This window comes from Prionailurus viverrinus, chromosome C1 (assembly GCF_022837055.1).
Source record: "Prionailurus viverrinus isolate Anna chromosome C1, UM_Priviv_1.0, whole genome shotgun sequence".
NCBI classification, from domain to species: domain Eukaryota; kingdom Metazoa; phylum Chordata; class Mammalia; order Carnivora; family Felidae; genus Prionailurus; species Prionailurus viverrinus.
The window spans coordinates 164,808,922-164,881,010 of record NC_062568.1 but is presented as its reverse complement, the minus strand read 5'-3'; the positions used below and the strand labels follow the sequence as shown (position 1 = coordinate 164,881,010).

Below are 72,089 nucleotides of genomic sequence, written 5' to 3'. Positions count from 1 at the left end.
CACTTGCCTATTCATTTTTCAGGCCTGTCCTTCTCAAGCTCTCTTCTATGGTATGAAAAGCTATCCTGCTTTTGAATCCTAACAGTTTAATTTAATCTACACAACAACTGTTTCTTCAAATAAACATGAATATTTACCATTATAAAAGGCATGAATTATTGAAACTTTTGAAAACAAATCTAATATGATTTGAAGCTTCCATAGGTAAAAGAGGCCAGATGCCATGTGCTAGGGCTGCCACAACAAAATACTATAGACTAGGTGACTTAAACAACATAAATTTATTTTCTCACAGTTCTTAAAACTGGAAATCCAGGACCAAAATGCTGGCAGGGTTGCTTTCTCCTGAAGCTTCTCCTTGGCTTGTGGATGGCTGTCTTCTCACTGTGTACTCAGATGGACTTGTTTTTCTCCATGCATGCTCCTGGTATCCCTTTTTCTTCTTATAAGGATACCATTCCTTATTGGATTAGCAAACCCCCTGATGATTTCATTTAACCTTAATTACCTTCCTAAAGGTTCCATCTCCAAATATAGTTACACTGGGGGCTAGAGCATCAAAGAATGAATTTGGGTGGGACACAATTCAGTCCATAACATCATCCTTAGAGGTACAATATCTTCATTCCCAAGGAATTCATCACTGTGTGTGCCACACAACTTGGGGAACGCTTGTAGCTCTAACATAAAAATCAAAGTTGATTGTTGTGAAGAATGATATCATCAAAATGGCAAAATCGGAGTTTTCTACTTTCTTAATCCCAAAGAACACTGATTCTGACAATCACCCATGGATGAGATTGCCTTTGTGCAAGTCCAATAGCCCAGCAGAGAAATTCCAGCATGCCATTGGGGGGAAAAAAATCTGATACAGGACATATTGAAGAGGGTAAGAGGAATAGTTTCATTTTTCCTGTGTTACCCCTCCCAAAAGAGACCTTCCAGGCCCATGACTTCTCCCACAAAGACAAGTGAGAGTATACGAATGAACATCTGGCTTCCCAAGCTATGCAGGATGCTGCCAAAGACACTCTCTTCTTTCTTGCCCAATCCGGTATACTGAGATATGCTGTACAACTTGGGGGCAGAAGGTGGCTGGAAAAACAACAGCCAGGCCTCTCAGACAGCATCTAAGGAATGTAGTACTACTAACTGCATTGCAGACTCCATTAGGAAGCCTGCCCATGAGCCAGTGGGGACATCTTGCTTGTAGATCCCCTCAACTGACTGATGGGTGACCCCAACACACAGTGTCCTCACCTACACATGCCCCATCCCACAGTTGGATCCTTGTGCATGTCCCTGAGGGCAGAAAGATCAAGCCTTTGCAGATATCTAGTGAGAATACACAGAAAGCTGGCCTAATTTTTCAGGATTGGAAGAAAACACAGAAACTTGAGCAGTTAGCGCTATCCCAAGAAAAGCAAATGGAAGTCTGTCAGCACCTGACTCTGTTCTGCAGAGTCAAGAGAAAGCACACAGTTTTAAGAATTCCCCCACAAAAAGGGGGAAAAAATGTATGGGGCACGTATATTGTAAAGGTTTGAGAAAGCCTCAGAATCCCCAAAAGGGTTGATGGAAGATATTTCTCTCCTAATACCAGTCAATAAAGACTGGAGGAGATGACTCTTCTTCAAATGCAAGGAGAGCAATCAGACTTCAAGGAACATGAAATACCAAGGAAATAGGACATACCAAAGGAATGTGATAGCTTTCCAGGGTCTGACCTCAAAGAAATGGAGATCTGTGATTTGTCTGAAAAAAGAATTCAAAATAGTTGTTTTATGGGAACTCGGTGAGCTAAGAAAACCCAGAAAGACAATTCAACAAAATCAAGAAAAAAATACACAAGCAAAATAAGAAATTTAAAAGAGGCACAGAAATTTTAAAGACCTGAGAAGAAATTCTGGAGTTGAAGAATACAATGAATGAAATGAAAAGTACAATGGGGCACATAAATATTAACTTGATCAAGCACAAAAGAGAATCTGTGAGGTAGAAAAGAAATCATTTGAAATTATCCTGTCAGAAGAGAAGAAAAAAAAGAATGAAAAAGAGTAAATAAAGCCTAAGTGTACTATAGAATACCATAAAAAGAAACAATCTATGCATTTTTATAGTACCAGAAAAAAGGGAGGAAAGGGGTAGAAAGTTTATTTAAAGAAATGATGATTGAGAACTTCACAAATCTGGGGAAAGATTTGACATCCAAGTTCATGAAACTCAGATGTCCCCAGACTAATTCAACTCAAAGAGATCTTCATCAAGATTTAAAATTTTTAAATTAAAAACAAAGGGAAAATTTTAAAAGCAGCAAAAAAAAAATCCTCATATACAAGAGAACCCACATAAACCTGATTTCTCAGCAGAGTGGGATGATACATTCAAAGTGCTGGGAAAGAAAGAAAGAAAGAAAGAAAGAAAGAAAGAAAGAAAGAAAGAGGGAGGGAAGAAGGAAGGAAGAAAGAAAGAAAGAAAGAAAGAAAGAAAGAAAGAAAGAAAGAAAAAAGAAAGCAAGCCTCTGTCATCCAAGAATACTTTACCTAGCAAAGCTGTCCTTCAGAAATGGAGAGATAAAGACTTTCCCAGACAAACAAAAGTTGAGGGAATTCATCAATACTAGACCTGCCTTAAACAAAATGTGGAAAGAAGTTCTTCAAGCTGCAATGAAAGAATGCTAATTAGTAACATGAAAACATATAAATATATAAAACACACTGGTAAAGGTAAAAATATAGTAAAATTCAGAATATTCTAATGCAGCAATATAGTGGTATGTTAATCACTTAACATTATTATTATTATTATTATTATTATTATTATTATTCTGCATTAAAAAGAACTAAAGTTACCAAACCATAAAAAGATATGGAGGAACCTTAAAAGTACATTACTACTATGTAAAAGAAGCCAATCTGAAAAGGCTACAGATTATATGATTGCAACAATATGACTGTCTGGAAAAGGCACAACTGTGGAGATAGTAAAAAGATCAGTAGTTGCTTGGGGTTAAAATGGAGGGAGAGGGAAACAGGCAAAACCAAGGGGATTTTCAGGGCAGCGAAACTGCTCTCTATATGATACTACAAAGATGGATTTATGTCACTATAAATGTGTCAAACATACAGAATGTCAACACCAAAAGTGAACACTCATGTAAACTTTGTACTCTAGGTGGCAAAGGTGTATCAATGTAAACTCAACGATTGTAACAAATGTCCCACTCTGGTGGGGGGTGTTGACAATGGGGAAACCTATGAACGTTGTGGGGGCGGGGAGAGGAGAGGGGATGTAAGAGAAATCTCTATACCTTCCTCTCAATTTGGCTGTGAACCTAAAATAGGTCTAAAAACTAAAGTCTATTAAAAAAATAAAAAACTTAAGAAGCATAGCCATAAGATAATCTATAGCTAGTTCCCAGGCCATTCTAATTAACAAACAAGATCTTTGTGTATCATAAACTGTGGGTTTTTTGACCTACATTTTCCTTACCTGTATATGCAGGGGTAAGGAATATCAGCATCTCTCCTCTAAACATGAACAACCCCCAGGTTACCCCAGATTACCAGATGGAAAGGGTAAATGCATTTACCGACATTATTAGCCAAGGAGGATGCTCAGTTTTATACAGACAGTATAATTCATTTAACCATCAAAACAACTTAAAAAAATTTTTTTAATGTTTACTTATTTTTGACAGAGCGCCAGCCAGGGAGGGGCAGAGAGAGAGACACACACACAGAATCTGAAGCAGGCTCCATCCAGGCTCTGAGCTGTCAGCACAGAGCCGGAAGCGGAGCTCAAACCCACGGGCTGAGAGATCATGACCTGAGCGGAAGTTGGACACTTAACTGACTGAGCCACCCAGACATCCCTCAAACCTACTTTAAAAAAAAATATTCTTATCTTTGCTTAGCAAATAAGAAAACTAAGGCTCAGAAATGTCAAGTAACTTATTCTACATCACTCAACAACAGGCAAGAAAGTTGTTGCAGAAAGCCCATGGATTTTTGAAGAAGACTAAGATCCTGTCAATTACTAGTGATGAACTTGGGCCAATAACTTAACGGCTTTGTAGGAACTGATTGAAATACCCTCTTTAAAAGCCTGGTCTTGGTACATACTTACTAAACAGTGACCCCACCTTCTCCTAGTCAGCAACAGGACTCTGATTTGACCCCACTTCTGCCTGACTCCAGAGTCCATGCTCTTTGCCCTTCCTAGTCTCCCTGCAATAAAAACATGCCTTGTACAGACGTTGCAGAACGTGTTTTTGTGCAGTTTTGTGCAGCACTGGAAAAGATGATCCACGGCAACCTTAAAAATAGAATATTTAAGTATTGATGTACTTTTATCTAATATTACTTCCTGAAAAACCTCTTGTCTACTGAAGATTCAATTGAAATTATTAGCCTATAGGCATTATGGATACATGACATATACAGCTCTAATAAAAACGGATTAACCCCTCTCTCAGATTTTATACCACATCAGGCACTGAAAACTAAGCCTGATGTAATAGATCTCTTTTGTGGTTTTAATCATAACAATTGTACCAAATGACTTTTCTTTTTGTGCATGTGATAACATCATAATGGGAAACTAAATCGATAGCATATTTCTCAATCTAATTATATGCCTTGCATTTCTAAACCAGTTTTAATGAAATACAATAAGTGGTAGTGTGGAAATTAGAAGAAGCTGAAAAAGAAAAGGCAGCTGCAAATAATGCTGTCAGTGCCAGGAAGAGAAGTGGGAACTATGTCAGGATAGGTGAACAATGCCTTCCCATTTCAAATGTACAATAAAAAGACCAAAAAAAGGGGGGGGCGGGATTATCCAAACAAATCACTGTCTTCAGAAACAAGGATTTTTATGTAATAAACCTAGGCTACTGCAATTCAAAACTGGATCAGGAGCATCAGAGACTGCAAAACTCATCTGCATATCAACCTCCCCTGTGACTCGTAGCCAGGTCACCAGTTCATAAACACACTAATGCCGTCATATGAATTTTAAATAATTTCTTTCCTTAGCTAGAGGAGTGGCTAAGGTTCATTATAGAAACTTTTGTTTAATATTGGAAGGTACAAATAAACAAATACATTCAACCAAAATCGCTCACACAGAGATAACCAAGATTAACATTTTGCTACTTTTCCTTTTTCTGCGGTGAGCATGATACATATTTGAAACAATGCAATGTACACATATTCAGATAGCAAAGTCAGAATGCATGGTCAGATAGCTTAAAGTAGTAAAGTAGGTAACTCACAGATCCTAACACACAAAAAATATGTTACTTTTATAGGCGCTGCATTGGTTTCCTAGGCTGTCATAACAAAGGACCATAGAGTGAGTGGCTTAAACAGCAGAGATGTATTTTCTCACAGTTCTGGAGGCTAGAAGTTGGAAATGAAGGTGATGGCAGGTTGGTTTCTTCTGACGCCTCTCTCCTTGGTTTGTAGATGACCATCTCCTACGTCTTCATAGGCTCTTCCCTTTGTGTATATCTACATCCATATTTCCTCTTGCTATCAGGAGACCAGTCATACTGGATTAGGGACAATGGTAAAGACCTCATTTTAACTTAGTTACCCCTTTAAAGAATTTATCTCCAAACACAGTCACATACTGAAGTACCAGGGATTAGCACTTCGATACATGAATTTTGGAAGAACACAATTCAGCCCATAACAAGTGCAAAGTGTGGCAACACAAATACATCAAACATCCAAGTAAGAAGATGAGAGGTTCTAGGCCTTGCAGCAGGTGTGAGAGACATCAAGACTAGAAAACAAGAGTCTATGTCTTGTAAAAGCTTAAGTCAGTGGCAAAGGAAGGACTATTTAATAAATGTCTTCAGGGAATTTATTAATACCCTGGGGAAAAAATATGTAAAGTCTCACCATATACTATATACCAAAATAAATCACATTATCGTTAGTAAAATGAGATGTGTTAAGAGGAAGAGAAGGAAGAAAGATAAGGAAGAGGAGGGAGAAGAGGAAAAGGAGGAAGAAGAGGAGAAGAAAGTGAGGGACAGGAGAGAAGGGGGAAAGGGAAGAAGAGGGTAGAGAAGAAAGAACAAGTAGAAGACAGAGATGAATTTTATCTATCTTACCTATGAATGGGGTATTTTGTTTTTAATCCATCCATTCATTTAATAAACATTAGTTGACCATCTCCCACCCGCCAGGCACAGAAATGAACCAGGGTTTTTACTACTGTGCACAATGGAAGGAGCACTTAGGATTGTTTAGCATGTAAATACACGCTCACATTCCTTTGCTGCCCTGTTCAGTGTTGACCACATCCTCTTATACCAACATTATGAGCAGTATACAGTCAATATGCTGCTGTGTAAGTTGTTTTCAAGACATTTTTTGTAAATCAAATCCGATTAGAAATGCACAGAGAGAGCCAGCTGTTTAAAGGAGCCCTAGAGGGAAACCTATGGTAACAAGAAGCATCCTTATGTAAAGGGAGGGACTCAGCCTTGGTTCCAGCACTGTGTCAATCCCAACTGTCATACCTGTGTCCTGGTTTGCAGGTTATGCCTGAGCGCTCATCTGTGCTCACACTGTCTGTCCTTCTGCCTTGGATTACAAACCCCTGGAGGTTGGCCCACTGCATCTGTTCCCTTCATTGTGTCCAGTGCCACAATGAAGTATTTACAAAGAGATCCTAGTAAATGCATTTAGATGTTGACAATGGATGCAGAAACAGACCTCAGCAGGCAGTGTCCATGGGGCTACATTGAGGAGATGTCCCATGCGTCCTACTTTGAAACAGGTCCTATATTGTGTGCATGGCCTAGCGTTGCCAACCGTAGGGAGCAGACCCTCAGGATCCCTCGGTACTATTCACATTCCCAGGAACAGAGGGGAGAAATTATTTAAGGGGATGACAAGAGAAAAAGAGTTGGAGACCCCTTGGGACACTCCCAGAAGCTCAGTATGCCGTATTTGGTTGCTCACCACCCAGTACCTTTGAAGAATACAGGCTTCTCTATAAGCTTCTGGGTACTGCAGAATGACAGTTGCTGTCCTCCCCAGTGGGAGTCCTCTCATATCAGGAGCACATTGCATAGCAGCTTGCTCGCAGAATCTAATTATCGACTCAGAAGAAACGAATAAATCCTTGCTTTTTATGTTCAGTTAAGAGAAATACTTCAGCCAAAAGTTGCTTTTCTAATAAATAGTTTCATAGTTCCATTGCCATAAATGAGTGGTATAATTTTTGGCTAACAATGCTCAATTCAATCAAAATGTAGTGACCCTAAAATTGTTTAAACTCAACAGTCACAAATACAAACATGTCCCCAGAATTATATCAGTCAGTATTAGTGAATCTTCCCTAAAAAGAAAAAAAATACATACGGGGCACCTGGGTGGCTCAGTCGGTTAAGTGTCTGACTTTGGCTCAGGTCATGATCTCACTGTTTGTGAGTTTGAGCCCCACATGGGGCTCTGTGCTGTCAGTGTGGAGCCTGCTTTGGAAACTCTGTCCCCCTCTCTCTGCTCCTCCTGTGCACATGCATGCTTTCTCTCTCTCAAAAATAAACATCAAAAAATTTTAAATATATATATATATTTATATTTATATATGTTTGTTTTCATGTTTGTACTATGTGTGTGTGTGTGTGTGTGTGTGTGTGTATAAAGTCATTTTAATTCTATGACCACTTTTTTAATAATATTATCTGTTTTTATTTTTTTTTATTTCAGGTTTTTATTTCAATTCTAGTTAACATATATGGTAAAATTGGTTTCAGGTATAGAATTTAGTGATTAATCAGTCACATATAATACCCAGTGGTCATCACAACAGGTGCCCTCCTTAATGCCCATCAACCATTTAGCCCATCTTCCCACCCAATACCCTCCATCATCCCTCAGTTTGTTCTCTATAGTCAAGAGTCTTCAACGATTTGCTTCCATCTCTCTCTTTTTTATCCCGCCTCTGCTATGTTCACCTATTTTGTTTCTTAAATTCCACATATGAGGGAAATTATATGGTATTTGTCTTTCTCTGACTCACTTTGCTTAGCATAATACACTCTAGCTCCATCCATGTCATTGCAAATGGCAAGATTTCATTCTTCTTGTTCCATCTTTATTTTTATCTTACTAAAATTACTTTCATGAATATCCACTGGTTTTCACATACATTTTATAATAGAACTTTCATTTATTGATTTTTTTCATCCACATCGAATTGAATAATAGTTTCTGCCACAGTAAGTTTTCCCTGTGGGCCATTTTTTCCACAAAGTCTAATTTTCTTGACGCAATTTTGCATTTATAATTTTTGTCAGTATTATTTTATTCACTCATCAATATTTTGTCAATTTTCCCCATATGTCATTTTTAGGCTTTGATGGTTTTGTTGGGTTATTTCTCCCAAAATTGTCATTTCCCCAGTTCATTTTTGCATTTTTTCAACTTATCCATTTTTTTCACCTGTAATACATTTAATCATGTAAAGTTTTAGTCATTACCAACTTTCTGTTATTCTGGTCATTTCTATCAATAATATTTCATGTAAATTCAAGGTAAAATAATGTTTTTATTCATTTGTAAAGGCAAGTAGGAAAAGTATCTGCAAAATCAATATAGCGTAGTGAAAACTTTCTACTTCAAACATCCCTCAAAAGGTCAGCCACCACTTATAGTTGGAATGTGGAAAAAGTGATTTGCATTTCATGCTTGTCTGAAAGATGGAAATGGAGGTTTTCACTTGCCCAGATGCCTGGCAGCTGACATGTGGGCACCTAACCTGGCTTCTATCCACCCCTTGCCCCTTCCTAAGGCTTTGACTCCACAACTGGAGAAACAAAGCAGCAGGAATCAGAAAGCTGTTTTCTATGGCACAGCTGTGGTAGTAGGGACAGAATCCTAGAATGATCCTGAGGGCCTTAAATGCCCTGCTAAGGGGTATGAACTTTATCCTGCAGGGATTGGAAGTTATTGAGCACTCTGTTTGGGAAGCCATATGCTCAGATCTGAGATTTAGAAAGAGGGCTCTGGCAGCATCGTGGAGAATGGATTGAAGATGGCAAGCCTGAAGACAGACCTCTGCAGGGTTGACTCTGCACCACACTTCTGCACCTTCCCAATCCAAGACACTGGGAGCCCTCCCTGCTGCCCTGGTCCTTTATAAAGTGGCCTTTGCCAATCTTTCCATCTGCCCGATAACCTCACTCAACTCCACTGGGCCCCTCTCTGTTTTCCAAACAAAGTATTCCACAACCCTATGCCTATATACACTGTTTTCCCATGACCCAAGTAATTCCCCACTCCCAGTCTCTACTTGACAGGCTCATACGTATCATTATTTCACTATGAAACAAACATCAATGACTGTAATATTCACACTACGTATTTATTGAGAATATGCTTCATGCCATTCCCTTCTATTAATCTCACCAAATAACAAAACTGAGTCCTGCAAAGATTGACCAACTTGTTCAAGATTGCCCTAGTGAGTCCTAGTGAGTGGCTTTCCTGGATTTAAATTTAGTGGGAGTTGTGTATGTTCTAAATCCACACCATGCTGTTCCACCAGCAAATATGTGAATGTCCTATATGTTTTCATACATATTCTCTTATTTGATGGCCACATTACTTTAATGAAGAGAAAACTGAACCTCAGGGAATCTAAGTAATTTCCCCAGAGCTATTCTATTGAACTAAAAGTCATTTTACCTCATTTTACCAAATGTCTGACTCATACTTGGTTACTGACACACATTGGCTCCTTCCCTCCTACTGCTTCTTGCTGTATCTCCCATGCCCATATTTTACCCGAAGGTGAATCTGGTCTGATCACACTCACCCAAAACCATCTAGTGTACATTCCTACTGAGAATCTAGCTTGCCTTTGGGGCTGGAGGAATCAGATATTTATTGTACCTTTTCATCCAGATCCTCTTCTACAGCCCCTGCAGCCTATGTGATATATGATTCTGCTCTTTGACTACAGCTAATCAGACCCAGAAGTCATCAGTCAGATATCCTTTTTGGAACGTTGAAATAAGTAACCCTAAGGGGATGAGTTAGGTTACTATTGGGTACTGCAGCTCAGTGATAGAGTCAGGACTAGAGTAATAATGATGGTCCAAGGGCAAGCCAAAGATACAGGGTGCAAGAATGGACAGATGCCTGGAAATCCAGGTGGTAGGAAAAGAATGCAGTGGATGTGCTCATGGAGCAGTACAACCTCTGAGAGGGTGGGGGAGACCATGAGGCCATGACAGAGGAAGGAAGCAGTCATTAGAGCTGCCTGGTTCCTAACAACTTCTCCTTTTCCATCTAAATGTGTCCCTAATGATTACTGTCCTCAGGTAATGTAGGCAACACTCTGTTTCATACCACCCAAAAAGCCAAACTTAATAAACAGCTGCTCAATCTTGAGTTTTTCCTGGAAAAGACCTTTGGGTCTCCAAATCCAAGAGCAAGATAGGGAAAAAGTTAAATTTTAAGATGCAAAGCCTTGAAGTCTTAAGCTAAGTCTGTGACCCCAGCTGCCAACCCACAGACCTCTCCTCCCCATTCTTCTCTAGCCTATCTGGAGCCCCCCCCCCCCCCACCAGCTCTCCAGAGTCCCTTTCAATTGCTTTAGAGCCCAGGTTGGCTGGGCTGTGAGAAATCTTCTTTCTTTATAGAGCTCCTAATTTATCTGATCTGATCTCTCTTCAAGCTCTGTGGATCAGGAATGGATTTTTGCTGTTGTTCATTCATTGCTGTTACAAATGCAACCCAGATCTGACCCCCTCTTATCCGTGGGCCTTTTATCCCTGCTTTCAGAGTAAGCCACCGGAAGGAAACCTATCTTGATTTATTTTTCCTTCCTGATGATATTTCAAGTCCATTTTGTCCAGCAACCACACATACCACCATCACTAATGCGATTTAAAAGGTGAAGGTCTGGGTTCTGGCAGCTTCACCAAACCTCTACATTTATTTTCAAACTGTCTCCCAAAGACCCCAGCCGTATTAAAAGCTTCACTTGACAAAGGTGAAAATGCGAATGCATTTGGACTCAACTCCTGTGATAAAGGGCTGCCAGGCACACTTTGAAAGAAGAGGCTCCATGTGGCTGTGATGCTAGCAACTCACCCTGTTCTAAATATGTTTTTGCCTCAATGGGAAGTTACTGGGAAATGAGGGAGAGAGTGATGTGGGATGATACCTTCTTTTCTCTTGCTGTTTGCCCCTCACTGCTCACCCCACGATGCACAAACACACATGTGTGCACACACTGGCATCTGGAATACAACCTGAGCCAAGTGAGTCCATGGCACGATGTCTCTGGCACTCACTGGCCTCTTCTGCCTCACATTTCTGCCAGTTCTAGTTCTGAGGGGTTAGTATTTCTAAAGATGCTGAACTTCTCCCTTGGAAAGGCAATGGGACAATTCCCTAGTGCGTTTCTAGGGTGAATATCAGAGCTTTTCCTCATCAATAAAATGAACAAATATTTGGACTTGTGGGTGAGTGAGTGAGGAAAGCCAGAGAGGACGAGAGAAGATGAGTGCATTAATAACAAAGTTTGTGGGATTTTATTTTCTACAACATATATTTTCATAAAAAGAGATAAATATTAAAATTATTCAACCCTCTATCCCCATAACAATATTCAATTTTGTCCAGCACCTCAAATATCCCAATTTAGGTAGGTTAGCATCCCCCTGACTCAACACTGGAGCTTTATGTCTTATTTCCCAAGAACACAGATCCTGAGTCAAAAGCTTTCATGGTAGAGCTTATTGGAGAGCATATCCCAGGGACACAGGATGCAGAGAAAGGGGAGTGAGACCAGGAAGAAAAGAAATAAAATACAAGAGACAGCATTACCATACTGGTCATATCTCACTCTCAGGGGATATCTTCTGAGAGATCCTATGAAACCATCACTTCTCCATAGAGGTGGAATATGGACCAAAAGGGAGAATTAACTGATAAAGTTAACTTAGTGTTAGCATCAACTTCCTCCCACATCTAGTTGTATTACCCTGCCCCTTGGCAATAGTCTCAGGGAAGTCAGATCCCTGGATCCCTGAAGCCATCCCCTAAGAGTAGCTGAGGCATGAGTCCCTACAGGTGGTGAGCCTGTGGCTCTCCTCGTCTGTATGTGTGCAGCCTGCAGCCCAACCACAGTGAGCTAGCATGCATGCTTTACACCAAATGTCAGGGCTTCACAGTGTTTCCTGACTCAGTAGCAGCAGGAAAGCCCTGGAATAGGAGCCATCATGTAGATATGAGGGACAGGAAACAGGTGGAGTACCGTGACAAGTTAGCCCTGCCATAAAGTGGTCACAGATCTTAAGATGAAAACCTCCCCTCTTCGGCCTGTAAGAATACAACTGTTGATCTTCCTAGATCAACAGCATCAAGCAGAAAACCATGGCCAAGAAGATATGGAACAGTGCACAAAATGAGTCTGGTGACACACCCGATAAACAACAGGTAACTTTTAAAACTTAAGAAATCAATTAGTTAGAACAGTATAGGCTGTTATAGTAAGGGAAAAGAAAACAAATCTCATGACCCACTACCAAGCATTTCTACAGTCTTTCTGGCACAGTTAGCTTCTACATTCCTACCTTCACCTCTCAGTCTCCTGATGTGCATGATTCCAGAGGCAGCCCATTGTCATGGGAAAACATGGCACCTATTTCAGTTAGGAATTATATTCCTTCGATACAAGATCAGATGTTGAAGTCCAGGACAGGTAAGGCAGTTGTGTGTTTTTATCAATATCTCAGACTCCCTCTGTTATTTTTCCCTGCCATTGTGAGTGACTATTGCAAATGCTTTAGGATGAGAATATAAGCTGCCTGCCAGCGCTTGGTGATCTATGCTTCAGTTTAATCTACTCTTGAAATTTCAGCAAAGACTGACTTTTGCCATTGTCCCTAAAAATGCACAGTCTCCCCATGAAAGTAAAACAGAAAGCAGTAGTCAACCCTTTAATACAAGCTGGCTTCAGAAGGTCATTAATGCCTGGTCAAATGTTGTGTTTTTCAGTGGCATGGGAAAGAAGGGAAGATCGCTTTGGAATAGAGAGCCCATATCATAATTCAGGCTCATATAACAAAATACCAAACAACAATGTGGCTTACAAACAACAGAAACTTATTTCTCACAGCTCTGGGAAGTTTAAGATAAAGGCGCTGGCAGATTCAGTGTCTGGTGAGGACCTGCTTCTTAGTTCACAGACCACTGTCTTCTAGCTGTGATCTCATGTGGAGGAAGAGACAAGAAAGGTCTCTGCAGTCTGCTTTACAAGGACACTAATCCCATTTGTGAGAGCTCCACCCTAATGACCTTATCACATCCCAAAGGCCCCACCTCCTAATGCCATCACATTTGGGACTAGGTTTCAATATATGAATTTGAGGGGAACACAAACATTCAGCACGTGCCAACTGGGAAAGTTAAGTGTCTTAGAGAAGGGAGGATTTATTTACATGGGTGCAAAGGGGAAACAGGCTTCTGTTAGCATTAGTCCGAGGTATTTATTACAAGAATGACACAAATGTTGGATTGCTGGAATATCACCTCATTCTTACTTATGGAATGATTGGTCTCCTTGAAGACTGGCCTAATATCATAGGGCTCAGCATTTCTGACACAATCTGTATCCTAGATATCTGCTTTTCTGTGTACATATATTAATCACACACACACACACACACACACACACACACACACACACACGAGTACACAAATGAGTACTGTGTTAATTGAGGGGATTCTAGCCACTGTGACAAACTCTGAGATGCATGAGGGCTCAAATATAATCAGAGAATCTCATTCAAGGATAGTCCACAACAGGTAATCCTCATTGGTGAAACTGCTATTCTAAGTGATGACTCAGGGTTCAGGTTCCTTCCACCCTGTGGCTCTGCCATCTTCCATATGTGCCTTCCAAAATCACGGTTAGTGTCTTCCACAAGCTGGTGGTAGGAATAAAGAGCTTGGATGACCTCACACGCGAGATTTTCAAAAGGAAAGGCAGGGAGTGGCACATATTACTTCTGCTCACATTCCATTGGCTAGAACCCCATCAAATAGCATATTTAGTAACAAAGGGAGTAGGAAATGTAGCCTGGCCCATGAAGAAGGGGAAATGGGGTTGGTGAAAACTACTCTGTCTCTGCCGTTATGGCTCACTCTGCTCTAGGCTTTGGGCTATGCCCTAGAGCACTCAGACATGGGCTCCCCTCAGGCAGCTGTGAATGTAGAGGAGAATAAAGTGTTTCACAAGTGATCACAAATACATGGACACACATATTTAAGCAATACAATTACAAATGTGATATGAATGTAGAGTACAAAAGGCAACTTCTGTAAGTATTAGGACATAGCTTACAGGAGGCTAAGATGTATAGGAATAAGTAGGAATCAACCAAGTTAGAAGAGACTGTGTGAGTGTGTGTATGTGTGTGTGTGTGTGTGTGTGTGTGTGTGTACACATTCATGACGTTGAGGGAAAACATTCCAGGGTGCAGAAATAACATACATAAGTGCCTTTGTCATGATACACCATATTCCACTTACTCAAGTTAGGTGTCCGCTGTATACCAGGCATAAGCCAGTCTCATGCAAACTCCTGCAATCCACTGCCTCTGCCTTGAAGAACTCATTTTGATTCATCAGGAACGAGACCTCATAAATAATAAATCTCACATATTTAGTATGAATTCAAGTGTGGAAGAAGACCTTTATGCCACTGAGGCATTTCCATCTTTCTTTTTATTAAGCAAACTAAGGAGCCCTCTGCCAGGATATCAGTATCCCCTTACACTTATCAGTATAAGTATCCCCTTAACTCAAAGACCCAGCTTTATCCTACTGGACAACAGGCTGAAAATTTAAATACCTGCCATACTTATAGCCCCTTTTTAAGGAAGTCACTGTAAATCGATTGTTGTGTGTAGCCTTTCTGTGACAGCCACAGTGCCACCCTGCTACCCAAGACTGCTCAGACCAGGGCTCAGAGCATGAGCTCTCAGCCTCTAAACCAAGGGGACATAGTACAGCCCAACTTTTTCTGTTTAGAGTAATATGGTAATTTTAATGGTAATAGTAGTAGTCATATTGTATAGTAAGAGTTTGATATCAAACTTATCCAGTCAGATTCCCTCTCTTAGTTGTATTATAAAATCTAGATTCTTATTTCTTTTGGAATAAAATTCAGAAACTATTACCTGTTTACAGAAGGAAAAAAAAAAGAATTTTGTACCCAGAAAAGCCTCCTATGCTGCCCTGGATGGGTAATAACAAAAAAAGAAGAGGGAGAGAGAGACTGACTTGCTCTGCACATAAATTTACAGGAATTTTGGAGTTGTGGTCTAATGAAACATATCTGTAAGTCTGTAAGTGGGACCTACTATAAACACTGCAAGTGAGGAGTTCCCTATAGAAAAGAAGGCTGGCAGTTTTTGAGATGTCTAGTAGTCTAGCTTGCATGTTAGGTCATTTCCCATTCTGTGCTATAATCCTGTAGTCATCCCTAAATTTTTTAGTAAAAGTCTGTTACATATAGCTGCCTTCTGTCAGCGATACTCTGTAGAGTGAAGAAGAAAGTGTCAATAAATGAGACTGTGCATGGAGAGGCAGGAGGGCAACCATGAGAGGCAAAGTGTGAGCTGGTTGATTGAGAAGCCAAATTCACAGCCAGGGACCATAAGATATCATAAGGAGCTATGTCATGAATCCACTTAAATCTTCAGGAGGGCACGGGCTGCCCACTGTAGACAGGTGAAGGGCTCCCAGACACTTTAACTGGTCATTAAATTAAAAAGTAGTCTGCAGAAGGCCAAAGCACATGGGGCCACTGAGGACAACTTTACAGGCTTCCTTGCAGGTCCTGCCAACATCAAATAGGTATATTTTCAGACAGTTGTGAAAAGAGATATTGATGGCTTGGTTTAGTAATAACACTGAAGTTATTCAAGCAACCAACTAAGAAGACAGAGATATGTTGCTTCTACTCTTCTTACCTTCTTGTTTCCAAATGTGTACATTGTCGGTTGATGGTAGGTTTTTTTTTTCCTGTGAGAAATGAAAAATTGCATCTTGAAAAGCAGCCATAAAGCTTTTCTGTAATTACCAAGATAACTATCAATTTCATAGACAATCTAACTGATGACATATGGTCCAATGCTATGTGGTGGTTTCTTTGTTGTTGTTGTTTCTTGTGGGTTTTTTTTCCTTTTTGCTCTCTGAAACCAGCACGGTTTGGAGTGATATTTTCATTTATTATTATGAAAGGGACAGCAACTGGTTCTTAATGGTTACAGGATGGTGGCTTGCAACCTTGTCCCAGCTGCTGTCACTGCCGTGCGGAGAGCGGACTCGCAGCATCTTGTCTCAGGCACACATCAGTGCTCCCGCCTGCTGCCTCCCTCCCGGTGGACAGGCCGCCACCTGCTGCTGGCACAGCGCCGGTCCTTCGGGGAACAAATGTTCTCTTGCTGTTGGGTGACAGGACAGGACAGACGCCGGCTTTCAAGGGAACCAGGGAAAGGCGCCCTTGGGGCCGTCTGCCTCTACTCCTCCACCCATCTGCCTTCCCTGCCCAGCAGAGATCTCACCAATCAGGGACCCAGTAGAATGGCCTTTCTGGTCTGTGGTCTATAAAGGGGACCGACCAGTCTCCCTTAAGGCTATAGTGGTCATATACTTATTCATTTATGCCACAGCATTTATGGTGCCTTTGTTCCATGCCAAGTGATTTGCTAAATGCTATGAATATAGACTTGAACACCTCAATCCCTGACCTTGAGAAGATCACAGAGTAGGACGGTGGACAAGACACAGCAACCAATAAATTATGACCCAGCACAAGAATGCAACAACAGAGTGAAAAACAAATGAGCAGAGAAGCATTAGAGAAAATATCACATAGGCATAAAACATGGACTTGGACACTGCTAGCTGCAGAGAAATACCAGCTTCCCCTCTTGCTGCTTATTTGCCTTTGGACAAGTCCCTTATGGTCTTTAAGTCCCAGTGACTCAATAGTAAAGGGCCATGTGAGACAATGCAGTGAAGCACTTTAACATGGCACATAGTAAACACTCAATAAATTTCACCCATTGTTACCCAGTGCAGTTTGTATGCAAATGCCTCTTGCAGAGATGTAGGGTCCCAGCCACTGTACCTATACAGGAGTTCTAAAAGCTGAGAAAGGATACAGGGAAGGGGTCAGCAAGTGGACTTCAAAGCTCAGAGACAAAGAGGACCCCAAAAGGCCATGACCAAAGACAAAGCTACAGTACAAGGCCAGGCAAAACTTCTACCTGGACTATCAGGCAGGAGGAACCAGTCAGAGTGGAAGAAGCTAAATCCAGGACAGAAGAAAAATTGGAGGTTATTGGGCAAACCCATTCAGAAAAGAGAATGTGATGCAGAGGTGAAAATCTGGAGTACCAGAGTCTTGGAAAGGCTAGAAAAATCTTCTCAGAGGAGGTGGCATTTGATCTGTCTTAAAGGATGAGCAGGAGCTTACCAGGGAGAGAAACTAGGGAAGGGTATTCCTTGACAGGACAACAGCAGGGACAAATGCATAGTGATGCCCAAGGAGAAGAGCAAAAAAGGTCAAAGCAACTAGAACATGGAGTATGTGGAATGCAGTGGGAAGAGATGAGCCTGGAAACAAGGCAGGAGGAGAGACGTGGAGATGTTGAGTGACAGACTGGGAACCTGGTCTTATCCTGTAAGATATGCGCCAATGGGCGCATATCAAAGTCACCCTTTGACTCTTACAAAGTGCCAATGCTCAGGCCACACTGCTAGCGATTTCAAGTTTAATTAGTCTTGGGTAAGGCCAGGCAATGGGTATTTTTTAAATTTCTCCAGGTGCTTCTCACGTTCAGTCAGGGCTGCGAACCACTGCAGTAGGCAATCGGAAGCAGTGGAGATCCTCCTTGTGTGCCCAGAATGCTGTGAAGCTAAGAATAGAGATTCATTTAATTTCAACAAACATTACAAACACTGACTTGGTGCCAGGCCCTGTGCTAGGCATTGTATATATGGAGATGAGTAAGTCAGGGTCCACTGCTCTCTGTTTAGCTCTGCAGAGTTTATGAATCATGTTCACCTTCACTGTCTTATCCTGCCTGGGAATCAAGAGGGGAATGCGGTTGCAGTCCTTCAGGGGAAGCAGTGCACATAATCAACTCGGTCATCATGGGGCCTACCCTGAGGTCTGGCGCTGGGCCGAGGTGGAGAAAATGAATTGAGCAATCTTTTATAGAAGAAAATCAATAGCATCTGAACAGCCAGCCACACCAGCAGCTGAGGCTGGCAGGAAGAGGGGAGAGGCACCAGGGATGAGAGAGGGGCTTGTGGGAGACAGCAAGGACACTGCATCAAAAAGAAGAGACATAGAGGTGTCAAGGAGGTAGGGTGAAAGGAGGGCTAAGGTGAGCAGGTTAAGAGGGGGCGAGGTGGTGGTTCCTGAGAGAATTTGGACAAAACCAGTGTATTCCTCTTGCCTTAAGCTGCCTCTGCTGCCCAGAGCCCTGAGTAGAGAGGTACATAAGTGAGGAGTTATGAGTGAGAACTAATACTCAGCAAGCTCCTGTCTGTGGCCGGGTGTTTTGCATACATTAATAGAATGTAATCCTCACTAATCATGAATTTTACAAACGAGAAGGCAGAAATCCTACAGGTCACTAGGCTACCACGCTCATGTGTGATGATGTCATTCACCCCCAATAGGCTTAAAAGAGAAATATATGGGAGAGTCACTTTGTAAAAGGAGAGGCACTTCAGAAATCATCATTTTTCCATGTTCAGCTCCCATGTAACACTTGTACATGGCTCAGAGTAGGAAGGGACGTCACAGATCATCTGGTGGAGATGGGACTAAGCCCAGGACCAGAGCCCTCATTGGCCCACAGCTTCCAGATAAGACCTTCAATATACTTGGAAATACAATCAAGTGTTTTGGTTTACGTGAGGCAGATGAAAGACAAAGGGAAAGTCTACCATGCAACCACACAGAAAATTTTCTTAGAATATTCAGGAACAATGTCCTCCTATAGGAGTTCCACTGGGGGTAGAAAGGACTCCAGGGAGGAGAATGAGCTCACTACAACCCACTGAAGTGAGAAAGCCCTTCTGGAGGGCAGCAGAGTCCTGTTCTGGCTCACCCTAAGCTGTCAAACTGCATGATCAGGTCGTCTGTGATTGCTTTAGATGTATCCCCAACTCAGACTAGCTCAGGCAAAGTGAAAATATATTGGAAGGATACTGGGTTATCTCACATAGGTGGAAGTGTTGAACCAAACTGCAGGAATGTATGGTTGTAATTGCACCTTGGAGCAATTAGAATAAGAATATGAACCATAAGGACTTGTCTCATCTTGTTTTTGCACCTCCCTGGTTTTGCACTGCTGGCTTCCTTGTCGATCCCTGCTGACTGCCTTCTGCAAAGTGAAAAATGTGGCTACCCACACTCCTGAGCCTCATATCGCACAGATTCTTGCACCAGAGAAATGAGCCCACAGTTTGAAAAATCCCAGAGTCTTCTATGAAGCATTCTATTTGGTTCAGTTTGGGGTGGTACCTACTCTTGTACCAATCAGCTGTGTCTAAAAAAGCAAGGTTATGTTCAACAATATGGCAACCCCAGCTGTATCCGTATGAAAGGGGGTGGGGGTAGGCTGCTCCCAGAAGAATAGAGAGGAATAAGGATCTCACACTCCATCTCACCAACAGAAAGAAGACACTTCAACAATGGCTGAGGGAGGTTCTCAACATATGATTCTCAATACATACAAAAGCAATTTGCACTACAGAGAGATGAATAAGACGCAGCCCTGGTCCTCAAGGTGCTCACAATACTAATGTGGCAGATTATGATGTCCATTTCCATACTTACCAGGCACACAGTAAATTTCCTAGCCCACTTGCAGTCAGGCACGGTCATGCGATTGTCTAAGACCAATGGTAGATGGTGTGGGTTATTTCCAGACCTGCTCCAGAAAATTGTTCCTCATGTAACCCTCCATGTGCTTCCTCCTTTCCAACTGAATGGAATAGAGATGACCCACAGGTAACACGGGGGCTGTGCACTTAAGACTGTAGAACCACAGATGGAAGGCACCTGGCTCCCTGAATCATTGCCTAGGAAAGACCCACTAACCACAAGCATACACACTGGGCTCTCCGATTAGCAAGAAAAAAAAAAAAAACGTTTGTAGTATTAACCATTAAGATTTAGAGGTTTACTTATTATAGCTGTTAGGATTGTCTTCATGAATATAGTTAATAAACATTGCCCTAACTGGAATTGACTACTCTGAGTCCCAGCTCTGTGGCAAACTTGCTGGGATGACTTGGAGAAAATCATGTTACCTCTCTGAGTCTCCCCAGAGTCTCTCCATCAATCACATCTACATTGCAGGATTTTTCATTAATGAATACAGATAACACTTGTGAACTACGTGAATGCTAAATTATTCTACAATTTTAGAATGGAATATTACAGACTTGTCTCTCTATTGCCATTTCTCAAGTAGGCTGAGATTTAATTTATTTTTATTTTTTTTATATTTATTCATTTTTGAGAGACAGAGAGTGAGCAGGGGAGGGGCAGAGAGAGAGGGAGACACAGAATCCGAAGCAGGCTCTAGGCTCCGAGCTGTCAGCACAGAGCACAACACAGGGCTCATACCCATGAACTGCGAGGTCATTACCTGAGCAGAAGTCAACTGACTGAGCCACCCAGGCACCCTACTGTTTGTGTTTGAGTTTTGGGAGGAGTGTCTCCAGCGCTACTTTAACTAGAGCAGCACTGACTCTACCCATCCTACACATTGAGCTTCTGGATAAGAAAAAAGAGTTTCCTAGTTAAAAAACAAAAATAGTTGAAAGCCACTAAACCACAAAACTGAACTTTGGGGTCATAATATGATGGCAAACAAGGGAGACAAGAGATTCATTTTTTTTAATGCCAAGCCTGCTACTAACTCTTGTGACTTTAGACAAGTCTTTTTCCCTTTGAGGCCTCAGTTCGCTTGTCTATAAAATGGAAAATTTAAACAGCATAAGAGCTAGCCCCCTTCCTATTTCACTTTGGAATGTCCGTGGCACGACACAGCTCAGGGTGTGCATGCAGCGTTGGAAGTGGAAGCAAGAGAGATAGGAGGGGCCAAGTGTGAGAGGAGGAATCAAAGCCCAGAGAGAGATTTTAACCTTATTAAAAAAATACTCATTGAGTTACAATGATGTGCCAATCTCTGTGCAAAGCAGTGAGGCTATCACACTGAACCAAATACAGTGCTTATGGTGTCTGGCTTAACCATGATGGGTGTCACTACAGAGGAAGCAAGAAGGCTGTCAGAGAGAAAGGAATAGTACCAGGAAAAAAAATAAAAAACAAAAGATCTTTGTTTGGGGGTTCTCCCTCCCAAATTCAATCGTCATGTTCTTCACAGGGTCCTAACTCCCTCTCTCACCCCTTCAGTCATTGTTTTGAATCCAGAGTAGAGGTCAGAAAAAGCTAGTCATTCATTCATTCATTCATTCATTCATCATTTACATAGTGCACACATGGAGAACCTCCTATGTCCAAAATTTTATACCAGGCACTGAGGACCTAGAAATGAGCTAAATGTGATACTAGCCCTCAGGATGCTCATGGTCTAGTGGGGAGTTGTGCAAAGCACAGCAATGCAATGAATGTACTAAAGGTCAGACATGCAGGTGAGAGTAAAGAATCACGGGTAGTCCTTCTCCAGTCTTCAGGTGACTCCAGATTCCTCCTTCCCCGACTCCACCACCTCTCTGCACCTCACCTATGCCTTTTGGATGCACCCCCTTATGCTGAATCAACAAGATCAGGCACAGACATCCGCAGTGAGAAAATAATGAGGGCACCAGAAGGTCACTGCAAATAGAAGGCAGTTATGTTGCTTCGTGATTTAAAGTACTAAATGGTACATTTATTTCCATTAACTGCAATGGGATGGTGTTCTCATGGATGATAACAGTGGGATTTTCATGACATCATTTTGGCTTATCTGGTTACAGAACCTACTATTTGAATAGGTTTCCTGAATGTGAATATTCCTGAAACATTGAAAAATAAAGGATATCCTGTACCTTCCTAGCATTCCTCCACCTGATCTTCTTTAGTTATAGATGAAGTCTTTATTTTTCAATAATTCAAGAAATATTTACTGAGCCCTAGTGCATGGCAGACCCTGTGTGTTTACAGACAGAGAAATGAAAAAGAAATGATCCCTGATCTCAAATTTCTAACAGCCTCACAGGGAAAATAATCAAGATGATTAAATTCAATACGGTTGGTGCCACATGAGAAGCCAGGCCAGTATATGTAAGGGAGCATAAGAGAGGGACACACCACCAGCTGGAAGGTTCTATAAAGACTTCCTGCATGAGAAAACCAACCTGAGTCAGGGGTGAAGAATCATGGCTGGTCAGGTAGGTGAGGGTTGGAAGGATGTCCAGGCAGAGGAGAGTTTATCTCCTGAGGATACTTCCCAAAGCCAATGTGCTCATACTGCTCAGAAATTCAGCATGCTACAGGCACTTTGGAGACAGAGAGATTTTATTCTCCTTTTTGTTCTGTCTCTTCACCTACTTTGAGGCATGATTGTGATGAAAACACAGTAGATGATGTCTTTCATACAGTCTCTTGACACCAACAAATTCTCATAAACTTGGAGTGATAGAAGGATGCATGTAGGTATTTGAGTGTGTAGAGTGAGGAGCCCCTGAGCATGTCTTTGTAGGACTGAAGCCTTATTTTAATATTTATTTATTTTTGAGATGGGGGTGGGTAAGGAGCAGAGAGAGAGAGACAGAGAATCCAAAGCAAGCTCCATACTGTCAGAGCAAAACCCAACCTAGGGCTTGAACCCACTAACTGCGAGATCATGACCTGAGCCAAAATCAGAAGCTCAACTGACTGAGCCACCTGGGTGCCCTGGAAGGCTTATTTTATCCAGTATAATGAACTATCTATCTCCGATTTGTTCCCTCAGATCCACACCTGACCCCTCATCATTAGCTGTGTGCCCTGGGAGCCTGACCTGTTCAGACTCCATCAAAGGGCTTCCTACCTGACCACCAGTTGAGGCAAGCAATGGAGGGCATCTCGAAGATCTGAGAGAAAGAAGAGTCATCTCAATCTTTCTCCTCTGCAGTCATTGCAGGCTGCTGTATCCTTGGCAGAAGGTCACAACTCCTGCCAAGTAGCCCTCTCCATACCATTTTCTATACCATTAGATTCTGTTAACTGCTCTCTCCTTTTATCCCTCACACACAAGGGTAAAAATAGCCAGCTGCTAATAGTCCCAGACACTGTATTTTTCTTGTGGCTTCCATACAACCTATCCATACCTCTGTAAACGAATCTTTTATTCAATTCTACCCCAATCGCCTAGTTTGAGTATGTCATCTATTTCTTTCTGGGACTAAGTCCTGCACGTGGACTCCAAATAAATATGTGGACATGGGAATTCATTAAAGATGGGGGAAAATGAGTATATTTTTTAGGGACACCTTGAGACACCGAAACAGCTGAGGGCTAAGTAGAGAGGCTCTCCTTTCTCTCTCTCTCTTCCCACTAAGCTAAACAAACTGGAAAGTGTTCAAATCTTATTCATTTTTTAATCTATACCCCAAAATCTAGCTTTGAAGCTGGGATACAGAATCTGTGCTCAATATATGTGTATTGAAGGGTTCTACAGCATTACCAGTGGGTGGAAAAGATGAAGGAAAAAAAGAAAAAATAAATGACATATCTATATTTGCTGCTTCTCCATTCTCTCTCTCTCTCTCTCTCTCTCTCTCTCTCTCTCTCTCTCTCTCACACACACACACACACACACACACACACCATAATGATGACCTTTTTTAACATTTCAAGAAATCTTCATTTGGTCGTTCCAATCTTGATTAAACTAACACATCTATAGAGGTTCACAGAAACAACTCTCCTCTTCACTTTGTGGATTAAGACTTCAAGCTGCAAATACTGGAGATGAAATGGAAACTCTTTCATTGAATCGAGGAACTCAGAGCCAGATGGAAGCTTGGAGGTCATGTGATTCAGCCCTGTTTGCTGCCGTATTTGAACACTCCAGGGGACAGGGAGATCTCTACCTCCTCAGGGATGCATACCCATCTATGGTTGTTTATCCCTGGTAAGAAAGGTTTTCCTTGATTCTAAGTCTTCCTCTGCAACTCCATCTCTCTTTGAGAAGCAAACATTTTTCTGATAGATATTTCAGGCAGTTTTGAAGCCCCAAGATATCTACTTCCTATAAACTCCCTGATTTTAAATATCATAGGACGTGGTCTATGAGGCGTGATTTGGAAAGGACCAAGAGGATCATGTGTCTATGAGGACTTTCTCTGTGCCCTAATTCCATCTCCCACCACCTAAAACATCTCCAGTTGGGATCACAACTATGAGTGGGAACTTGTACTCAAGGGACCTCCTTTGAAATGGAAATAGCTCACTGTAAACGTCTTTAAGGGAAGGGCTATCTTCTACATGTTTTGTATTGTGACCAGACATTAGGAGTACAGAGCTGGAAGACTAGAGCACTGTCAGTTGAGGATGAGGAGGTATCCAAGGCATCATGAAAATCAAGGAATCCTGGCATGGGGAATAGCATTTGCAAAAGCACAGAAGAATGGAGAGTTCAGCCCTTTCAGGGCCACATTATTTGGTGAGATTATAGAGTACCTATGGAGAGAGGCAAGCTATGGGCTGGGGAGAGAGCAGGGCCCAGCTTGGCTACCTTCTAGCTACGACCTTGGGAGAGTCACTTCCCCTCTCTGTGAAATGAGGAAGTGGGAGGGCTACATCATTTCTAAAGGCTTTCCTTTTCTATAAATCAATGATTCTAAAAATGCCTCACATTTCTGTAATCTTCACAGTTCATAAAGTACATTACCTCATTTCATTCTGCAGCACGGAAGGCAAAACTTGGCAGAATTCAGAATTGACCTTACTCTTTTCTGATGACTTTTCAACAAGAATGCAAAACTCAAGGCATCCCCAAGTTCTCATCTCTGAACCATTCTTTCAAGTAACCTATTACCCCCCTGCTCAACACACACACACACACACACACACACACACACACACACACGCAGTTTCTCAAGGACAAAATAATTCTCCTTAAAAGAGTTCCCATATTTAAATTTCAAAAAGTGGCCTGATGCAACAACCCCAACCCTAATTAAAATGCTGAAGAATAAAGGTCACTTCCAGTGCCTGGAAAGTAGGCTTTCCATAGAAACCCTAAGTGATTTAGAGATTAAACTAACATTCATGACCACAGGGACTGAATCCAGGGTATCAAGAAAGGTATTTCTAATGGGAATATATTAGGAGAATGGGGTCAGGGAGCACTTAGCTTCCTCACTTGAGAATTTAAAATTGTGTAATTGATCCAAAAGAGCCTTAATAACTGAGGTTATGTTGTAATGAGAAATACTAGAAAGATATTTTTAGTCTAGATTCTAATGCTGACCAGCTGGGTAACCTAGAACAAGATAACTAACCTCTCTGAGATCTGTTTTCTCATTTACAAAATTAAGGGTTAAGTGATCAATAAGATGCCACTCATGGGGCACCTGGGTGGCTCAGTCAGTTAAGCATCCGACTTCGGCTCAGTTTATGATCTCATGGCTCATGAGTTTGAGCCCCGCGTTGGGCTCTGTGCTGACAGCTCAGAGCCTGGAGCCTGCTTTGGAGTCTGTGTCTCCCCCTCTCTCTCTCTGCTTCTGCCCTGCTCACTCTCTGTCTCTCAAAAATAAATAAACATTAATTTTTTTTTAAAAAGATGCCACTCAGTTTATTTTTTATTTACTCAATGCATGTTGATTAAACATCTACCCTATGTCAGACATTGGGAAAGTTACTAGAATAAAACAAAAAAAGTTAATTAAAACTAAGTTTGAGTGAGACAGAGAAACATTCCATGCCCTCAGGAGCTCACATTTTGGTGGGGGGGAGGTAGATGTGCAAACAAATAAATGCATAAGGGTCATTGTGCAATGATAACCACCTATACAGAGGAAACACAAGGGAAGGAATTCTTCCTGGTGGAAGAATCAAGGAGTCTTCAGAGACAGAGAGGGATGCTTAAGCTGGATCTAAAGGTAAATAAGGCAGAGAGGAGAGTTCTACCAACAGGAATCAGAGTAAATGGAGACAAGTTTAGGGAAACGGAATTTGTTTGTCATATTTAGTGACAAGGAGGGAGGGTGGCTGCTGGAGATGAGGGCAGGATCCAGACTAAGAAGAACCAAGTTAGCCTGGGTAAGACACTGAAAAATCACTCAAAGTTGTATATAAGGGAGAAACACAATCTGCTCTGCATTCAGTAATGTCATTCTGGTTGTCATGGGGAGTATAGACTGAAGGGACACAAGACGAGGGGCAGAAGCTCATTGAGAAAATGAAAATCACTGCACTATTCCAAAGGAGGTAGAGTCTGAATGAAGGGAGACTTCATGGAGATGGAGAGGCTGAATTTAATAGCCTTTCAGGGAATTTTATGTGTGATTTATTTATTTAATAAATGCTTACATAGCATTTACTATGTGCCAAGCACTGTTCTAAGCACTTGGAAATACTAACTCAGTCATCACACCAAACCTATGAAATTAGAACTACTATCATTTTTGTGTTATAAATGAGATAAATATGACACAGAAAGGTTAAGTCACTTACCCAAAGTCCCACAGCTAATGAATGGGTCATTGTCCCTTTGAGTCCATGTTCTTAACTACTAATATCACCAATACTATGCTACAAAGAGTGACTCCCAGGAGTGACTGACTGTGACTTTGTTGGCTACTGGATGGATGGTCATGTCATTTACTTCCTGATACAGGGGAAAGGAGATGTTGGGAGAAAAAATTACATTTCTTTGGGATCATATAAATTAAGGCAATTGAGATGTCATGGTGGAAAAGCCCATTAAAGAGCTGAGCAAGTGGATGTGGGGCAGAGAAGACAGCCCTAGGCTGAAGACATAGATTTGGAAATCACCTGTATATAGATGGCAATGGTCACCAAGTGGGTGATTTGGACAGTCCACCACTATCATTGGGGTGGCCCGTGTGAAATGGCAGGGTGGTATTCTTCAAGTTGCAATCTGGTTCTGATTGCATGTCAAGAACTGTTTTTTATTTCCTATGGAATACTTGTTATTCTACTAGTTGTAAACTATGTCTAAGGACATGGCTATTTCACCTAATGTTCATGTTTAAACTATTCCAAAACATACAAAAAAATAAGCAATTGAACTGCTGACAGGAAATGGGACTTTGATAGAACACCTATAATAAGAAATTGAGGCAGAGGAAACCTCTAGCAAAACTTGATTTCGTAAAATCCTCCTTAGTAACCCTGGTATTTAATATTTAAAACCTACATGTAATAATTGGTACAAAACATCAGAACTGTAATTTGGTCATGCCAGTTCTATATTTACATTTCTTTTATTAAAAATTTAGTGAAAATGAATAATTGAAGAAAGAGGAGAGCTTAAAGAATTTTGCAACTACAAGTTAAAGGTTGAATTCTGGTCTACTGAAAAATGAGTATATCCATTTAAGAATTAGGGGGTTTTGTTTTCAGAGCTCAAAGAATTCTGACATGATTTTATAGAAAGCATAGGTGACACTAACTGCAGGCAAGCCACTTCATTTACAGGCACTGTGGTTACTCTTGTCATAACAAATAAATGTATTAAGCTTTTATATGTGCCAGGCATTGAGCTGGTTGCTTTCTATCCATTTTCTCAGTAATATCTCACAACTGCCAGGCAAAGGCAAAGTTATTGTTCTCGTTCTAAGGATGATGAAACCACAGTTCATAGAGGGGCATTCACTTGCCCAAGTTCATTCAGTGAGTATATTACAAATTGAGGACCCCACTGATACACAAGGTCCATATCCTGTTTGGACAGTAATCACAATCTCTCAAACGCCAGAGCTCAGCCATTTCATTGATGCTAGTACCATTTCTCTTCCTCCCTGAAAGGCCTGCCAAATATTCTTCGACTACCTGATCTTATCTCCATCCTTCCAGACCTCATCTCAAGGCTCACTTCTCCTCCAACTCTATCCTAGCCCGTACCGATTCCTCTTATTGTCCTTTCTTGTCTTGACTGTACAACCCACATTGTCATCTGGGGCCACGGGCTTCCAAGGGTAAGTCCTGACTTTGCCACATCACTGTAAGCCCTTTACAGTCTAGACTTAACAGCACCTTGCAATGCAGGTCTCACTAGACTTGTTAATGAATTATTGCTAAATTAACTGAAAAGTGTTGTTGGGGGTCTCTGAGGGAACCTGGAATAAATAGTACCCCTCCTCTCCTGAGTCCTGAATGCATTTAAGAATAAGCAGAATAATAATAAGAATAGAAGGCGAAGGTCAAAGTCCAACTTCAGTACCTGTGCTGATAGGTTGGAGTATGTAAGCTAGCAGGTGAATCAAAATGGCTTTTCTAGCACTGAAAACAAAAATCTGGTAACGTAGACTCAATTACAGCATGGCGAGCCAGGGCAGGTATGCTCAGGTGACACTCACAGTGTGGCTAAGCAGAAGGAAAGTTCACTGCAGGAGAGTGGTCCTGCTTTTCCCCAAGAGGAAAAAAGAATAGGTCATCCCCAGTTATTCCTACCTAATTTTTTTCATGAAGTCTTGACACCTCTCCAGAGACAGAGCAATTCCATAAAAAAAGGAAACTAAAAACTTGCCTAGAGCAAGTCATAGGGAGAAAACATCTCCTTCTAACAGTGTGGAATAACTCATGAAATTTCCACTCATGCTACACTGATGGAGCATAAAAAAAAATGACAGCACCCTCTAGAAGACCCATGAGAGTACCTGAAAAACATTAACATCTCAATCATAGTAATAATAATAGTAATAATAATAAGCACTTACTACACACCAGGAATTATGCTGTGCTTCAAATCCTTGTAATTACCATATGTAAGACACTATTATTATTCCCATTATACAGATGAGGATAATAAAAATTACATTCTGTCTAAATAAATAAATAAATAAATAAATAAATAAAGGGCGCCTGGGTGGCTCAGTTGACCAATTGACTTTTGATTTCAGCTTAGGTTATGATCTCACAGTCATGAGATCGATCCCAGGTCAGGCTCCATGCTAGGCGTGGAGCCTGCTTAAGATTCTTTCTGTCCTTCTCCCTCTGCCCCTACCCCACTTGTGTGTCCTCTCTCTCTCTTTCAAAAAATAAGTAAATAAAAATTGAATAAAATCTCCAAAGTCACACATCAATTAAATGGTAGAAGCAAGACTCAAATCCAATTTTTCTAACTCTACAGGCTCTTAACAATGATAGCATGTAAGAACCCATTCCTAATTTTGCCTACGAGATAAATAATTCCTAGACATATGACCTTTACTTATAATTTCCATACTATAGCACATCGACTCTCTTAAAATATGACTTCCAAAAGCCGTTAACCTTTTATTCTTAATGTCTACCAAAGTAATTATCAATGTCAACAGCAAACATATATGCATGCTGTATAGAGGCAGTTATTTTATCATGTGAAGGGTGGTATACTTCAAGACCAAAGATCCAGGCATGAAAGCCAGCTTGAACATTTACTGGCCGTGACACGCTATGTAGAACAAATCAACATCCCAGATCTATTTTTTAATGGGATCATTAAACATCCTACAGTGTTGTTATGAAGACTAAATTAGATCGTCTACATAAAGTGTGCAGCACAAAGTCTGGCACATAGTAAGTATATAAGAAATTGTTACCAGGAAAAAGGCAAAGTGTGAGAAGGAGAGGAGGCAGAATATCCACACTCTATCTTGGCAGTGTTTTCACAGGCCGGTAACTGAGGGAAGTAAAGGAGGAGGCAGGAGGAAGGAAGCAGAATCTACAAAAAGTGTAAATGTAAACTGATTTTGCAAGTATTGAGGGGACTCTAATAGCAGAAACTGTGTGCTATTGGCTGTCTCTCCAGTGACTGGCAGCGTGTGTACTCAGGGCAGGAACTCCATAAATGCACACAAGAGGAGATCATCCTTGCCACAAGGTTATCCTAGACCCATTGTATTTATCAAACAGCTCTACTCCTGAGACCCTTCTTGTGTTTCTATCTTACCTAAATCATGGTACATTTCTTCACCAATGACATTACAGAAGAACACAGTCCCCTTACCCCTCACCTCTACGTAGTGTCAACAATTTCCTTTATGAAGAGCTGCCAATGACTGCCATGGGTAGGATGCTTTCACATGCTGGACCTCAGTGTCCTCAACTATAACATAGGGGGTTTACAACAGCTGCCTCTCAAGGATTATAATAGGAATACAATAATGCATTTTAAACCAAGTTTGGCAGAGTCATGGTCCTTCCTTACATATATATTTACTCATTCTTTACAATGGCTCTGTAAGTTAGGGAGCAGGGCTTGTGGAAAGGGACAAGAACTTATTGTTAATTTGTTCCGTCCCTTCCTACTTTAGCATGATCAGCTCTGTTACCGTTGAGCACAGTGTTTTTAAACATAGATGTTTAAATATATAGATTTTAAATTTGGGATAGAGGAGGGGAGTTGCCATTCATCCCATGTATGACAGCCTTTCCTCCTGCTAGAGAAAGACTTCCACAGGTGCCTCCAAGATGAGAGCCTGTACTGCCCTGCTACAGAGAACATATGGTCCCCAGTCCTAGGTTTTCCAACTGTACTGCTGGCCTCTGCAGGGGAGTGTAAGGAGGAAGCCCTGACACCCCATCTTAGCATTTCTTTTATCTCTTTTATGGATTGAGCCCTTATCTAATATTTCCATTGAGAACTGGATCTGCCAGTAACAATAAACAAGAAAATAGCTTGAAGATCACAAATCTTGTCCATGCTTTCAACTGATACTCAAATCTTCTTCATAGCATCTGCAAGAACTTGTCCAGAGAACTTGACACCCCCACTGATGGGAATTCAGTTACTTCAGGAGCAGTTCATGTCATCTTTGACTGTGAGGAATTTCTGTCTTGTGTTAAGCAGTGATCGAACCCTCCATAAGGCTTATTGTCCTTTGGACTGAAGTTAGGGTGGCATTCACAAAATTAACAACTTGCAAGGTTGATGCAGTTCATGCCATCTGCATATCAGCCCTGGTCCAAGTCATGCACTAAGGCCATAGAACACAGATGTAATAGCTTATCTGCAGGAAGCCCTTTGAGTAATTTTTCAAATATTTATCCTTGTTTATGAAAAAGCTGTTCAAGTATTTATCTCATTCTTTAATTGTGTTGTTTTCTGCTGTTTAGTTGACTTAGATGAATTTTTGTGCATTCTGAATAAGTTCTTTCTATAGGTGTGCATTGTACACAGCTTATCCAAGTGTGAAAACTGTATATTCCTTTGCTTAATGGGGTTTAAATTGAGAAAAATTCTTAATTTTAAGGAAGTTCAACTTATCAATCTTTTCTCTTATGATCCATTATTTTTCTATCTTTAAGAAATATGTGACTGACCTTCCTTTAAGTGAAGGGCTTCAACATAATTTTTAAATGCTTGGTCTTACCATAAAGGCCCTACCCTCATTCTAGTCTTAAAAAAAAAAAGTTGTCAATAAGCTTCATTCTTATGAGAAAGGAATATACTGGGGCACCTGGGTGGCTCAGTCAGTTGGGCATCCCACTTCGGCTCAGGTGATGATCTTGCAGTTCATGGGTTTGAGCCCTGCATCAGGCTCTGCGCTGACAGCTCAGAGCCTGGAGCCTGCTTCAGATTCTGTGTCTCCCTCTTTCTCTGCCCCTCCCCCACTTGCACTGTGTCTCTCCCTCTTTAAAAAAAAAATAAACATTAAAAAATTTTTTTAATAAAAAAAAAAGAATATACTTTCTGGAAGCCAAACTTTACTAGGTCCAAGAAAACAATAGTCATTACTATAAGCCCTTTATTTGACTAATTTAGTCAACATATACAAAAGTTGTTTAGCATAATAATTAAAAGCAGGAATCTAGACTGTGCTATTCAAATTTAATGTCCAATTCTGATTTCCTAAAAGTTGAATGCTGTTGTGTACTAAATTGCAAATATCATCACTTACCTGTAACTGGGTAAGAGCAGTACTATTTTGTATATAAGTTTTCTGTATTCCAGCCTGAGCAGTAACAATGCCTGGAACTGTATCAAATATACCCACCATGCTGATTACTTTTCTCTACAAATGTGTGCACTACAGTGACTTCAACAGTGTAGGTGTGTTTGCTCTTGATCAATATAAATTTGGCTCACATTAAGACCTCTTTGTCTTTTCAGGAATATTACCCTGCCAATTTATATTAAACCCCAATTTCATGAAAACTCTTAACCACTGGTTCTCAAACTTTGGTGTGATGCTAATCATGTAGGTATTTGTTAGAAATCCAGATTTCTGGGCCCCAACTTAGAGATCCTAATTCAGTATATCTATGGTGGGGCTCAAGAACCTGAATTTTTAATAATTTCCCCCACCAAAATTTCTGGAGTCAGTGATTTTTGGACAATATTTCGAGGATGCTGCTTCAAGTCTTTCTGATAGATGTTTTAGAAAAAGTCCATCTCCTGATGGGGTTTTTTGTCTACTTGGATTTGAAGGTCCAACTTCTTTACCTTGTACTGATTCCTCTTAGATTCACCAATAAAAATTTGTGGTATGGAAAATTTAAAAAGCATAACATTTGGCGATAAGAAGCCAACACCTAGCTCTACCAATTCTGGCCTCGGGCAAGTAAATTAACTCTTTGAGTTTCAATACCTTCATCTGTAAAATAGGAGAACACATTTCTGCCTGGACTGTTATAATCATTCAGATCCTCCTTACTGTACAATATCACATAACCCTAAAATAATGGTTACAAAAGGCTATGAGAAGTATGATCACATTTTTTGTTGTTTAAAATACACCTATGAGGGAAAAACAACAAAATGTTAGCAATAAGTTTATCTGGCTATTAGGATTCTAGGTTATTTTATTTTATATTATTCTCTTTTTTAAATGTTTCTACAAAAAAATATCACTCTTACAACAAAATTTAAATACATATGCTATTTTTCATGACCGAATTTAGCTCAAAACTATGAATGTGCTGCTAGAGACTCTCTCCAGACTAATATTTCTCAATGATCAGAATTGTTTAGCTACCATCACTTATTTTTGAGGGGAATATCTATTTATTGGGGACTAGGTTACAAACACTATGGTATAGGCACTTGTACAGGTACAAGTACTATCCTAAGTTATCTCATAGATGTTATTTCAGATGTTCTTCAAAACAATCTAATTTGGTAAGTAATATTATTTCTCCCATTTTACAGGTGAAGAAAATGAGACAGATGGATTAAGTATCTTGCCCAGGGTCAAAAGCAAATGATGGGAGAAGCCAGGTATAAGTTACATGAACTCTCTTTCTCTATTATTTCTTACAACTGCATGTGAACCGACAGCTATCTCAAAACAAAAAAAAAATTTGTAAAGCAAGTAACTGACACAGCAGGGATTCATACATAACCCTGAGTGACTCTAACACCTGTACTTTCTCGGTCACACCGGTACTAAATTGACCCCACCTGGCTGTCATCTGACCTCTCTTTCTCTACCTTGTCCACTAAGATACTCTGAGTGACTTTGTTGGAAGTTTACAAAAACCCAACTCATTGTCCTCTACGGTGTGACTCTGCTTAAAACCTCCATGAAGGCCACTTGCCAGGTCTGCTAGAAGCAGCAGAGGGGCAGCCTGCAGGTTTTGGTGCCAAGAAGGAGCAGAGTAAAGGAGGTAAGAGTCAACGGGCATTTTGCCTGACTAAGGACTCTGGGATTGGACCCTCAATAGATATGCAAATTGAATTCTGTGTAATTTGTGCTTTTCAATAACCTCAGCATGTGTTGGATGTGTACAAAAAGAACCATAAAATAAAATTGCAGACAAAGGGGGGAGTCAGAACACAGAAAGGGGAAGAATCGGTTTATTCCACGAGCCAAACAATGGGTCATAATAAATTCGCCAGGCATTAGCTCTTTGGTTGCATGGAACAAAGAGATTGAAATGAAATGGGGAAAAAAAGCATCACAGTTAACTGTTAGGTGGCTGGCCTGCTTCCATTTGGCCAACCAGACAGATCACAGGATGAGCCAGGGAGCTGCCCGGGGGCATCTGCCACCTTCATGGGGCAGCCCCCACTGGTTTGCAACCGAGCCGTGGCTCTTCCATATGTTCAGGTGCCACTGGGGCAGTTTTTCCTTAGGAAAAACACATAATAAAAAGATCCAATTGTGTTTTAATCGGCCATCAGTTAATCCATAGTTACATGCTCCCAAAAGAATTATAAGACAAGGTGTAAAAGGAGAAATGAAGAAATGTAGACAAGAGAGCCTTACAAAAAGAGGAACAGAGAATAGAGAGAGAGAAACTGACAGAAATATGAGAACAACAGTCAAAACTGCTATTGCCAGTGCTGTTGCTCCCACCGGCAGCACCATCACCATTTTTGAGTATTAACTATGGCCTCAAACCTAAGGGCAGTTGTCCCTCCAGAACAGAGCCCTGGCAGCCCTCCACACACCTCCTGGGAGGCCTGTGAAAATCCCTATGAAACTGCCATCTTGTGTGAGCATGTCTCAATCACTCAACTTCCCATCTTAGCTTTTAGCTATTTTTTTTTTAATTTGTCCATCCTCCTAGTAGACTCAAAGGTCCTTGACAGTAGAGTCTAAAGTTTGGCTATGCATCCTAAATAAAGCACTGGACCTGACCCATTTTAAGTTCTCAGACATTGTTTACAACATGAATGAATGTGTTCTAAATGGATAAATGGATGGATGGTTGGATGGTTGGATGGATGGATGGATGGATGGATGCCGGGGCACTCTAATCTTCACGCTAGTCCAATGAGTTAATGTTAATCTCCTTGCACAAATGAGGACAGTAGTGCCTAGAGAAACCCAAGTTTCTTTACCCTGTGAAATAGCGTCATTCAAAACAACTCATATTCTAAGAAACAAAGAGGAACAACCATTAAGAGAGATTTGGGGGGCAAATGAATGGGGAAAGAGGAAGAGGATGGAGAAGTTGAGGCAGAACTAAAAGGGGGTTCTTCTTGGTGCCCTTATAATAGAGGACAAGGCTTGGCTTTGTTCAAAAAATGAGTAATAAAGTCTGGGGTGAGCCTAAGCCAGAAATGGATGACATCATATTAGCATAGAATCAGGAGTTTAAGAGACTCTTAAATCCTATTTGGCTCTGACAGCAGGTGCACTGGGGTTGAGGATTTGCAAACTGGCCAAGGTCATCCCTGGTAGTCCTAATGCAAAGTGAAAGTCAATAGAGATTTGATAAATAAACAGAAGTGCTCAGAGATTCTGGTGTCCGCATTAAAAAGACGAAAGTAGTGAAGCAGTTTTGCTTGAATGAGGCCAGAGCAATCTTGCTCTTAAAGACATAAGCCCCATGGACCCTGCTTGCCATAATTTTCAGAGTAATATGATTTTTGACAAATTCATTAAGCAATAAGACATGACAGACTGTAAATTGCTTCACTGTTAATTTATGTCCACGATATTGTTAGGCATCAAGCCAAAGTTTGGTCCTATCTGAAGGCAAAGATATAAATTGTCGTTGTATAACCACAATCTGGAATGCTTTGTGAGGATCAGAGAATTATCGAACACTAGAATCCTCCACATGCAGAATTAGGATCCAATCCCTTACCCAGGCATCAGCTTCCACTGAGTGCCCACTTTGGAACAGCTATCTCCCTTGAAGAGAGTTTATCAGAATGTCAGGAACACAGATAGCTTGCTTTCTATAAGTAATAAACCCTGCACTGAAGGTAAGATGCCAATACCTTGGGAGCACAGAAAAAAGGAGTGATCAGCTCTAGAGCAGTAGGAATGAGAGCAGAGAATCAGAGAAGGCTCCAAAGAAAAGATGACTTTTGAATTGCATCCTAAAATGAACACAGACATCGCTCAAGTGGAAAAGGATGGAAGTCTGACACGGGAAAATCTCGCAGAGGCACGAAGATATGGTGTGTTCAAGGAGCTTGAATAATTTGGTGCAACTGTAGCTCAGTATGCATGGAGGAGAATCATAAGCAGGTTACATAGCAAGAGCATAAGTTTGGATCAAGTTGAGAAGCCTTGTACTCCATGCTAAATATCTAGGAGTTTATTCAACAGAAGGGTCTCTGCATCTCCATTGCCACTGCCATGTTCAAGCCATTACTGTCACACTTAGAGAATGACAACTCCCATCAAGAATGATGCCTGGAACCATTCATTAGTTCACATTATAAACCCTGAGGCTAGTACACTATTCCAATAATTTAGGCAGTAAACAATGATAAAAAGGATAATGGCTAGTATTATTGATTGTCATTGTCAGAGTCACTTTTGGGAGTTATTCTGATCAGTCTGGAGAACTGGGTTAGAACACCTCTCAAGAGCTACTTTTAGAGGAGAGGTTTTCCAAGCCTATTTTCTCATAACCCAAAAATAAAAGAAAAAACAAGTTTAGACCTCTTCCTTTCTGTCTAAGCATCTAGGGAAAGACGAAGGGAAGACCTGGGTGTTGGACAATATAAATCTCCACTCCATCAGCCTTATTCCCTATTTATTCAGCAGAGCCCTTTCCACACACCCTTAGACTGAATCAACAGATCCAACCCCATGAACTTGATCCTCCTTTCAGTTTCCTCTAGGCACATCCAAGGAAATGGAAAGAAAGAAGAAGAAAGATAATCTCTTGAACAAATAAGTTTGGGAAAACTGGACAGCTACATGCAAAAGAACGAAACTAGATCACTTTCTTACATCATATGCAAAAATAAACTCAAAATGGATTAAAGAGATAAATGTAAGACCTGGAGCCATAAAACTCCTGGAATAAAACATAAGCAGTAAGCTCTTTAACATCAGTCTTAATAATATGTTTTTAGATATGTTTCTTCAGGCAAGGGAAACAAAAAAGCAAAAATAAACAAGAGGGACTATATCAAACTAAAAAGTTTTTGCATAATGAAGGAACCTATCAACAAAACCAAAAGACAAACTACTAAACAAGAGAGGATACTGACAAATGATATATCCAATAAGGAGTTGGAAATATACAAAGTGCCCATAAAACTGGAAAACAAAACAAAACAAAAACCTGATTAGCAAATGAGCAGAGGATCTGAATAGGCATTTTGCAAAGAAAATATACTATATATTCATATACTCAACATTACTAATCATCAGGGAAATGAAAATCAAAATGACGATGAGCTACCACACCATACCTGTCAGAATGGCTATTATCAAAAGACAAGATATAATAATTGTGGACAAGGATGTGGAGAAAAGGGAACCCTGGTGCACAGTTGATGGGAATGTAGATTGGTACAACCAGCATGTAAAATACTAGGGAGATTCCTAAAAAAAATAGATAGATAGATAGATAGATAGATAAATAAATAAATAAATAAATAAATAAATAAATAAATAAAAGAATGAAACTACCATACAATCCAGCACTGTCACTTTGGGATATTTACCTGAATAACATGAGAACACTAATTTGAAAAGATATATGCATTTCATGTTCATTGCAGTATTATTTATAATAGCCAAGTTATAAAAGCAAACTAAATGTCCATTGATAAATGGATTAAAAATTATAGTATATATACAATGGAATTTTACTCACCTATAAAAAAAGAATGAAATCTTGCTATATGCAACAGTATGGATGGACCTAAGGGATATATGCTAAGTGAAATAAGTCAAAGACAAATACTGTATGATTTTACTTATATGTTAGATCTAAAAGACAAAACAAATGGACAAACAAGAGAAACAGAGCTGAGAACAAACTGGTGGTTGTCATAGGGGACAGGGTTGGAGGAACAGGTGAAATAGGTGAAGTAGATTAAGAGGCAAAAATTCCAATTATAAAATAAATAAGTTACCTGTATGTAATGTACAGCATAGGGAATATAGACAATACTACTTCATATTGTAACAGATGGTAACTAGACCTATCATGGTGATTATTTCATAATGTATAAAAATGTCAAATTACTATCCTGTATGCATGAAACTAATGTATTATTTTATGCCAATTTTAATTCAAATAAATAAATACATACTGACATACATACATAGGCATGAAATTGCAGGAGCTGATTTCTGACCAGTAGCAACAGAATTGAGAGACTTATATTCTGAAAAGTACCAGGAGACCTGGGTTTTATTCCATCCTCTTACTAGTCCTACGGCCTTGAGAAAAGACACCTCACCTGTCTGGGCTGCTATGGGAATTCAAATGAGATCATACATGTGAAAACTTTTGGCACAGAGGAGGCTGTCAAAAGACGTTTTCAAATCTGAAACTATACTCAGCTAGGATGGATCTTAAGAAATAAACAACATTCATAGAGGAATGCCCAACATGTTGGAAAAGGGAATAAATTCAATGCAATCATCAGCATGATCTCCTGGCATGGTGGGGTGATTTTTAGTACTTTGTCCAGTTATTTTCATCCCCTAGAGACCTTTTATCAGTTCCCATTCTATATTGATACTGTTGGTGAAGTTGGCACACTTTATTTGTCTTCTTCAAGAAACACAGTGAGACAGCTCCCAGGAGGTGGAGGGAACTTTTGTTTCATGTGAATCTAGCTATGTGTGAAACACACTGAGTCCTTGGGGATTCCTGGCATGATTTAGATGTTCTTCGCCTGCCCACTGCAGGAGGCTGTATACAGAAAAGGTATCCTGTCACCTCAGTAACTAACGGGAAGCAGACAAGGTGCAGTAGAAAGAATGCTGGCCTTGGTCTCCAGAGGTCTGGGTTCAGAAGCTCAGCTCCGTCCATTGGGAGACCTTGGGCAAATCAACTTTTCTGAGTTTCAGTTTGTTTGTCTAAGTGTAAATAATGGCACCTACTATTTGGGATTATTTCTTGACTCAAATGATATAACTTATGTGAAAGCACTTTATAAATTGTAAAGTGCCAACAACCGTGAGTGGGTGTTATGACTCTCATCACTGCTATTTATGGTGATGGAGTGTATAGGCTTTGCTGCCCGTTAAATCTTTCAATCCCCATGTCCCCATTACCCCTGGCTACTGTCTCTATCATTCAGAGTCACTGCAGGAGAAATGATTCATTTCCAGATGGTTCAAATGGGGAGACTCTAATGAAGCCCCTATTTAGAAAGGGGTGGGTATAGTTAAGAGAATAAACAAAGGATGGTGAGGTGCCAAGAGGCCAGCAATATCTGGAAGCAGTTACCCCGTGCTATGGCCTCAGGGACGAAGCAAGTAAGTCTTCTACCAGAGCACAGTGAGCACTATAGCCCTAAAGAACGAGGGGCTGCCCAGAGGTAGACAGCTATTGCCAGATGTGGGACACTAAAACAGGAAAGATGTCTCTTTCCTCCTGCCCACCAATCTCCCATTGGCTGGAGGCAATCAGAAGGCAACCTGCAAGGGACCCTAACTGATGCAATTCACAGGGTTAGACTCTCAAAGACTTGGGTCTTGGTGGCCATTTGTTACTTACCTTCTACTCTTCACAATGTTTTGTGCATGATATCTAGGCAGCAGCATAGCTGGTGATGATGAGCAGGATTTTGAGTCTACAGGTTTGTGTTCAAATTCTGACTCTCACTTACTAGCTATGTGACCTTAGGCAAATTTTGTTAACCTTTCAGAACTCCAGTCAATCACAGGATAATAAGAGTTATCAACTCCAGTAATACAGGTAAAACATTTTACAAGGTACATGGTAAGCACACCATAAATGTTATTGATGTTGCTGTTTTACTTTCCATAGACTTATTATCTATGCTCCCCTCTCTCCCAAACCTTCGCAAGAAATCTCTCTCCATGGAAACCACACCCTGTTACATCTTTAACCTGTTTTTCCTCACTGAAACCTAGATCTCCCTGATAATCTTTTTTATTTGACATCTTGGCCGCATTGATACTGGTGGTCATTCCTTTCTCCTAGGGAAGCCTTCTCTTGTGTTATCAACTCCTGGTTTTCATCTAGTTTTGATAGACTATGTGCAAAACTGATTTTCTTTCTCACAAAGCATGCTCCTTCTCTCTTACTTTAATTAATGATACCACATCACCCAATTACTTAAATCTGGATGTCTCACCTCTTACTCCTTATAACCAATAAATCATGGAGTTTCATACATTAACCTCTAAAGTATCTCTAGAATCCATCTACTCTTCTCCATCCTCAAGAACATTGTGTTTGTGTGAACCATCAACATCTCTTGGCAACTTTATTGCAGTAACTCCCTAACTGGTCTCATTGCCTCTTGTCTTTCTTTCCCTACCCATTCTTCACACTGTAGTCAAAAAGATCATTCTAAAGAAAACACTTTCTCATATCAGCAGCCTTATTAAACACCCCCCACCCTGTGATTCTCCATTGCCCTTATTAGAAAGCCCTTTCTTTCCTGTGCTAGCAAGACCCTCTATGACCTAATGCCTGCCAATGACTCCATACTTACCTATAGCCACTCCTTCCTCTCCCTCAACCCCAATCATAACAAATGACTTGCAAATCCCCCAGCTCTCCAACTTTCTCTCTCCTGTGGGTGATGCTGGCCAGGACCCTCCACCCCTAAGCTATGCTTGGGTAACTCTCACTGGCCAGGTGAGTTGCTATTTTCTCTGATAAACTTTCCTGATCCTGAAACTGTCATTTAGTTGGGTCTCCAGGGCATGCCCCCATGACCTTGAAGTGCTGACTCTATGAAGTGAAGGGAAGAAACATATGTGTTGAAAAACAGTGGGAAATGAAGTTAAACACATAGAAATTGTCCACACATTCAAAAGAAAAGGTAATATTAAAATTCACTTCTAGCTCAATGGCTCGCTTTGGGAATAAGCTATTTTTAATTGAATTTAATTATCTCTTCAAGTTAAAATAAGCATGGCTGTTATCAAGAGAAGGTACTCTTGATAATCTTCAAAATGGGAAACTAGTTAAAATGATTTTACTTTGCATTTATTGCCCACTTCCCACAGACACTCCCATAGTAAGTGCTTTGCCTACATTATCACACAGAATCTGTACAAGAACCCTATGTGGTAGATACAAACAGGCTTCCCCTTCACAACGAAGAAACTTAGATTAAGACACATTTCCAAGTCACAGAGTAATGAAGCCCAGATTCAATGCAGGTCTTTCTGATTCTAGAACTTCCATAATATCCAGCCTCTTGTGGTCACGGTCAAGGACCATGACATTTGGGGGTTTGAGGGTAGGGTTCTGTTTCTCAAATATTAGCACACAGCCCTTCCTCCCCTTCAGGATGCCTAACTAAAGAAGCTGTGCATACAAAGAAAAGTTGTAAAAAAGAAACCATGTAAGTGATTGCCTAATCCAGGGTTTCTCTATTAGAATAATTAAGATCTAGTCTCTTAGCAATTTTGAAGTTTATAGTACAGTATTGGTTGATTATAATCACTATGCTCCACCTTAGGTCTCTAGAACTTATTTGTACCCTTAAACATCACCTGCCCATTCCACCCCCCACCGTTAGCCCTTGTTAACCACCATTCTACTCTATTATTATTATTATTATTATTATTATTATTATTATTATGTTACCAGTTTGGCTTTTTTAGATTCCACATATAAGTGCTATCATACAGTATTTGTCTTTGCCTAACAATGCCTTCAAGGCCCATCCATGTTGTTTTTATTTTTGAAATAAATATTGAATACATGCTATGTTCCAGCCCAATGCTGGGATATGAAGATACAACAATGAACAAAACATATTTCCTGCCACCAAAACCCTACGGGTTAGTGGGGGTAAAGATACAAGTAAACATAGATTTACAATTCACTGTGAAAACTGTTTTGACATAGAAAAACATAGTATTTTTGAACACTTTTAATAATAGCACTTGCCTCATATGGTTGTTGTAAGGATTGAATGAATTAATGCATAAAAAGCACTTTTGCACAAGTGCTTCTTATGCATTAATTCACTCAACCCTTACATCAACCATGTGAGGCAAGTGCTATTATTAAGCCCATTTCACAAATGAGAAAATTAGGGCACCGAGTAGATAAGCAATTTAATACAGATCCAAAATGCCTTCATGATGGTACTTGGCTCTGAACCCAGCAGTAAGATTGCAGAGCCCATGGGATTTAATCACTGTCCAACACTACCTGTCCAGGGGCAAACACACAAGGAGCTGCGAGAGCAACAAAGGAAGGAATCTAGTCCAGAATGGGAATCAGACAATGGCACATATTTCCTGTCTGGGCTACATAATTCAGTCTCTGTTCACACTGATACTAGAGTGAACACTCAGCTCTGACCTCCAATACCTCCCTCCAAAAGCAGAGCTGTGAACCAGACTGACACAGTTGATTTTGTATCAGCCTCTCCTCTTAGTAGTCAGCTTAGGCCTTGGGAAACCAACAAAAAACCAGATGTTATGAATATTATACATGACATAAATATCATAATGATGTTCAGTTGTCAAAAGCGTCTACCTTCTTAGTTGAAAAGAAGAGCCTATCACTTGAGAAATTTCTTACAAAGCCAAGTTTTCAGCCAAAGGAAGAAGAGAGAATAAACAAGAGAAGCCCAAGGAAAGGTACATGGAAGCGAAAGATGAATGTTTAGTCTGTGTCTAATAGTTTGAAAAGAACATGTGCAATCTGGGAAGATTCTGGGGGACATTGCCAAGGCCAGGCAAGCTCTCTACAGAGGGATATACACATGCTGCATGTTCAGAAAGCATTGCCAGCACTCTCTGAGCTAAGTTGTCCTTTGGTTTGCCCAAGTAAAATGGCACACAAGCAGAAAGGACCCATATCTCATAAATACCTATTATGTGTCAGGTGCTACTCTGGGTCCTTTACATTTATCATTTAATCCTCAGAATAATATCACAAGAGACAAATTTTAATCTCCTTCTTGCAACTGAGCAAATGAGTCTCAAAAATATGTCCAAAGTTGTGCTTGTAATTTGTGTAGTCAGAATTTTAACAGCTGACTGCCACCAAAGCCCCTTCAACTCTTACTGCTTTCCCTCCAATATTTTTTAGGACTCTTTCATCAGATATTACTTAATCTTTAAATCAGAATTCTCAAGATCCATGAGGGCAGGGACTATCATTTAATGCCAACTACCTAAAATCAAATGGAAGCTCAATATTTTTTTTAAAAAACTTTCTTGAACAGACTATCTTGTAGTGTAGTTTTAATTTCACAGCAAAACTGAGAAGAAGGTACAGAGATTCACATATACCCCTGCTCCCCCCTACACAAAATCTCCCCCCACTATCAACACACACAAGAGTGGTATAGTTGTTACAATCAGTGAAGCTACACTGACAAATGTAGGGGTTTGATAAATGCATAATGACATGCATTCGCCATCAAAGCATTGTAAAGAATAGTTTCACTGCCCTAAAAATTTTCGGTGCTCTCTTTATCCCTCCCTTGCCCCTAACCCCTGGTAACCACTGATTTCTTTACTCTCTTCACAGCTTTGCCTTTTCCAGAATGTCACATAGTTGGAGTCATACAGTATGTAGCCTTTTCCGATTTCCTTATTTTACTTGGTAGTATGCATTTAAGCTTCTTCCACATGTTTTCATGGCTTGATAGCTCATTTTCTTTTAGTGTTAAATAATGTTCCATTGTCTGGATGTACCACAGTTTATTTATCCATTCACCTACTGAAGAACATCTTGCCATGTTTTGGTAATTATGGATAAAACTGCTATAAACATTTGTGTGCAGGTTTTTTGGTGGACATAAGTTGTCAACTCCTTTAGCTAAAATACCGAGGAACATGATGGCTGGGTCATATGGTCTGTGTTTATTCTTGTAAGAAACTGCCAACCTTCCAGAGTGGCTGTACCATTTTACATTCTCACCAGCAGTGAATGAGAGTTCCTATCGCCCCACATCCTCTCCCGCATTTGGTGCTGGCTGTGTTTTGGACTTTGGCCATTCTAATAAGTGGGTAGTCAATAAATATTTTTTTCAAAAAATAATTTTTTTAAATTATGAATTAAGATGAAAAAATTCTAAATTATTACAAAAGTAGACTTAGAAACTCTGTTATTCATAAGATAACTTTTGGAGGACGAGGACTAAAGAAAGAGCCCCCTCAGTCAAGCTCTCACTTATCAATTTCATGTTACCATCTACACTTCTCTGGGCACACTGTCCTGTCTACTCCAGGCAGGCAATCTGATAAGTGTGTGTGTGTGCTGGGGGTGTGGGTGGGGATGGGAGGTGGGAGGCAGATAGGCATATACTTTGGAATCCTAGTCTAAGATCCCTCTAATTGCTGTATTTTATTCTTCTCTAGCTACTGCATTCTGCTTCCCAAATTTGAGATGCAAATATAGTTATATCTCTTCAGTTATTATAATTAATTGCTATGGAGCCGGCTGTCATTATTAGAAGGAAAAACAGTACCTCCACATTGGCATACCCCTACTTATAAGTCTTCCAGATATTAAAGTCAAGTCTTCCAGATATTATAGTAAAGCTGCAATAGTTTAGTCTGGCACACACATAAATAGAACATAATGTCAAATTATGAAAGAAACCCAAATGCATAGGGGAATTTAGGATAGGATAAATGGCATTTCAGTTTTGGGAAAACTGGATCCGTGAATATACAGAATGAGCATGATTGGGGTAATTTGGGGGAAAAACTGTTGGATCCCTATTCATATCTTACTCACAAATGACTTCTAGAAGTGTCAAAACACTTAATAATTTAAAAGGAGACTATAAAAAGACCAGAATAAAATATATGATTCATTTTAACAATCTAGGAGTAGAGAAGCCTTTTAAGCAATGACACAAAACTCTGAAACTTTAAACAAATTAATAAGTTTGACCACATAAAAACAAAATATTTGTAAATGGCTAAAGAAATAGAAGACAAATGAAATATTTGGAAAAATATATTGGAAACTCACCAAAGGGATAATTTTCCTAACACAAATAGGATGTTTAGGGAGGGATAAGAGAAAATAACTAACTCCATTGAAAATGATCAAATTATGGGGACATAGCTTACAAAAGAAAAAAATGGGTCTTTAAAATAAGAAATGATGTTCAGTCTCTCTCATAATGAGAAACTATACTGAGATATCACTCCTCTCTCAAAATTGGCAAAGATCCACAGTTTGAAAACACTTAGGGAAATAAGCACTCTCAGGTATTGTTGGTGGGGCATATCACTACAAACACCTCAGAAGGACACTGGGAGCCTTCTAAAAATTATACACATACACACTGTTTGACCTAGCAATCCCACTTCCCTGTATGCAAGGAACAGATACACTTACACAAGTGTTTTTGCTCATTTTACTGCAATACCCATCTAAACCAGGATGGAGCTGTGAAATGAAGTGTGGGGCATTTTTGTGAAGGAATACCATGGAATCATAAAAGAAGATGAAGAAATTCTTTATGTACTTTATCTTTATGAGATACAATCATCAAAAACAGATTTTTTTTTTAATTAAAGAGGAGGGGAGGGGCAGAGAGGGAGGGAGAGAGAGAATCTTAAGCAGGCTCCACACCCAGTACAGAGCCCAACCTGGGGCTCGATCTCACAACCCTGAGATTATGATCTGAACCCAAATTCAAGAGTCCAACACTTAACCAACTGAGCCACCCAGCCACCCACAAAAGATATATGTCTTTATGTTAAAAAGCACATGACCTTGGGCGCCTGGGTGGCGCAGTCAGTTAAGCGTCCGACTTCAGCCAGGTCACGATCTCGCGGTCCGAGAGTTCGAGCCCCGCATCAGGCTCTGGGCTGATGGCTGGGAGCCTAGAGCCTGTTTCCGATTCTGTGTCTCCCTCTCTCTCTGCCCCTCCCCCGTTCATGCTCTGTCTCTCTCTGTCCCAAAAATAAAAATAAAAAAAAAACAACGTTGAAAAAAGCACATGACCTTAAGTGAAACAGTCAGAAACACAGCACCATATACTATCTGATTCCATCCATATGGCATTGAAGACCAGGGGAAACTAATAGATGGTGATATGAGTGAGAATAGCAATGACCTCAGGAGAGACTGAGAAGAGGCACAGGGTGATACTGGGGTGCTATAAATACATATCTTGATCTAGATGATGATTTTATGAGCATATATGGGAAGACAAATTTATCAATTGTACATAAAATTTCTGCACTTTACTGTGGATGTTCTGTCTTAGTTAAAAAATACAAGCAAGATATAGAATAGTATGTGTAATATCCTGTATTGTGTACAATATAAGCAAAAGAGAAAAATATATAGGTCTCTATATGTATTTGTTTAAACTTGCATAGAATATTTCCAGAAGGCCACACAGGAACTGAGAGGGGTTTCTGGGTAACGAGGAGCAAAGAGTAGGAGGTGACCCCTCACTATATACCTTAAGCTACTCTTGTATCTTAAACCATGAGAATATATTGCCTTATCACAACATATGTTGAATTAAAATTTTAAAAAACATGCCACCTATAATTGCCCAGGACCCCTTGGAGCTTACTCAGTCCTACTTACAAATGCCAGGCCAGGCAGAGAGAAAAAGGTCTAACGTCAGCCCTCTGCTGACTTTGACTCTCATGCCACATGAGGTCACTATTGAGGCTGGGCCTGTGAGATCTGACAGACAAGAGTCCACCACCAGCCCCCTACCACCTTCCCTGGGCAGCAGTCATCATAACTGCTTACACTGTTAGGTTGACCAAGGTCACATACCCAGATGCTCATTCTATTCATTCATTTAAAAACATTTACAAGTGCCCATTAGGTGTGTAGGCAAAGGGGACGCAGTAGCTTGTATTTCTGAGAACGACAAAAAGCAAGCAAATGAACAACAATAACAAAAATAGAATATGTCAGATGGTGACAAGTGTAAGGAAGAGAAACAAAACCGGGCATAGTGATAAAGTACCAAGGGCGAGGGTGGTGAGAGAAAGTTCTGGCTCTTCTAGGCGGGTGGCTCGCAGAAGGACTGGGTAGTGAGGTGGTTTCTGAAATCTGAAGAAACAAGCAGACAGGCATTGTGAATATCTGGAGATAGAGTTCAAAGCAGATAGAAGAGTAAATGCAAAAGCCCTGATGCCAGAGCATGCGTGCCATGACTGAGAAACATCAAGGAGGCCAGCGTGGCAGGTGCAGAGAGAGAACCAAGCAGAACAATAGACATAGGAAACAAAAGAGCTAAGCAGAGGCCTGATCATAAGGGGTGTTGACATAAAGACCTACACTTGTACTCTGAGCAAGATGAGAAGCCAGTGGAGAGGTCTGAGCAGAGGAATCCCCTCTGAACTAAAAAGGGCTGCTTTGTCTACCCACACATAGCTATACAGACAGCCTAATACCACTAAAAGTTTTCAGTTATGCTTTACTAAGACTTCCATGACATTTCTATAACCTTTCACTATCATTTGTAGATCTTTTTAAAATAATTTTTTTTTTTTTTTTTTTTTTTTTTTTGTATTCTGCCTACATCTTTTTTGGTTTTTTTTTGTTTTTTTTTTTTATTTTATTTTATTTATTTATTTTTTTTATGAAATTTATTGACAAATTGGTTTCCATACAACACCCAGTGCTCATCCCAAAAGGTGCCCTCCTCAATACCCATCACCCACCCTCTCCTCCCTCCCACCCCCCATCAACCCTCAGTTTGTTCTCAGTTTTTAAGTCTCTTATGCTTTGGCTCTCTCCCATTCTAACCTCTTTTTTTTTTTTTTTCCTTCCCCTCCCCCATGGGTTCCTGTGAAGTTTCTCAGGATCCACATAAGAGTGAAACCATATGGTATCTGTCTTTCTCTGTATGGCTTATTTCACTTAACATCACACTCTCCAGTTCCATCCACGTTGCTACGAAAGGCCATATTTCATTTTTTCTCATTGCCACGTAATATTCCATTGTGTATATAAACCACAATTTCTTTATCCATTCATCAGTTGATGGACATTTAGGCTCTTTCCATAATTTGGCTATTGTTGAGAGTGCTGCTATGAACATTGGGGTACACGTGGCCCTATGCATCAGCGCTCCTGTATCCCTTGGATAAATTCCTAGCAGTGCTATTGCTGGGTCATAGGGTAGGTCTATTTTTAATTTTCTGAGGAACCTCCACACTGCTTTCCAGAGCGGCTGCACCAATTTGCATTCCCACCAACAGTGCAAGAGGGTTCCCGTTTCTCCACATCCTCTCCAGCATCTATAGTCTCCGGATTTGTTCATTTTGGCCACTCTGACTGGCGTGAGGTGATACCTGAGTGTGGTTTTGATTTGTATTTCCCTGATAAGGAGCGACGCTGAACATCTTTTCATGTGCCTGTTGGCCATCCGGATGTCTTCTTTAGAGAAGTGTCTATTCATGTTTTCTGCCCATTTCTTCACTGGGTTATTTGTTTTTCGGGTGTGGAGTTTGGTGAGCTCTTTATAGATTTTGGATACTAGCCCTTTGTCCGATATGTCATTTGCGAATATCTTTTCCCATTCCGTTGGTTGCCTTTTAGTTTTGTTGGTTGTTTCCTTGGCTGTGCAGAAGCTTTTTATCTTCATAAGGTCCCAGTAATTCACTTTTGCTTTTAATTCCCTTGCCTTTGGGGATGTGTCCAGTAAGAGATTGCTACGGCTGAGGTCAGAGAGGTCTTTTCCTGCTTTCTCCTCTAAGGTTTTGATGGTTTCCTGTCTCACATTTAGGTCCTTTATCCATTTTGAGTTTATTTTTGTGAATGGTGTGAGAAAGTGGTCTAGTTTCAACCTTCTGCATGTTGCTGTCCAGTTCTCCCAGCACCATTTGTTAAAGAGGCTGTCTTTTTTCCATTGGATGTTCTTTCCTGCTTTGTCAAAGATGAGTTGGCCATACGTTTGTGGGTCTAGTTCTGGGGTTTCTATTCTATTCCATTGGTCTATGTGTCTGTTTTGGTGCCAATACCATGCTGTCTTGATGATGACAGCTTTGTAGTAGAGGCTAAAGTCTGGGATTGTGATGCCTCCTGCTTTGGTCTTCTTCTTCAAAATTCCTTTGGCTATTCGGGGCCTTTTGTGGTTCCATATGAATTTTAGGATTGCTTGTTCTAGTTTCAAGAAGAATGCTGGTGCAATTTTGATTGGGATTGCATTGAATGTGTAGATAGCTTTGGGTAGTATTGACATTTTGACAATATTTATTTTTCCAATCCATGAGCAGGGAATGTCTTTCCATTTCTTTAAATCTTCTTCAATTTCCTTCATAAGCTTTCTATAATTTTCAGCATACAGATCCTTTACATCTTTGGTTAGATTTATTCCTAGGTATTTTATGCTTCTTGGTGCAATTGTGAATGGGATCAGTTTCTTTATTTGTCTTTCTGTTGCTTCATTGTTAGTGTATAAGAATGCAACTGATTTCTGTACATTGATTTTGTATCCTGCAACTTTGCTGAATTCCTGTATCAGTTCTAGCAGACTTTTGGTGGAGTCTATCGGATTTTCCATGTATAATATCATGTCATCTGCAAAAAGCGAAAGCTTGACTTCATCTTTGCCAATTTTGATGCCTTTGATTTCCTTTTGTTGTCTGATTGCTGATGCTAGAACTTCCAGCACTATGTTAAACAGCAGCGGTGAGAGTGGGCATCCTTGTCGTGTTCCTGATCTCAGGGAAAAAGCTCTCAGTTTTTCCCCGTTGAGGATGATGTTAGCTGTGGGCTTTTCATAAATGGCTTTTATGATCTTTAAGTATGTTCCTTCTATCCCGACTTTCTCAAGGGTTTTTATTAAGAAAGGGTGCTGGATTTTGTTGAAGGCCTTTTCTGCATCGATTGACAGGATCATATGGTTCTTCTCTTTTTTTTTGTTAATGTGATGTATCACGTTGATTGATTTGCGAATGTTGAACCAGCCCTGCATCCCAGGAATGAATCCCACTTGATCATGGTGAATAATTCTTTTTATATGCCGTTGAATTCGATTTGCTAGTACCTTATTGAGAATTTTTGCATCCATATTCATCAGGGATATTGGCCTGTAGTTCTCTTTTTTTACTGGGTCTCTGTCTGGTTTAGGAATCAAAGTAATACTGGCTTCATAGAATGAGTCTGGAAGTTTTCCTTCTCTTTCTATTTCTTGGAATAGCTTGAGAAGGATAGGTATTATCTCTGCTTTAAACGTCTGGTAGAACTCCCCTGGGAAGCCATCTGGTCCTGGACTCTTATTTGTTGGGAGATTTTTGATAACCGATTCAATTTCTTCGCTGGTTATGGGTCTGTTCAAGCTTTCTATTTCCTCCTGATTGAGTTTTGGAAGAGTGTGGTTGTTCAGGAATTTGTCCATTTCTTCCAGGTTGTCCAGTTTGTTGGCATATAATTTTTCATAGTATTCCCTGATAATTGTTTGTATCTCTGAGGGATTGGTTGTAATAATTCCATTTTCATTCATGATTTTATCTATTTGGGTCATCTCCCTTTTCTTTTTGAGAAGCCTGGCTAGAGGTTTGTCAATTTTGTTTATTTTTTCAAAAAACCAACTCTTGGTTTCATTGATCTGCTCTACAGTTTTTTTAGTTTCTATATTGTTTATTTCTGCCCTGATCTTTATTATTTCTCTTCTTCTGCTGGGCTTAGGCTGCCTTTGCTGTTCTGCTTCTAGTTCCTTTAGGTGTGCTGTTAGATTTTGTATTTGGGATTTTTCTTGTTTCTTGAGATAGGCCTGGATTGCAATGTATTTTCCTCTCAGGACTGCCTTTGCTGCGTCCCAAAGCGTTTGGATTGTTGTATTTTCATTTTCATTTGTTTCCATATATTTTTTAATTTCTTCTCTAATTGCCTGGTTGACCCACTCATTCGTTAGTAGGGTGTTCTTTAACCTCCATGCTTTTGGAGGTTTTCCAGACTTTTTTCTGTGGTTGATTTCAAGCTTCATAGCATTGTGGTCTGAAAGTAAGCATGGTATAATTTCAATTCTTGTAAACTTATGAAGGGCTGTTTTGTGACCCAGTATATGATCTATCTTGGAGAATGTTCCATGTGCACTCGAGAAGAAAGTATATTCTGTTGCTTTGGGATGCAGAGTTCTAAATATATCTGTCAAGTCCATCTGATCCAATGTCTCATTCAGGGCCCTTGTTTCTTTATTGACCGTGTGTCTAGATGATCTATCCATTTCTGTAAGTGGTGTATTAAAGTCCCCTGCAATTACCACATTCTTATCAATAAGGTTGCTTATGTTTATGAGTAATTGTTTTATATATTTGGGGGCTCCGGTATTCGGTGCATAGACATTTATAATTGTTAGCTCTTCCTGATGGATAGACCCTGTAACTATTATATAATGTCCTTCTTCATCTCTTGTTACAGCCTTTAATTTAAAGTCTAGTTTGTCTGATATAAGTATGGCTACTCCAGCTTTCTTTTGGCTTCCAGTCGCATGATAAATAGTTCTCCATCCCCTCACTCTCAATCTAAAGGTGTCCTCAGGTCTAAAATGAGTCTCTTGTAGACAGCAAATAGATGGGTCTTGTTTTTTTATCCATTCTGATACCCTATGTCTTTTGGTTGGCGTATTTAATCCATTTACATTCAGTGTGATTATAGAAAGATACGGGTTTAGAGTCATTGTGATGTCTGTATGTTTTATGCTTGTAGTGATGTCTCTGGGACTTTGTCTCACAGGGTCCCCCTTAGGATCTCTTGTAGGGCTGGTTTAGTGGTGACAAATTCCTTCAGTTTTTGTTTGTTTGGGAAGACCTTTATCGCTCCTTCTATTCTAAATGACAGACTTGCTGGATAAAGGATTCTCGGCTGCATATTTTTTCTGTCTAGCACCCTGAAAATCTCGTGCCAATTCTTTCTGGCCTGCCAAGTTTCAAAAGAGAGATCAGTCACGAGTCTTATAGGTCTCCCTTTATATGTGAGGGCACGTTTACCCCTCGCTGCTTTCAGAATTTTCTCTTTATCCTTGTATTTTGCCAGTTTCACTATGATATGTCGTGCAGAAGATCGATTCAAGTTACGTCTGAAGGGAGTTCTCTGTGCCTCTTGGATTTCAATGCCTTTTTCCTTCCCCAGTTCAGGGAAGTTCTCAGCTATTATTTCTTCAAGTACCCCTTCAGCACCTTTCCCTCTCTCTTCCTCCTCTGGGATACCAATTATGCGTATATTATTTCTTTTTAGTGTATCACTTAATTCTCTAATTTTCCCCTCATACTCCTGGATTTTTTTATCTCTCTTTTTCTCAGCTTCCTCTTTTTCCATAACTTTATCTTCTAGTTCACCTATTCTCTCCTCTGCCTCTTCAAGCCGAGCTGTGGTGGTTTCCATTTTGTTATGCATTTCGTTTAAAGCGTTTTTCAGCTCCTCGTGACTGTTCCTTAGTCCCTTGATCTCTGTAGCAAGAGATTCTCTGCTGTCCTGTATACTGTTTTCAAGCCCAGCGATTAATTTTATGACTATTATTCTAAATTCACTTTCTGTTATATTATTTAAATCCTTTTTGATCAGCTCATTAGCTGTTGTTATTTCCTGGAGATTCTTCTGAGGGGAGTTCTTCCGCTTGGTCATTTTGGATAGTCCCTGGAGTGGTGCGGACCTGCAGGGCACTTCCCCTGTGCTGTAGTGTATAACTGGAGTTGGTGGGCGGGGCCGCAGTCAGACCTGATGTCTGTCCCCAGCCCACCGCTGGGGCCACGGTCAGACTGGTGTGTGCCTTCTCTTCCCCTCTCCTAGGGGCGGGATTCACTGTGGGGTGGTGTGGCTCGTCTGGGCTACTTGCACCGTGCCAGGCTTGTGATGCTGGGGATCTGGCGTATTAGCTGGGGTGGGTAGGCAAGGTGCTCGGGGGCAGGAGGGGCAGGCTTAGATCGCTTCTCCTTAGGTGATCCACTTCAGGAGGGGCCCTGTGGCAGCGGGAGGGAGTCAGATCCGCTGCCGGAGGTTTGGCTCCGCCGAAGCGCAGAGTTGGGTGTTTGCGCGGAGCGAGCAAGTTCCCCGGCAGGAACAGGTTCTCTTTGGGATTTCGGCTGGGGGATGGGCGGGGGAGATGGCGCTGGCGAGCGCCTTTGTTCCCCACCAAACTGAGCTCTGTTGTCAGGGGGCTCAGCAGCTCTCCCTCCCTTTGTCCTCCAGCCTTCCCGCTTTCCGAGCAGAGCTGTTAACTTATGACCTCCCAGACGCTAAGTCGCGCTTGTTGTGGGAACACAGTCCGTCAGGCCCCTCCGCTTTTGCCAGCCAGACTCGGGGGCTCTGCTTGGCCGGCGAGCCGCCCCTCCGCCCCGGCTCCCTCCCGCCAGTCCGTGGAGCGCGCACCGCCTCGCCGCCCTTCCTACCCTCTTCCGTGGGCCTCTCGTCTGCGTTTGGCTCCGGCGACTCCGTTCTGCTAATCCTCTGGCGGTTTTCTGGGTTATTTAGGCAGATGTAGATGGAATCTAAGTGATCAGCAGGACGTGCGGTGAGCCCAGCGTCCTCCTAAGCCGCCATCTTGCCGCCGACCTAAAATAATTTTTAATTAGTTATTTTTTAACTAATCTCTACACTGAATGTGTGGCTCAAACTCACAACCCCAAGATCGAGTCACATGCTCTACCAACTGAGCCAGACAGGCACCCCTCTTTTGTAGATCTCTTAAACATTATCCCATCTTTGTCTATTCCCTCCCCTACCAACATCTGGATTATCCAACTGCTCCTGTTTCAAATATACATGCTTCCGGGACGCCTGGGTGGCACAGTCGGTTAAGCGTCCGACTTCAGCCAGGTCACGATCTCGCGGTCCGTGAGTTCGAGCCCCGCGTCAGGCTCTGGTTGATGGCTCAGAGCCTGGAGCCTGTTTCTGATTCTGTGTCTCCCTCTCTCTCTGCCCCTCCCCTGTTCATGTTCTGTCTCTCTCTGTCCCAAAAAAAACGTTGAAAAAAAAATCAAATATACATGCTTCCAATATTTAAGATTCTAAAACAAAGGCACCGCCTTCTTATTCTTTAGCTGAGTGACTGAGAAATGCACCTTATTTCTGTAAGCCTCAGTTTCTCTACTTTGTAATGAATTCCTCTTAGAATTGAGAATTGTTTACGTTTTTTAGAGTTTTCAACATGAATTGATGATGAAGATGATGATGGTACCTACCTGGTGATGCCCTGGTTAACTAGGTAGGGGATCTTCATGCTCTTTGCTTGACAAGAAGGAAAAAGTCGGCAAGTGAAGGTGAGAAGTGTGGAAATAATTCCCAGCATGCATGTGGTAGAAAAAAACAAATGTAATATTTATTAGTATTAGTATTAGCATTAGTATTAGTAGGCTAATTTAGGCATTAACTAACTAGCTGTGTGACCTTAAGAAAACCTACCTAACCTCTCTGTGATACTGATTGCTAATCTGCGAAATGTAGGCAATACTCATTATATTCATGGGATTGTTATAAGGAATATTTAAATGTGATGAGGATAAGCCTCAGGACTGCAATTCATATCTTCACAGTGACACAAAACACTCCATAAACTTCAATTATATTATCCTCATCTCCATCAGGGAAGGACGTCAGCTGGAGCAGGCCAGGTAGAGAATCCAAAGAGGAACAGAGCACCAGATGAGGGCAAACCAGGAATTCAGGTACAGAGGACAAGGGAGTGCTCAAGTGTTCAGAGGTTAAGCCGAAGGTAAGGGTAACAGAGACTCAGACTCGAAATAGCAGTATTTCGCCCAGGTGAGACTAGAAACACGCATTAATTGCATTTGTTTGCACCAGAAAAATGGTAAAACATAGTGATCAGGAGGTTGAATTTTGTACAAGGCAATCATAGGTTTCAATCCTAAATCTGGAACATACTGGCTGTGGAAACTCTGTATCACTAACTGCGATTCTTCATCCACAGGAGAAAAAATAAAAGTGATAGAATCTGGTCACTGAAGCATCACCCCAGACCCTGGTGACATCATCCTCATTCCTGCATCAGGAGAGGTGTCTTTCCAGGCAGAGCATCACTGAGAGGAGTACTCCGTCCCTGACAGACCTGGCTTGCATCCTAGCCTAGATATTGATTATGTGACCTTAGACAAGTTTCCTATCTTGAGCCTGAGCTTCCTCCACTATTAATTGGAGATAATAATAATTTCTAATTGAGATAATTAGCATATGCTCTAATTTGAGCATAACATGTGCTCAAAAAATAGTGATCACTGTTGTTTATGGCTGCTCTTTACCAAGCACTGTGCAACATGTTGGGTGTACTGCTCTTGGATCCTGCTTGGGATTCTCTCCCCCTCCCTCCCTCTCCCTCTCTCTCTCTCCTTCTCTTACTACCCCTCTCCCTCTCATGCCCTCTCTTTCTCTTCCTCTGTCTCTTTCTTTCAAAATAAATAAATAAAGTTAAAAAATTTAAAGACAGGTACCACGTTTCTCTACTCCATATCTACTCTACTAGTCTCTTCTCTAGATTCTTAGCTATTGCCCTCATGACAAGATGTCCTCCACCATCGTCTCCTCCCTGGCCTTTGCTAGATGAGCTCTTTTTATTCGTGCCCCTTCAAAATACAACACCCACAAGGGAGACAATATCCAGCCATGATATGATCAACCTGGAATATCAGGAGATGAGGATTTAGCTTTGACCTTAACCCTATACTTCAATTGATCCAGCCAACATTTCTGTTAGTTTCTTTATTCCTGCAACAATCACAAAGGAAACCACAACAGAATTGCCAGATTTACTGATACAGTGCACAGCCTGAGAAAGTATTCAGTCGTCTTAAGCAAGCTTTCAAGTAAAGAAGCAAAGATCCTGTATGAGGATCTGAAGTGGAATCATGGAGCAGGAAGAGTTCACTGCTTCCACTAAACAGTCAGGATGCCTCTACTTCAGTACCACCAAGAAGATGGATATTTCGGGGTGAGGAGCAGGGTGGCATTAATGTGACTAAGAATACAAATACTCTACCACAAAGAAATAAGCTTTGAAAATATTTTTTTTAATTTTTAATGTTTATTTATTTGAGAGAGACAGAGACAGTGTGAGCGGGAGAGGAGTAGAAAAAGAGAGAGGGAGCGAGAGAGAGAATCCCAAGCCAACTCTGCACTCTCAGTGGAGAGCCCGACATGGGGCTCGAACTCGCAAAACAGTGAAATCATGATGTGAGCCGAAACTGAGAGTTGGAGGTTTAACCAACTAAGCCACCCAGGCACCCCAAGCTTTGAAAATATTTTAAAGCCAGACTCCCTAGTAAAGTTGAGAATATCTATATTATCAACTTCAAATATCCTTGTTTAGAGCTCATAAATCCTCCCAGAGTAATAGAGTGTAGTGAGAGCATATTTATTCCCTCCTACAAAGGCAGGGCCTCTACCAGTGCCTGCAGATAACCTTAATGGGTCATCAAAGGCAGCAGCTTTAATACAGTCAACAGGTAGTTACCACAACCTCATAATTTAAACAACCCCTTTTTAAATTAGAAAAAAAAAAAAAAAACCAGAGTCCTAAAATTTAGATCCTATTCTGTGAACATTCATGAGGACCATTTTCTACTCTTTGATTTATGTGCCTAGGCCTGAGTGTCAGAGGCCTGAGAAATCACAGCTGGATTAAAGAGATGAGCTTAGCATGAAAGTGGCATTTTGTTTTATAAAAGAAGCTGGAGCATCAGGGTTTGAATGGCTCGGCACCTCTTTAATCAAACCAGGGCTGCTCAGTCCAGGGCTTTGTAAGTGAGCTAATTAGTAATGTGCCAGAGACTTACCTGGTTAATCAAATGATTAATCACTCAGTAGACTTCATTCCTCTTGTTTCCTGGCTGTCTTTGGCTCTTCTATTTGGGGTTTTTTTTTTTTTGTAATTTTTTTTTTGAAATTAGCATTTTAATAGCTGGCAGTCACCATTCAGGTTAAAAAAAAAGGCATTGTCCCATTTTAACCATTTTTTGTACAAATAAAAATGATACAGAGGAGATATTTTTTTCTAGAACTAGGAAAAGAATAGTCCTCAACTATGGCTTGACCAAGAAATGTTAAGCCATTTCTGAGGAAATTCAGTGTTTGGGCAGAAGAGGATTTGAAATGCCATGGAAGATTTGGGCATCCCTTTGCATGTACAATCCTGGTTGGAGAAAAGTTTTCTGAAAATAAATAAATAAATAACATGACTGTAATTAGCTGACTAGATTTTCATGTTCCTTCCTTCCTTCCTTCCTTCCTTCCTTCCTTCCTTCCTTCATTTATTTAATATTTAAGGATACTTTAAAGGGACAGAAACATTGGCCATTTTGGAAAATTCTAACATGGAGAATAAAAATGTACATGTCATAGTTTTGTTGAACAACTAAGTTACCTTTAAATACACTTTTAAATCCTCCATGTTTTGGAACAAGGCATATTAAAAGGAGAATAAATAGGGGAGTCTGGGTGCTTAGTCAGTTGAGCATCCAGCTTTTGATTTTAGCTCAGGTCATGATCCCAGGATCATGGGATTGAGCCCCATCTCAGGCTCCATGCTGACCTGGAGCTTGCTTAAGATTCTCTCTCTCTCCATCTGCCCTTCTCCCCCACTTGCACTCTCTGAGAGAGAGAGAGAGAGAGAGAGAGAGAGAGAGAGAGAGAGAGAAAGAAAGAAAGAAAGAAAGAAAGAAAGAAAGAAAGAAAGAAAGAAAAGGAAAGGAAAGGAAAGGAAAGGAAAGGAAAGGAAAGGAAAGGAAAAGAGAAAAAGAGAGGGAGGGAGAAAGGAAGAAAGACCTTTAACTGAAATGTTCCAGCTCTGATCTTTGCCAGATTAATAATACTAAACACTGTTAAGGAGCTCAATTATCTTTTTAAAAGATAATATTATAATGGTGTAATTGCCATTTAATATCCTAATATAATTTGTCATAAAAACATATAAATAGCTAAGAAGGAAAAAAAATTCAAACTCCCTCATTATGTCACTGCAATCATCCATGACAACCTGCCGTCCCACTCTGTCCACATGACCCATCAGTCCATCTTTCATAGCCCTGTGGATCTTCACCAGGCACCATGGGAAAGCATTCTCTGATTACTCCAATAGAATTTTAAGTTTATTTATTTATTTTGAGAGATAGAACACGAGCAGGGGAGGGGAAGAGAGAGAGAGAGAGAGAGAGAGAGAGAGAGAGAGAATGAATCCCAAGTGGGCTCTGCACTGTCAGTGAGGAGCCTGATGTGGGGCTTGAACTCTCAAAGCAGGAGATCATGATCTGGGCCGAAACCAACAGTCAGACACTTAACTGACTGAGTCATCCAGGTACCCCTATCCCAATGGCATTTTAAATGAAGAATAATGAAATCATTATAAATTTGTTTTCAATAATTCTTGTGTTTGGATTTCCACATAAATCTTCTTCCATTGTCCACAGGTAAAATTCTTCTGGGTAGTTAGAGATCACATAAATATTTTGCTTTTTTAAATGCCATTGTAGGTAGATCCTGAAGGTGGGTGTCAATGATCCAAAAGGTAAATAGGCCTCCATCCTACAAGGCTGGTGATTCTAAGTCCTTTGAGAAATAGCAACATTTCTGCATGAAATTTTTCAAACTACATGACTAGTCATGTCTTCAAAGTCCCCAATTTTTTGGTCAGAATAAACCACTATTTCTGATGAGAGAGGGTCAAGCACTTCACGAGTGGTATGTGAGCGGTATGGGAGTGTGTGTGTGTGTGTGTGTGTGTGTGTGTGTGTGTGTGTGTGTTTGGGTCAGGGGAGAACTGAGGGTTGACAAACATTACTAAATATACTTAAAAGCAAACAGAAGTTTTAAAGAAGGGAGTGTTCTTATTACTTAAGACAAAATGAGGAAAACACGGGAGGGTGAGAAGCCCACTGGAGGAATCAGGTTTTATTCGTTGTTTCTTTATTCACTACCATCCCAGAATGGTCAGATCTTTGAGATGCCACAATAAAGGCAGAAATTAGTTTTGAGACCAAAGTTTGATTATCAAGATTTGTAATATGAAGGATTCTTTAATAAATGCCTGTAAGTCAAAGATTTCTTTGATAACTAGAAAGTAGAGTCGTCAAAAAAGAATTCCAGATAAAGACTAAGTTTGCACCTTATTCCCCAGATAGTTAGCCCATCCAAACAAAGGACACTGGGGATGAAATGCTGCCATTTCCTGGACAGGACATATTCCATGGCCAGACACAGCCCTAGAAACATTGAGTTATTATCAATGTTATTAATTTCCTCTTCTTAAGTTTTACCTATCTCCTAGTAATTACCAATCAGCCTCCAGAACAATCTTTCTAAAATACAATCTTACCTCAGTCCTCATGATCAATTCATACTGCCTTGGACCAGCTACAAGATTGTCCATCATCATCCTCCATTGCCCTCCTCAGCTTTGTCACCATCATTCTTTCACCCGCACTTATGGATCTAGGTTACATTACTTGAACATCCAAACATTTTGTGGCATTTTGCATCTACTGGACTAATACTAACCACCTGCAAGACTTGTCTTTCAAGTAATTTCTGGAATTCCACAGGCAGATCCCACTTCTGAAGAAGTTCTACACCTGACATTAGGCACCATGGTGCTGGCTGCTCCTCTATGCTACCCAGTCAAGCCCAAGACCAAGGTCCGTGGCTGTCCTAACTCTGTTTTGACAAATTTTACCTTCAATGACTCAAACTTCTAGGTGCCAAAGCTTCAGCACAATTTTATGGTCAAATGGAGGAGAATATTTCTATCCCTTTTGTGTAACTCTCCAAGAATGAGGAAGCAGAGAAAGGTTACCATGAGGGATTATTTTATCCCAAAGTTTGCAGAGATTTAAGTAGTTATTTCTGTTTTTATATATGGCAACTCTGTGTTCACAAGAGCCAGCCTCCAAAAGAGCCTCAGGCAAGCTAGGAGACAAACCCAAATGACAAATATCTGAATACTATATTCAGAGTTATGCTCTCTGGCCTCTGAAGGTAAAGCTTGTCACTGTACCAAGATCTTTAGGTAAGATTCCTTCTCACTAGAGGATAAGGTTTTTCTTGGGAATTTGCTTTCCCCTCCTAAAACCTGAAGTCACTCTAGTGCTTCTCCAGACATGCTGAGATGTGTCTGGCTGGATCTCACAAGTGGAAACATCATGATTTCTTTCACAGGAGGATTCTCATAGCCCCCAAAATTGAGTTCCATCAGGCCTGAATCTGCAGTTTTCCAGACACTCTCAGACATGCCTGGATCCATGAGCAGACATGGCCCATGCTCAAGCTGAGACCCAACTCCACCTTAATTTATGGGTTGGGTGGGAGAAGAAAGTGTCTGTGGAAAAGAAGGTATTTGAGCCATATTTTGAAGGAAGAGTAGGATTTAAGCAAACACTGCAGCAAATGACCCACAAAGAGGAAACACGACAGAGAAAACAGAACCATTACAGAGGCCAAATATCAAAATAATCCATTTTAGTCAAATTTTGTTAAGACATTCAATAAATATTGTTGAATGAATGAATACATGAGTGAGTGAATTTTCATTTTCTTTAAACAAATTAAATTTGTCTCTGAGCACCTATCTGATAGGTACAGGAAGGATTCAATTTCAGTCACTTCTAAGGGGGATTTCCTTCCCTCCCTGGGGTTTTAAAAACAATCTTGGATGTTTAGATGGTATCCACAAAATGAGGGATGGCTGCATGGTGTTCACCATCCTTAGTTGTATCCGTTCTGTATGTGACAGTACTGGGCCAACCATCCTCGGCCATCTAGCAGATGATGGTCTTCCAGGTGGCTCAGAGGTGCTCCACAGCAGGCCTCTCCACTCAACACAGGCCCAACACCTGCTCCAAAAGCTTCTGTGTTGGCAGCAGGCCTTCACAGTCCTCTCACGGACATCTCCCTATATTTGGTGCTTCGTAGGTCCTGGATCTCTGCCATTCAAAAAAACACCCCAAATCCTAACTAACCCTGTCTAAGCAACTAACTAACTTCCCCTGATTAACACAAGGGAAATCCATCCTTCCGCTTCCGGATTTACCCTTTCTGTCCCTTGAATCCCAGCGCCAGCCTCTCGCCATGAGCTTATAAACCCAAACAGAACCAGGAGTGTTTTTCTGCAGGTGCTCCACAGCATCTGTTTTTAACCCTGACACAGAAAAACTAGCAATCCCTCTGACAAGGAAGCCAAACTCAGAATACAGAGATTTGGCTCTTACATTAAGGGAGAGGGAAAAGCCTCTTGTCCTTTCAAGTGTGGCTCGTAGCCAGAACAAAATCCAAAATGCGGTTGCAGCATCCTACTTTGCCCCCTGCCATCACACTGATTCCTGTGACACTGTGGATTCCAGTGTCCGAGAGAGAACTCTGCCTCTGAAGTTGAAGGCTCCACCCACTCCAGCTCATGATGGCTCCATTTTCTCCTGGGTAAAAGCTGTCATGCTGACCCCTGAAAACCATCGTGGAGATCAAATTTTAAAAAGAATTTTTATAAATGCTGAGGGCTGGACAAAGAGTGCTTGCTCATGTGGACAATGCCAAGAGTCAGCAGAAACCTAGATTAGCCATGCCTGTTCCCCTGTGACTCTGAAAAGAAATCCTCAGGGTTGCAGTGACCCCTCTGGCCTCGGAACAGGTGGCCCATCTCCTCCTGGGCTAGTTCTGCTATTTCATTATCTTGAAGGGAGTACAGGCCTTACTGGCAACCCACAAGAAATGCCAGGCAGAAATGCGATCCCCAGGCCATTGCAGGGCAAGAAAGCAGATCTATCACCTGCAAGGCATTTGCTGTGGGGCCTGAGGCCTGAAAGACAGCTTTGTTCAGCCACCAGGTGAGCTGCAAGGGGAAGGTGCTTCTCCAGCCACTGCCACCAAGACTCTCACAAAGCGTTCATTCAGAGCCCAGACCTGGCCGTGCCCTCTGATGCTGCCTCTGACTTACTGGATTGCCTGCACAGAGATCATTTCCCTGCTTGCACCCCAACCACGGCCCCCACCCCCCAACCCCCACCCCCCAGTACTGACCCTGCTAGTGCACAATGCCACTCGAAGGGCATGGGTAGAATATTACATTCCAGAGAGAAAAGGCAATGCTCAGCCTGAAAAGGCCAGGCTGTGGTGGAAGACACTCCCCTTTCACCACAGAGCTCCCTGTGTCCCTGCAGACAATAGGCTTCTGTGCAGCCCCATCTCCTAATGCAAGGACTGCTTACATGTTTTCATCTTTGGAAACTTCAAACTGCTCAGTCCCCAGGAATGACTGTACAAGGAAGCATCTGTCTAGGAGGGGAAGGGAGAAGAAGAGGTGAGATGTGCTCCTTCAAAATAATCTCCCAGCCAGGTTTTGTTATTCCCATGGGCCATGCCAGGTTTTTGCCAGTTTATTCTTTCATTTATTTAAATAGTCACTATCTATAGATCATTTACTATGTTCTAGGCACCTTGCTAAGATATCTTACTAGAGATGCCTCGCCCTAGAGTGAAAAATTAAATAAGACTGCCCTGCCCTTAAGCAAGTGGTGTCCAAGTGTCTGAAAAAGCATTTTGTGAATTGATTTTTTGTTGGGCATCCTTTTTTCTTACTCCATGCAGCACCTGACCTTTGATCTTCATCCTGTTCTGGCTCCTGAATCCTTCCTAATTTATCATTGTGCAAAAATAAAAGTCAAAACATTGGATTTCTCAGGTACTCTCTTACTGGTATGAATGCAAAATGATAGAACCCCTTTGAAGACAATTTGTCAATATATATACTAAAACTGCATTAAAAAAAGAAAGGGAACTAAATGTGTTTGGTATAATAAATGTTGTCTTAGCAAGAAAAAAACTGCATATGTAATTCACCTTTCAATACAGCAATATCATTTCGAGGAATTTACCCTGAATATACACCTGTAATAAAATGCATAAGGTCAGTCAATGCGGCCTCATTTTTATTTGCAAAACATTGGAAACTATCTAAAAGCTCAAGCACAGGAGACTGGTTGAAAAAACCATAGTATTACACAGTGTCATACTAGGTTGCTGTAAAAAAAGGATGGTGGTCTCTATACACAGACATGGAATGATTTCCAGGAGATAATGTTCAGTGACAAAAGCAAAATGCAAAATAACATATATACTATGCACTGCTGTAAAATAAAAGGGGAAATAAGAAAACATACAAGTCCCTGCTTATCTTTACCAATAAAAGAGGATAAACCAGAAAACAATTAAGTGGGTTACTTATAGGAGTGAGAAAACAGGGAGAAGGGGAGGGAAAGAAGTAGCTCCCCTCTGGGTAGAGCTTTTTATAAAATTTTGACTTTTAGATTCTATAATGGAGGTTAAAAAAAATCTATAAAGGATATTATTGGGTAAATTGACAAAATTGGAATAATGACATTAGAGTATATCAAATTATTATATCAGTGCTTGCTGAAGCTGCTAATCACCTTGTGGTTATGTAAAGAACATCATTGTTCCCAGCCAACAGGAAAAGGTAAAGATAAAGACACAACTTAGTCTGAAATGGTTCAGAAAAAATTTTCATATGTGTGTGTGTGTCCATGTGTGTCAGTGTATGTGTGTCTATGTGTGTGTCTTTTTGTATCTGTGTATTTGTATCCTTGGATGTGTCTGTGTGTATCTGTGTATGGGTGTCTATGTGTATGTGTATATTATCTGTGTCTGTATATTTGTGCCTGCATGTCTGTGTATGTGTGTGTCTGTGTATTTTTGTCTGTGTGTGTATCTGTGTATGAGTGTCTATGTGTATGTCTATTTGTTCTGTGTATTTGTGCCTGTGTGTGTCTATGTATGTATGTGTGTGCCTGTGTGTGCATGTGTGTGTGTGTATAGAAGGGAAAAAGAGAGGAAATGATCAAGCAAATGGAGCAGAATGCTAACAATAGGAAAACCTGGATAAAGACCATATGGTACTATTCTTATTGATTTTTCTTCATGTTTGAAATTATTTACAATTAGATCTACCCTATGACCCAGGAATAGCACTGCCAGGAATTTACCCAAGGGATACAGGAATGCTGATGCATAGGGGCACTTGTACCCCAATGTTTATAGCAGCACTCTCAACAATAGCCAAAGTATGGAAAGAGCTTAAATGTCCATCAACTGACGAATGGATAAAGAAATTGTGGTTTATATACACAATAAAATTTTTTTTAATGTTGGGTTGGGTTTCCAGCAATTATATTTTATTTTTTATTTTTATTTTTTAAATATTTTTTAATTTTTATGTATTTCTGAGAGAGAGAGAGAGAGAGAGACAGACACACACCATGAGTGGGGTAAGGGCAAAAAGAGAGGGAGACACAGAATCTGAAGCAGGCTCCAGGCTCTGAGGTGTCAGCATAAAGCCTGATGAGGGGCTCAAACTCAAAAACCACAAGATCATTACCTGAGCTGAAGTCAGACACTTAACCAACTGAGCCACCCAGGCACCCCTCCAGCAATTATATTTTAGAAGAGAAATATGAACCTGATCACCTCAGACTATCCTGCTGCTTCAGTGGATATCAGCACTATGAACGCAGCAGCCTCTTGGTCCACCCACACATTCTTCATGAAGTCATTCTCTTAAGATGTTGACAGGTAAGGATGCATCCTGGGTGAGCTCTTCATTGCATTGGGCGGGGGACAAAGGTTAAGGGAGTTAAAATGTCCTCGATCAAACTAGGAGAGTTCAGAATTTGAGTCATCTTAGTCATTTGGAATGAGAATAGTTACCACATTATGCACCAGGATTATGCCAACAATCCTATGCTTATTGACTCATCTAAGCCTTACCAGGGAACAACAATATCCTTGAGAAGGAAGCTGAAGAATCAGGGGTTTAACCTGTGAAAGTGGCAGGTGCCATGACTGGAGTTCAGATGGTCTGGTCCTAAAGCCTGCACTATTTAATTGCTATGATATAACACCTGCCATGAATGTAAAGAGACCAGGCCCACCTGGAAAATCTTAATGTTCTCCAGGCCTTTGTTCAGGGGCTACATCCTCTAGAAAGCCTTCCTTGAGCCCCATGTAGGCACTGATGTTCCTTTTCCTATTCGCCCATCTTCACTTGGAACGCACCACCCAAAAAAGCCAATCATCTTGTGGTAATATTATTTTTGTATGTCTGTTTTACTTTCTGGACTCTGACTTCCTTGAAAACAGAAAGACTGTCTTTTCTTCTTTATAGTGCCAGCACCTATCACAGAGCCAAATCCATGACAGATATTCTTTAAATGCTACTGAAGTTGTATTGCATTTTTTAAGTACTTATTGAGCCTTTGAAACAGCTCTACAGTGCTCACATTTTGTTCATACAGAAATTGAGTCTTAAAGTTGAACCTTGAGTCAACAGCTTGATAATATTTCCTGCAAAGGCTAATATGATCTTAAACCTCATTAACAGAGGAATCACATGTAGAGAGAGAAAAGGTATGACCTAATCTATGCCAGCTAATCAGGCCAAATCCAGAGACATAAACTGACTTCTGCATCCACATGAAGGCAGATGTAGTCAAGCTGGATGGAGCCTGAGGGCAGGACAAAAGCAGATGGCACTCCAAGGCAATATTATATTAGTGGAGACCAAAGGAACTAGGGTTAATGACAATCCATGGGACCCACGACTATTTCCAGATACCTTCGTGCACTCATCTCTTATAATTGAGCACCGAAAGACGATGCTCAGTTAGTGGGTAGACATCACTGGGAGAAGCACTTGAGCTCAATATAGTAAGAGAAGATTCTTTTCTGCAGTTGTCTAAAGATGAAGTGAACTGTTTCAGATAATAAAGAGCTCTCTCACCAGAAGTATGCAACAGTTGAAGACCACATGTCAGGAATGTTCTGGAGCGCATTTGAGTATTAACAAATGAGGAGAACCGGCTAAATTAGTATCTCCTGTATGCTCATCTTTTAACCAATGTAAAGACATCACAGGCCCACAACAAAAGAAGCAAAATTAAAGACAAAGTAGTAAGGTTTTTTTGTTTTGTTTTTTGCAAAGCTGAATTAATTCAATTTAAACAATTTCACTTTATTACAAAATTATGCTTTTTGGCATTGAAATTTCCTTTTTTTCCTCCATTAAATGAGGAAGCTAGGAGATGGTTTTTATAGTGCTTTGACTAGGCAAAAAAAAAAGAGTTGACAAATCCATGTTGGTTGCCAAAATGACTTTTGAAATTACAGTAACCTATGAAATTCAGAATTCTATCAGCTAATGGATCAGACAACTTCTGAGGTTCCTTCCACCTCTAGAAGGGTATGGCTTTGTATCTCACAGACTTTGAACCATGAGTATCCAGCAAAAAGTCACTGACTGAAGTCAGACATGCCTGGCTTCACACAATGGTTTGGCTACTAAGTCAAGTGACTTTGAGCAAATTGTTCAATATCTTTGAACTTTAGTGTTTCCATCTACAAAATAAGCACAAAAACAACATCCTTTACTGCAGGATCATAGACTTGCAAGCCCAAAGCCATGGCTTGTGTTGTATATTACAAAAATGGCCACAATTCCTTCCAATTCTTTCACCAAGAGGTGGAATCCACTTCTCCATCCTTTCCTCTGGATGGGCCCTGTGTTGCTTTGGCCAAAAGGCTGTGGCAGAAGTGATATTCTGAGCCTGGGTCTCAAGCATCTCTTCACACTTGCTCTTGGTTTTGGAGCACTCCCTGTCAGTCTTGTGAAGAAGCCCAGGCTGGCCTGCTAGTTGAAGAGGCCCATTCAGTCTCACTGCTCCAGTCAATAGCTGACCAACAGCCACAGCCAGAGAGGCTGTTGAGAGAGGCCATTCCAGTAGTCAGTCCTCCATCCGACCACAGATGCAGAAGAAAGCCAAGCCAATATCAGCCAAGCTTGACCTAAATCCCCCAAAATATCCAACCAACCTTCAGGCTCATAAGTAATAATAAATGTTATTTGACTACTGCATTTCAGGGTAGTTTGTTATTCAGCAAAAGCTAACTGATACAGTTCCGGTTTCCAAAGTCAGTATTTTCTAGATAAGTGACTTCAAGTAAGTTATTTACAGTGCTTTACTTTAATACTCCCTTATTGAGTAATAGATGAGAAATGTCCACTTCATAAGCTTATTGTGGGACCTAAATGATATAATGCAATTAAAATATTTGGTACACAATGCCTCATACTGTTAAATACTCAATTACTGGTAGCTGCAAGTATTAGGACTAGTAGCTGTGTGATAGTGATAGTTTTACTAGCCATATACCTCCTCCCACCCTACCTTCCACATGAATTTCAGTCCCAAGAAACTGCAAAGAGAGGTTATTTGTATCACCTTTCATCCTGTGTCTAATAAGATATCTTACACAAAATGTACTCAGCTGGGTTTGATTTTATATTCCTGACTCACATTCTGAACGATTTAGTAACACAAGGTGGTACTAGGGTAGTTCAAAATACAGAATGTTCACCCCCACTGTTCAGAGAGTTGATGGCATAACTGTTCACAGAGTCAAAGAATCTTAAATGTCAAGGAGGCTGGAAACAGGTGCTCCTAACTCACTTTGATGGGTCGCTAGCCACCAGCATTCTCCCAGCAAGAGCTCTATGTATATCATTCACAGTTGTGGGTTGAGCATTTTTCCTCCATACACTGATGAGGAAACTGAGTCTAATGCTGTCTAGTGATTATCCCATAATTAAACAGTCAATCAGGGACAGAGCCAGTGCTGCACCAGGTCCGATGCACTCAGAGCTGTTGATCCTTTCTCTAAAAACTTGCGGTCTGTCTTCTAGATCATCTAAGAAATCTCACAGTGTGGTCATCCCCACGACCACTGCCTTTCTAGTCAGTCAGGCCCAAGTCAAGCCCATTGTCTCTCACCTGTACACTTACAGTAGCCTTTTGTTCACTGTCTCTAGGCTCACCCTCTGACAACGGCCCCCACTCCCTGCCAGAGTGACCTCCCATGACATGCACATCCAATTAAATCAAATCCCTGCCTTTTAAAATCATTCCCTGCCTTCCACCTTCATCATAAAATCAAAACTCTTCTACATGGTACACACAGCTCTGCATACCTACAAGCCATAGACTCCGATGCTCCTCCTTCCAGGCCATGCTAAGCGACTTCTAGTCCCTACAGTCCACCGTGTTTTCCTTGCTGCCACTTTGCGCATTCTGTCATTCTCTGCTGTACTCTCCCCAAGGGCTTGACTTCCTGACAAATTCTGACTTGGTCTACAAGTCTCCCTTCAAATGCCAAATCCTTTGTAAAATCTTCCTTGAAGCCCTTAAACAGGCTTAGACCATCTTTTCCCACCATCCCTCCTCTCATCCTGGTTAAAGCAACACTTGCATTAAAACTATTGTCATCTTGTCTGCTCCCCTTGAAATCACAAATCAGACATCACCCCCAATTAGTTAGGTTTTGTATTTGTACCATGCTAATAAAAAAGGGTTATTACTGGGACACCTGGGTGGCTCAGTTGGTTGAGTGTCCGGCTCTTGGTTTCGGCTCAGGTCATGATCTCATGGTTTGTGGGTGTGAGCCCCACATTGGGCTCTGTGCTGACAGTGCAGAGCCTGCTTGGGATTCTCTCTCTCTCCCTCTCTTTCTGTCTCTCTGCCACTCACTCATGCTCTCTCTCTCTCTCTCTCTCTCTCTCAAAATAAAACTTTTTTTTTAAGAAAGGGTTATTACTGCTGTTTAGTGGGCAAGAGTCGAAGACAGAAACCAAGTGAGATGTTGCTAATCGGTTACCAGACTTTGAACCAGTCTGCATCTCAGAGCTGTGAAGTAATAGGTCTCTGACAAGCAACCCATTTTTAGACAGAATAAAGAACCGCTCAAAGCAAGCAGCTGTATCCTGAAAGAAGGAAACATTGGGCTGAGAAAAAAAAAGGGAGAGAGATGACAAGGAAAATCCTAATGGAATAAGTCGCAAAACCTGCAGAAAGGCTTAGAAAAATCATTTACTCCAATTTCCAGAGGTGCCAAGGACAGAATGCATTTTCCTTGTGAGTAAGAAAGAGGAAATTTGGTGAGAAATACGATCTTTCCAGAGCAGGTGCTAAAGAAATTAAATCTCACAGAGGATGGACGAAGGCCAGAACTAGGATCCACATGGTAAGGAAGGAAAAGGTATTTGGCTGGGCCAAGAGCAAAGAGGGACTGGAGAGAGGCAGAGTGATGCAGGAAAGGCGAAGGGGGCCTCCTGGGGCAGCGGTGCTGGCTGTGAGCAGAGGATTGATCCTCCCAGACCTCAGGCAGGATTCTGAGGAACACCCAAAGGCTGAAGACATGGGCCATCCGTAAGTCCCTTCGCAAAGAAATAATAGTATCGTCTTGTTGTCCAGATCACAAAATCATTAGGACAATTATCTGCCATGCAAGCATAAAGATGAGAACATTCTCAAGCATATTAAAAATTCAAAAATGACACCTATGAGTCTTTTGTGAAAAAGGTACCTGATAACAAAATACCAAACAATTGATGTTTCAAAATAAAAGGCCTCTTTAACGGCAAAGCCATGGTAACAAGGCTAGTACTGATTTGAATATTGAATTAAGATTAAACAATGGTCAGAATTAGAGATCCGAATACTAATATTATGAGTTCCAACAATGGAAAATAATTTCACTAAAGAAAGAAATGGGAAGTGTGAGGAGGGGATATGGAGAGTTAGATTACCTAATATTCTCATATTTCAAAGACGGCATTATAGATACTGCCCAATTTGAAACATGTAATTTAAAAGCAATTTTTCCTCACTCCTTAGTCTATTTCACAATGTTTTTCTTAACTTTTGAGGTTCTCTTGTAAGAATGAATATTTCTTCTTATAAAGAAACAATCTGAAGTTCAGCACTTCCATCTTTTTTTCACTAAATTCAAGAAAAAATAAATGTAGTTTTTACTCAATGATAGGCATATAATGATCACATTTTTAACGAAATTATTTGTACGTAGCTTTATCACTAGGTTTGCAAAGAGAAGTATACAAAACAATACTGTCTAACACTTAGGATGTTAATGCATAGGTGGAGGAATTTGGGGTGAGGTTTTACTTGCTTCTATGAACTTTTCAATACTGTTTGCTTTTCATTCATATGTACTCTATTTGCAAAAATAATAAAGATATTATTCTTTAAAAAAATGCAAGGCCATAAAATTGGTGTTGGCTTCATGCTCATCCAATTGGTTGGTAGTCATTGCCTGGCCACCATGTTAAGAGGAATTTTGAGCTGCATCAAGGTTCAGCAGAAGCCAATATTCTGATTGATCAGCAAATCTGCCATAGCCCCAAAAAGGGATGATGCCACATAGGATGCATAGTCAACATTCCAACAGCCTGATACAAATAACAGCAATATTTTGTGTATAACAATTAAAAAAGTCAAATAAGGACAGATGTTTACATCATTCACTCAATAAAAGTTGACTAAACAAAAACTTACACATGCTAAATAGCTCATCTGCATCTAGAAAGTACTATTGGTATGCAACCAGAAAAAGAGGCGAATGATAATTGTATTATATTAGGCTCTCCAGTTAGCATATATTTGAAATTTCCAATAATATATAATATTTGAGAAACAGAATATTGGAATAGAATTAATGTAGAAGCCTCAGTCATTCTAAAAATAAGTAGTATTCATCTACAGATACATAAACTACATGAATAGGCCCATTCATCTCATTGAGAGATGCTTTTTCAGTGAAAATTCTAATTTTATGTTCAATAAATATTTATCAACATTTATAATGTATGTAGATTATTTTGATCAAATGAGAACTGAGAATAATTATAGTGACAACTCAATCCAAAAGAGAAAATATTAAACCAAGATCAGGATGGTAATAAGATTTTTTTTAAGTTTATTTTATTTATTTTGAGAGAGAGAGAAAAAATTTAAGTGGTGGAGAGACAGAGAGAGAATCCAACGCTGGCTTTACACTGCCAGCGTGGAACCCCAATTCTTGAACCCACATGGCCTGAGATGAAACCAAGAGTCAGACACTTAACTGAGCCACCCAGGTGCCCCAAGTTTTTTTAAATTCTATTTCAAAGGCGGGAGATAAATAAGGAAGGAATCTATTTAAATAATTTCATCATTTCTTCACTCTACAAATGCTTACTGAACCAAATGTGTACTAAGTTGTATGCTGGTTGCTGGTTATAAAGGTGAATGGGACACTGCTGACTTCTGAGGAAGGGGAACATGCTATCCATTTCAGGGAAAGGAAAACCAGGAGAGGATGGGCATGAGGAAGCTGAGGTGGGAGGAAGTTGGGTAAAGGGAGTGGTGAGTTCTGTGGCTCGGAGGAAAAAGAGGGGTGACACACAGAACACTACTAGGTGGTCACTGGGTATGTCAGTGAAGACTGGGCAAAATTCCTTGTTGTCCAGTAATCTTGGGCAGGCTGGCAAAGGGCTGTGATTAAGTTAGCCATTGTGTATGTACAGCCTGCAGAGTAAGGGGCACTAAATAGCAGGGGGACTTTTTTTTGGGGGGGGTCCCCTAAACTTGCCTTGATATCCACATCCAGAAAATCAAACGTACAAGACAGACGCTGGGGGGCTTCTGGAGGGGAAACCCGGGGCCAGACAGGAGAGCTGGCTCTGAGCACAACACCAGCTGTAAGCACACTCCAGTGAATTTGCCTGGACAGTTTCCTGGGATCCAGGATGAAAGGAAGCTTGAGGGCTGCCTAGCAACACTATGTTTATGCAACAGCCCCGAGAACATGGAAGGAGTAAGAGAGGGGGGATAAAAGAACAGTTTCTGAAGCGAGGGTGCCAGAGAGTCCGAGCTGCGCCAGGGCCAGCGATGGGGGAGCCCCCACTTGGGAGCAGGCCCCCAAGGCTGAGCCTGGCCACGTGACACCCAGGTTCTGCAGGCTGTGTGCTGACGTGGGAAACGGGCCGGTGGGTCCCAGATTTCCCCAGCTTCCCCCACTGATCACAGCGCTCCTCGGCTTCTCCATTGTTTTCACAGCTGTTCAGCTGCTCCTGCTCAGTCAGGGGACAGACAGGCCGACTCCAAATCACAGAGCAGAGAATAATACTCGGGCCAAAGACAGGGTGCACAAAATGGGAGTTTTTATTGGTGGGGTGGGGGTGAGGGGTG

General features: G+C 40.8%; 1 long non-coding RNA gene across 1 annotated transcript; it reads left to right on the top strand.

Annotated features, from left to right (window-relative positions):
* The first annotated feature begins 40,624 nt into the window (after positions 1-40,624).
* LOC125173790 (uncharacterized) lies at positions 40,625-55,362 on the top strand. The gene is made up of 4 exons (XR_007155151.1): positions 40,625-40,728; positions 43,594-43,633; positions 54,142-54,263; positions 54,932-55,362. It is a non-coding gene; the product is annotated as an uncharacterized LOC125173790 (long non-coding RNA).
* Positions 55,363-72,089: the final 16,727 nt, after the last annotated feature.